The sequence below is a fragment of the Hippoglossus hippoglossus genome, chromosome 21 (assembly GCF_009819705.1).
Source record: "Hippoglossus hippoglossus isolate fHipHip1 chromosome 21, fHipHip1.pri, whole genome shotgun sequence".
Taxonomy (NCBI): Eukaryota; Metazoa; Chordata; class Actinopteri; order Pleuronectiformes; family Pleuronectidae; genus Hippoglossus; species Hippoglossus hippoglossus.
The window spans coordinates 10,769,013-10,829,960 of NC_047171.1; the positions used below are offsets into that span (position 1 = coordinate 10,769,013).

The following is a 60,948-nucleotide window of genomic DNA, read 5'->3' on the forward strand; positions in this document are numbered from 1 at the left end:
TTCACACCCAGGGCAGAACTGAATTAGCTTTGTAAATGGATACAGTAATCTTTGAACTAAATTCCAAAACCTTATTTTTGCAGCCAATATATTCATTTATTCCCATCTATCACAATAATCAGCTCTGGCATCTGTTCCAGGACACATGTTGGCACTCTCTTGCCCTGGAGACCATGAAAACAACTCACGTGTGAGGATCAACCAAAACTTTGTCTACATTATTTATTAATAAAACCAGGGAGAAGAGGTAACCAAGGGAATACAGCAGAACAAGGGAAGCAATCTCCACTCAACACAATCCTTAGCATAAAATCATGAAAGTAAAACTAATTTAGAGAAACTAATCTTTTACAAAAAACACTTGAGCCACTAGTTAGTTTGGTTTGTTTCCTCTTCAGTCTTAACGACGATGACTGCTTGAGCAAGCAGCAACACTGAGGGGTTGGTGGTGAAAGTCAATATATACACACACTTTCACACACACTGTACAGTCATACAACTGTGCACACATGTCAGTGTATCCAGTTTTCTCAGTGGTATCACAGGTTACAGTCTGCCTGACTCACGCCCTCTCTCTCACACACAGAAAGAAACAGGGGAGCAGAGTGGGGCAGTGGCTGGTGCCGGTACTCCTACATTATAACTGTGACAACTACGGTGCTCTTCTTCTTCTTCCTGGTAGTTTACGACTCAGGTTATCCGGCTGACAAAGGAAACTGTGGATAGGGAAGTCCTCTTGAAAATATTTTTTTTTTACAATTTCCTTCAGTCCTTCGGAGGCTGTGTGCAGAGAAAAGTCAAAGTTTTAACAGTTTTCCTGTTTATATAGTAAATAGAGACAAAATAGACAAATATGTACAGAAAAACAGGCTTCATAACTACAGCAGGACTAAATGATATAGAGAGGAACACTTTAGTACAGTGAGAGATTAGAGTGTATAAAGATGGACGACACATCTCCACTCCCTCCCACTATCCAGAAATAAAGCCAGAAATATCCTGGTTACGAAAGCTGCCATCTTGCAAATTGGGAGCCAGCCTGAACAATAGCGATCAGGGGAGGAAGCCCCGGTAGTGAGTTCCTGGCGATAACACATACTCGACCAATTGTGAGTCTGTCTCGGCTGTCAATCATGACGACTCACCCAGTCTTTACAACATCAAATAACCAATTCAAATTAGAAAACAAATTCAGTCCTGGACATACATCAGTGTAATAAGACGTGCCTACAATGACAGAAACCTTCTTTGTGAAAATATTATTTCACATGTACTTTGACTTATTAGTTTGAAGTTGGGTACATGACCTATACTGCAGCCAGCCACCAGGTAGCGATCTAGAAGCTTCGGCTTTACTTTACTTTAAGTTAGCCCATAAAATCACCAGTGGACCAACAAGTCAGTATTGTTCATAAAAATATAAATGAAAACTGGAGTGGGTAAAAAAAAAAAACCTCCCTCAGGTATAGGATTCAATTGATCATAAACAGAAATAATGAAGGAAGTAGGGGAAGGGGACAAGGGGGGTGCCAAGTAATAAAACACGAATATAAAGATATACAATGAAAAGGAAGACAAATAGATTGAAATTTTTACCATGAAGACCTGGCGATTCTAGCTTTCATCATCTGAGACATGAGGTTTAGCAATGGCCATCTCCTCCTTACTATTTGCAATCATCTTGCATTTCTACAAAAACACAGAAAACATCAGTTAGGACATGCACAGATACTATATGCATTTATACATCCTTACACTACTCATTCAGTCACTCTCACAAAAAAACTGTTAAACAAAAATGACAACTTTAGCCCCCTTTTACCTCAGTAAGCTCCTTGATGGTGTGAATGTTAGCCTGCTGCGTGACCTTCCTCTTTGCTTCCTCAATGTGGTCCAGGTTAAGAGTTGGCGTTGGAGGAGCGAGGCATGGTGGAGGCTTGTTAGTAATGGTAGGAAGTGGGGCAAGGGGAGGCATGGCCGCCAGTGCACCCATGTTGGTCAAGGCAGCTGTCATAGTTGCTGCCGTCATACTCGCCATAGCAGCACTCATGGTGATGTTTGACATGTTGGGCATTCCCGGGATATTGCCTAAGCCCAATGGACCCATGTTAGACATATTCTGCATGTTGGCCATCCCCATGCCCATTGGAAGCGGTAAAGGTAGAGGTAAGGAGAGGGGGGTAGGAGATGGAGTGGGTAGAGGGAGCTGGAGAATGGCTTTTGGCCGAAGACTCTCAGGAATGGGAACCCCTGCCTTAGCACACATGGCAGCAGCGTTAGCCTTGGCTATCTCCAGCAGCTGGTCCTTATCTGAGGAAAGGGATTGTAGAAGAGATACATGGAAGAGGGGTAATGTAAAAAGGGAGAAAAATAAGGCAAGATTAAGCATTAGAGTAGTTGAAAACTAAGACTATAGAAATCTATTAAACAAAATCATGCACAACTGTTACATAAGTATTCCTAAAAGATATAGAATCACAATTGGTAAGAGTTTATTGTATTAAATGCAATTCTCATTGGTTATCATCTAATTGTTTTACCCAGTTCAGTGAGCCTTGGAGGAGTCTTGCTGGTGCTGCGACGTGTCCGGGACCCTGAGCGACGTTGTTTCCGAAGAATAAGAACTGGAGAGTGGCTAGGTTCCCTCTTCCATCTGTCCCGTCTATCAAACGAACGACTACGAAACACTGGACGCCTCCCTCGACCCCTCGATCTAGACCTGCGTCTGCGATCAGAGGAACGAGACCGAGAGCGCCTGCTTCTGTCTATTGACCTAGACCTTTTCCTTCGGCCTGTGGAGCGGCTCTTTGATCGCTTGTTCCTGTCTGGGGACTTGGACCTCCTCCTCCCTCGAGCATTGGGTGATCGGGATCGCCTCTTGCGGGCTGGACTGCGAGACTTGGATCGACGGGTTTTGTTTCGCAACTTCGAGCCTGATTGCTTACGGCGTGCAGCGGAGCGGGAGCGTGACCGCCGCCGCCGGGCGGGAGATTTAGACCTTCGTTTCTTCCTGTCTGAAGGAGAAACAGATTGTCTTTTCTTCAATGGAGACTTGGACCTGAGGAAAGATGAATGATAAGACTGATGAATACCTGTACACAACACAGCAACTTAATACAGCAGTTAGACACAGGCAGAACGTGTCAGATTTCTTAACATTGGCTCCGGCAATAAGATAACTTTGAGATCAACTTCATGAGTTCTTTAACATCTACTACCTTTAAGACGATTAAGTAATTTAATTATTGCTCTTTAAGGGACCCATTGCATCCCTGATTAAGGATGTAGGATGGGTGCAAACACAGACTAACACACTAACCTGGATGGCTTCCTTTTGGATTTAGACTTGGATGTTGATCGTCGAGGGGATGAGGTTGAGCGTGAAAGTTTCCTTCGGCCGATAGGTGACGGTGACTTTGACAACTGTTTCTTCTGCACTTCAGGAGAGACTGAAACTGAGGAGCTTCTCTGGCATTTAGATGTAATTTTAACTGGAGAGGTAGAATCCCGTTCTTCATCAGAGCCTTCGGAACAATCTGACCCACCTGGGTTAGGCTCTTGGGAACCAGACCTGGAACCATCTTTTTCGTTGGATGAGCTGGTGTGTTCCTTCTGCACCACGTCATTGTTAGGAGCAAGCTGCTCCTGCAATTTATCTGAGGAGCTTCCCGCTTGGGGGCTGGCGGCAGCTACCGAGGGCACAGGTTTCCAACCACCTGCATGGTACATGTTAAGGGATTTTGTATGTCAAAGACATGTTAGGACTTTTTAATAAAACAAACTTGAATGTATCCACAACAATTCACTAATATATTACTATATCACCAATATTCCCCACTTAGCAAACATCACCAAAATGAACATTGACTAACAATTGTAATCAGTTTGAAGGAATAAATGGAGTATATCTAACGATTAACAGTGTTGATGCATGAGGTAGGATTCACTTTTGAAATTATATGAAGACTCTTATTAAATGTGCAGATAGTGCAACTATAGAAACAAAATCGATTAAGTAAATATAATTTGCATAAAAATATAGGAATGAAAAAACTCTTGACCTGTTGTTACTGAAAGTCCTTCACTTTCTGCTGCTGTCTCCTCTGCCTTAGGAGAAGGAATCTTTACTTTTACAGGAGAGGAAGATGGTGATCTGGCTGGCGAGGAGCTGTCAGACTGCTCACCACTTGATTCAGACCTAGACCTGGATCTCTTCAAGTCGGCAGGGATAGATTGGGATTTTGACCTTCTCGCAATCTTCTCGGGAGATTTTGACCTCTTCTTGCCAGGTAGTGGTGAGCGAGACTTTGACCGGTGCCTTCGAGACAAAGAGCGGGATTTGGAGCGTTTTCCAGACCTAGGAGAACGCTTTCTGACCGGTGACCTGGATTTTGACCTCTTTCGGGAGGGAGGGGTTCTAGATTTGGTCCATTTGCGGGGACTTCTGGATCTGGAGCGTCGGCCACGCTTAGAGACTACAATGGAACGTGATCGAGACCGCCTGCTCTTGCGGATTGACCGGGAGCGGGAGTGACGGGATCTTGGAGGTGGTGACCTCCTACGTCGAGACAAGGATCGACTCTTTGAACGCCTGCCTCCTGCACGTCTTGCTGGTGTCCGTGACCTGGAGCGACGAGCAGGCCGTTTAGATCTAGAGCGGGAGCGACGTGTTCGATTGATGGAGCGTGACCCTGAACGCCTGCCACCTGCACCTCCTCTTCTGGGTGAGCGAGTCCTGGAGCGCCTAGTGCCTCCACGAGAACGTGACTCTGACCTTCGGTTTCTTCTTGGGGACCGAGATATAGAGGGGGACCTGCGCCCACCACGTTTAGGGGATCGCGAAACCTTTCTCTTTGGAAAGGGGGAACTCCGGCGTCGCTTTGGGGAAGTAGATGAGGAATTTCTACGACGTTTAGGGGACTTGGACTTTCTTGGAGATTTTAAGACCTTCTTCTTGGGGGTGAGGGAGCGAGAGGTGGACCGGGATTGACAGCTTGCTCCCTTTGGAGATTTGGGCAATGGGGAGGGGGACTTCCTTTGAGATTTAGGGGACTGAGAGCGGGACATCTGCCGACTCATTAAAGGAGTTGTAGACTGTTTTCCCTTCGAGGTTGACCTAGAATTGGATCTTGACTCTTCTTTAATTGTTGTTGCTGTTTGACCACCAGACGGCTGCCTACTGGGACTAGGTGTTGGTGAGTGACTAGGACTTGACCCAGATCTCTTTCTGTTTATTCCTCTGGAAGGGGTAGGAGACCTGGACCTTGATCCATCGTGTTCCTTTACCGTTGCCCTCTGAACCAAACTGGCCTGATCTTTCAGGCCTGGGTCATCTCTTGGGGTAGCGCCTTCCTGTTTTGGGATGATGTCAGGCAGTTCCTGGGCATGGCTGAATGTACCGTCTCCATGACTAACTTCTGTCTTAACCCGAACTGTCGCCGTCTGTGTTATCTCAACCTGGCCAGCAGATGGCGACATATCCTTTTCAGATCCGTTGGTGTTGCTGTCCTTCCCTCCAGTTGGGGACATATCCATATTTGTAATCTCCTCTTTCTTCACTCCAAGTATTTCAGGTTTCTGCATGAGCATGGGAACTCCTGTCTCCTCCCCTCGTTTGTTTTTTGAACCCAGTTTGGAAAATGGTTCTTGCAGGTCAGATGCTGCAGCTGGAGAGTATTTGGCATCACCAGCTCCTTTGCCTCCTTCACCTTCAGACTCTGAACCTGTAGCTGAGCTGCTTTCAGATGGGGAGTGCGATGGTGATTTCTTTTCTTGCTTTTCATCTTTCTTCCTCTTCTTTTTCTTCTTCTTGGCTGCATGTCTTTTGTGTTTTTTGGATTTTGTATCTCCCTCTGTGTCCACACGATCTGAGAGAAGAAATGATTTGGAATATATATATATATATATATATATATATATATATATACACACACACACATCAAATACAAAAGAGAATTAACCCTGCACTTTATAGGGAAAATGTTTTTGGATCACCTACCTGTAATCACATTCCTTTTACTCTCCTCCTTCAGCCCAGCAGGGTCTCCAGCTCCTGTAGTTTGGGCCAGTCTGGCACTAAAAACACAAGATATTAAATGTAAGTGCCAAATACTAACAAAGCAAACATTGGCCACCATTTAAATTTGGGTACGTTACAGAATCTTACTCAAGTAAGCGAAAAATTCACTCTACAGCTCATTATGGCATTTCACAGACATCTACATTGGATGACGTGATAAAAACTGATTACATAAAGTTTGAGAGATGTGAAATTTGGATAAATTCACCGTTCATATCTCAATTTTAGTGAAATCAGTTGAATCTTGTAAAATAACAGAAAAATGCTTAATTTTGGCATCAATACATCTCTCAAACAGTATTTTGGTTTACTCATGGTGCTGGTAATTTTAAGCTGACCTGGCTCTGGTGGTCCGAACAGGTTTCGATTGAGGTGGTGATTCTACATCGGACTCAGCACCAGATTCTGAACTGCTCTCCTTATCACCCTTCCTCTTCCGCTTCTTCTTCTTGCTTTTGTGTTTTCTGTGCTTCTTGTTTTTCTTATGGGGTGTCTCATTCCCTTCCTTCGCATTTATGTCATCTTTCTCAGGTGCCTCATCCTCACCTGCACAGGAAAACGGTATTTCTGATTACTTGGCAAATCCATGACATGAGCAATGATGCACAGTGTAGGTTATTTCAAAAATAGAGCACGAGTTGTGAAAGAGGAAAAAAAACAACTGTCGTCATCATTAAAATTATCCTTTATGTGTTTTAAATAGTTTCTGGACACCAATGGCCTTTTATGGTTCAGTGGCAATGCAGCAAAAGAAACTGTCAAATTGGATTAGAATTTTAATGACAGATGATTTTGTGAGTTATCCACCACTCACCTAATGGGATGTCCACTGCACATTCCATTGTGCCGCTGTCTTGTTCAAGACCCTCTGAATGTCACTGGTTTGCTGCTCCCTCACTCAACACTGGGGGGGGGGAAACAGAGGCATTGGAACTCAAATCAGTAAAAAGTTTAGCACAAACAAATGAAGTACTGTATATTTCAAAACCATGCTTCAACAATATGTTAAATAGCCACCTCTTGATCAATGACAACTAAAAACATTTCCTGAAATTATAAGTACAGATGGGCCCTAAAATACAAAAATTGTTACCCCATTCACCTGGAGCAAAATAGCTGTGCAGTCATACTTTCATCAGTATCTGAGTGTCATTAAATTCATTATCCATAAGTAGCAGAAAAAATATTACACTGTATAACCAAAAGGACAGCTACTAACTACCAAATTGAAATGAAGCTGCATCAACACTTCTCTAAAAACAGTTTCATCAATAACCTGAATAACAGCAGACATGTCTGCTGTATTCTGTATATGACCCCTCTCTGATTAAAACCAAAGAAGCAACTTGCAGGATCAGGATTGGAGCTCATCTCTTTCAAATATGCCTCAACGAGGCACAGAAAATTAAAAATTAGGTAAAGATAAACCAGCGTACTCTGGCAAACCAGCTCTCATTCATTTTTACTACTAAATTAAAAACAGAGTCATGCACTGTAGTGATAGCAGAAGAACACCCTCTGGCCAGATTGTTTGTAGACTCTGGGCACAAAAAAAAACATAACTCTACAGCATATCATAGCTGATGAGAATACTGAGAGGGTAACAAGAGTAAATGATTACCTTTCACTTTTAAAATCTGTAAACACTATATACACACAGTTTCCTGTACACAATAATAATTGTTCAAATGATGTGTGAGCAGTGGCATCCGATTATCAGACGGGAAAGAACTGCTGCATGTATCCAACGCTTCCATAGACAAAATGCACTGATTGAGATTATTCCAGGGTTGTAATAAACTCAAAAAGCTGCAACCACTTAAATACAGGAGCAGTGGTCGTATTTGCCATTAAGCATCAATACAAACATTTAAAACAGACCCTCTCTAACCTAAACAAGGTTGAAGTTTCTCTTTCACAATGAGACTGGATTTCTGATGCAAAAAATACCGCATTAATCAAATTTATAAATATCTAATTGTAAAGCTTGGTAACGATTCCATTGAAGACTTCAATAAAGTATTACTCCAAAAACTCATTCTGAACTTGCTATTCACGCAAAACACAACTTAGCCTTTCGACATTTTTACACGAACATACCGATCTGATGAGATTTAGCTATAAGCAAACGAGGCCTGTGCTTGACTAAAGAGAGTAAGTCGTCCTGATATCGTAAAAGTTTGAACACGATCAACACTAGCCATGCCACCATTAACACGTGAGGAGCACTAACACAGGCAATGAAGCCACAGTCTCAAACACTACAGAAAACACCCATAGGCTATATTTGCTGAAACCATTCCCTTACTACAGTTATAGTTACTAACAATAGTTACTCCAGACAATGAAAAACAACGATACTAAGAATGTAAGTTACCGACACCCAACACATTCAATGGACATTGCCGTTTCGGGTTCATGCTAAAGCTAACCGTCGTAAGGTATGGCTGCCAACATGTTATTTTAGATTTAATGTGGGTTAATATAGTTAAGCCCTCTGCAGCCGATACATTATTTACCATGTAATTACACGAGGACACGTTTTTTACAAGTGGGCTAAGGGGGGGGAAAGAGAATAAACTAAAACGGAATCAAAGTTTATTCGTTGCCACGTTAGATAACAGCAAACACTGCCGGGCCTGCACTACCGCAGCTAACTTTAACACCATTATCACATATCAAAGCACAAATCACTAGCTAGCTAACATTAGCTCAGGTTAATATAACAGAGACTTTATGGTTTATCTGGAAAACCGATTCATTTAAGGGTCCGACACGTTTACCGGTTACACAACGCAGACGCTATCAAAGCTACACATGTAGCCTGCACGCCGCGGCCTCAGCGGCGCCTCGCCGCCACCTCGTTCCGCTAACATGTTACCGCTCGCTAAGTTAGCACGCTGCTAGCCATTCAACTAGCTAGTTTGCTAAGATATTTAGCGGCTACTTCTCTCATGAAAGCAGCGTCGTTCGCTCGTCAAAGCCGTCGGTCTACAGCGCGAAATTACCTCGTGTGTGTTGGTCGGCGGTTCCTTTGTAGAAAATACCAGTTGACCGCGGTCCTGAAAATGTGCGGGACCAAACAATCGCTGAATGTGCTATCCGACAACGTCCGCGAACTTACTGGTCCGCCATGATGGGGAAAGGTTTCCCGACATGCTGCGCGGTTCCAATGGCGGCGTCACGGTCTCCTAGGCAACTCCACACCGCGGGATCCATCAGATCTGCACTTTGTTGTTTTTGTCTTGATGTTCATTATCCCATGTTTATTTCATCCAGTGTATACGTGTCAGGATAGGAGCTTGTTATAATATAATATATATCATACAAATAAACAAACTCGTCGCTGAACGATCTGACCGCATGTTGAAAGTTCACTTGTATTCACTTCAGTCACCACATTAAAGTTTGTCTGCGTGGTTAAAATGTGTTTGATTTGGTTAAAGAGATGATTCAGGGATTGGATGTTTTCATTTTTAACTATACAGTTTATTTTCCGCCAGGGAGATCTAGATGGGCAACAATGAAATAAAACTAAAGTTTAATAATGTAAGAATGTAACCAGGGACAGACACAAAGCTGACAAAAACGAATTAAACATGCCAACATGCACAGTTTACAACTTTGTTACATAAACTGATTCTTGTCTATTTCTAAATCAGGTGACATTAATTATGTTGGGCTTTGGCTTGAGTGAGCTTTTAGAAAATTAATATCATAGACAGTACAGACACATGTACATATACACATGTGTATATATATTAGTGATCATTGTATCAGTATCCCAGCGGATAGTAACATCAGAAAAAAGTAGCACGAGACGATTGAAAAGTACCAAGGGCTGAAAGAACAACTAGAACAGATGTGAAAGGTGAAATGCAATGTGATCCCTGTGATAGTAGGAGCATTAGGGGCTGTAACCCCATAAGTACATACACACACTGTATATAACATATTGTAAATAGATAGATAGATAGATAGATAGATAGATAGATAGATAGATAGATAGATAGATAGATATATAGATAGATAGATAGATAGACTTAGACTATATACAGTTTATTGTACAAATTTAAGGGGACGCTTTTATTCTGAAGGAGGTAGACCGGAAGTGTCATTGTTGCTATTCCTGTCAGACGATATTGAGCAGTAGTATTTCTAGTCTGTGCTACTTTTTATTTGAAAAGTCTTTATCAGTTTACAGACATGAGTAAAAGGTTCAACATCAACCTGGAAGATTCAGCTTTCACCAAAGAAAGAACACCGGTCTGTATTTTGCCAGAATCTTAACTCTTAACTTCGTGCGGCTAATAGTTAGCAGGCTAACCGACTAACGTCACCTTCAAATTCAAATGTCTGAATTATGTCAGCTTAGCAACACAACGCTTTGGTCAGGAAAGTTTGCTATAAACACACCCGATTTTATTTATAATCCTCAGACCAGCTCTTCGTCTAACTGTTTTTCAGCCAAAGCCGCAGTTTGTGTCTTCATCGAAAGGAGCTGTCTCCTCAGCCTCCTCTGCATCTCCAGCTGAGTCTGCTCCAGAGTCAGTGGACCAGCCCATGTCTTATGCTGAATACATCGTCCAGAGTAAAAGCACCGTGGCTCCTCAGAGAGAGAACATCTTCAAAGGTCCCGGGACTGACGGTGCTGGAGTCCCCAGTGTGAAACAAACCCGGCCTGGTTCAGTATCTTCTTCCACTGGAGGGTGTGAAACCGGTCAGGATCAGGACTGTTCTAAAGGGACTGAAGGTGGATCTGAGGTGCTTCGGGGGACTGAGGAGACACAGGCGGTTTGCACAGACCCAAAAGAGGGAAACTGTCCAAGGTCAGATGCAAGCCTCAGCCTGGGTCCTAAACCAGTGGGGACAGGGAGCAGCATTATTGTCAGTTCTCGACAGGTAATCCTCAGGGTTTTTCAATCAGGCAACAACAGATGTAGGATTTACAAAAACACTGGGCATGTAGCCTTGATCAAAACTTTCTTATGAGTCGGTGTGGATATTGTCATGATAAATGTTCAATCTTTATTTCTTAAAGACTTAAGACTTAAAGATCTTTGCTTCTGAGGGAAAGTTGAAGAAATCAGACAATTGATTGTGGTTTTAAACTCTTCTTTGTGGGCAGGAACTTACAACAAAACACTCGTTGAAAAGCGAAACATTTCATAACTTTGAGGTAGAACATTCTAAACAATTATGTGTTATACCTCCTGACTGTGCTTGCTCATCAACAGTAAATAGTAATTCGCCACACCTGACACTTCCAATGGAGAGGCAGACTCGTATGTTTGATCTGGAAAGAAGTGTTTTCTGGCTTGTTAGTTGTTGTGCAAAATGGTACGTATCAGATCACATCTTTTTTTTACATTCATACAGAGAGGAAATCCCATTCTGAAGTTTGTGCGGAGTGTTCCGTGGGAGTTTGGAGATGTCGTACCAGACTATGTGTTGGGCCATACGGCGTGTGCTCTCTTCCTCAGGTGAGGTTTTGTTCTGGAAGAATAGTGTGTGAGATCAAGAAGATGTGTTTGAATGTACACAAGAGGAGTAAACAGTTTGTTTTGTTAATGTTTAATCGTGTTTCTTTCTTTTGTGTTGCCTGTTTGGTTTTGATGTTGGTTTCTGGGCTGACTTGAAGTCTGAGGTATCACAACCTCAACCCAAACTATATACACGACCGTTTGAAGCTGCTTGGACAGACTTTCACCCTGCGAGTTTTACTGGTGCAAGTAGATATAGTAAGTAAAAACATGTTTTGTAAATACATCCAGGCTATGTTTTTAGCTAATATAGCTGTTTATTTGATAGGTGTTGTTTTCCACTACAGTAAGTTTTGACATGTAATTATGGGATGTTCAGCTATGTTATTTTTTACTCAGTTGAAAAGCCTCTAGAAAACAATAAATACAGGCTGTAATGTCAGCCTCCCATTCTGAACTCTTGTATATCTCATACCTTGCCTAAATTTAATCAGCTCTACTATTTAAAGTGTGCCATGTAGCTGGAGGCTGTTTCACGTCTGCATTTAGGTAAATATTATTGGATGACAGATATGCTGTATACATACTTAAGAAATATATGGTTCAAAAAACCTACAGCTCCATGTTCCATTTATGAAGCTTAAAGAATTAATTTTTCTCACTGGTTTATGATCACAGAAAGATCCTCATCATGCATTGAAGGAGCTGGCTCGCATCTGCATCATGGCTGACTGCACTCTCATCTTGGCTTGGAGGTAAGACCAGCAACAGATTGCCAAGAAGACAGATCCATTTTTTTTTCAGAAACACAGACAGAAAAGAGCGAGCTTGGAAACGGCTTCGAATACATTAACTTTGTGAATTGGGAATGACACTGAAAGTTTTTTATTTATTATGTAATACAGGTTTGTTATTTGTAGTTTCTGTCTTTCATACTTCAGCAGTCTTAAATTAAATATGCTCATTCTGACCATAATCAACACATGGAGAAACACTCGCAAACCTAACTCTAGCATGTTTTATTTTTTCTGTTAGTAATCTAGCATTATGGCTGGCCAAAAGAACAATTCAAATATTCCTAACGTTTTCATTGTGTTGATTTAACAGTCCGGAGGAGGCAGGACGTTACCTAGAAACATATAAGTCTTATGAAAAGAAACCAGCAGACCTACTGAAGGAGCAAGTTGAAAAGGACTATCTGTCAAAGGTAGGCAAATTCATCCAAAGATTTAAGCATCCGAAACTACTTCTAATGTGATCCTTTTGCCACTTCAGAAAAAAACATATGAGACATTTGTATGTGATCTGACTTAATATGACGCTGTCACATTGAAATTCTGATTAAAATAAACTGCCAAAGTCATGCAGAGTTTTTCCATCTCTGAACAATGTGATGCTGATTGGATTTGATGTTTTTTAAAGGTTACAGATTGCTTGACCACTGTCAAGTCTATAAACAAGACCGATGCCATTACCTTACTCTCCACTTTTTCGGTGAGTATTACTGAACAGAAAACAGTATTTTTTCATCCAGTAGCTGCTCTGTACGGCAAAGATTATTGTAATAATTATTTCTGATCACTGTACCCCTCCACACACACATTGAGTGATATGTGATCTCCTTTTATTTCTTGTTTTTAAACAGTCCATAGAAGGAATCATCAGTGCATCTAAGGAAGACCTGGTTCTCTGTCCAGGCCTCGGACCACAAAAGGTACATTAAAGCACATAAGCAAGATATAACTGTGCGGAGGATAGATGGAACATTTGTTCAATTCATATTTCTGCTCACAGGCAAGACGACTCTACGACGTGCTGCACAAGCCCTTCCTCAAGTCCAAAACAAAAGACACCTGAAACTTCCCACCAACAACATCAGACATGAGTTGGTCATCACCTTGGACTTCACTGAATACTACCAACTGAGAATCAAGGATGGTTTCAAGGATTTAAAATGTGAACTGTTCACAGGGTGTCACAACACGGTTTCACTGTGTGAAAAGTGTTTTTGGAGTTTTGGTGTGCTGTAGTTGGTTTAATGTTGAATGAATTTTATGGAAATAATGAAAATAAATGTTTTGTATATTTTTATACTTTATATTGTGCCTTAATTCTTTGTTACTTAATTAATTGAATATACTTAACACAAAACAAAAATAAGTAATAAAAAAAATAAAATGTGCCCAACCAATCCAGAGTTAGTCTCAGCTGTCAATCATGTTCACCCCAAAGTCAAATAACTAACTTGAATGACACTCAGTAGAGCGTATAACACAAAGGTCTTCCCTGACCCATACCGCATTCTTCCACCAGGTTTCATGGTAATCTGTCCAGTAGATTTAGTATAATCCTCTAGCAAACAAATGAAAAAACTGATGGGTGAAGACCAAGACAGTTTGGCTTCCCTTCAGGGAGCTGTCCTGTCATCCATCTTTATATATATTCTATGGTCTAGACAGTACTGACTATGGTAGTGACACCAAGACATAAATCTGACTAGCGTCAGGAAATCCATCACAATAACCATCTTCTCTCAAAGTTATATTTGCTAGAAAATGCAATGAAACAAAAATAGACATAAATCAAAATGCAAGAAGCTGTTCAGCTACTCAGCTTTATATGTCTGCATTTCTTTGAACGCACCACTCATAAAGACACAGGACAGACACAGGACAGACACAGGACCACCTGTATTACAAAGAGGAAATTGGTGATTGTTAACTTGGATCCCGTTAGTTGTTAGGGTTAGGGGGTCAATTTTTTTCTCATAATGCAGAAGCTTCACTTGGAGATGTTGTCAGACAAGAGATGTACTGAAACATATGGGCAGGTTCTTCTTGTCCCTCTGAGGAAGATAAGTGACTGTGTAAATAGATTTAGGTCCCCACAACATAAGTAATAACTTGACAACACAAACAAACACACACACACACACACCAGACTGCATGCCGTTAAAAGTTTTTTGCAAGTTTGGACATTTCTGTCAAGGTATAATTTTTTCCATCTGGTTAAACAGTTTCTTTAATTTTTGTATTTGTAATATTTTCCCCCATCATGTGTCTTTCCAATGGACTGTGTAAACATGGATGAATTATAAGACAATGGGTACCTGTGTACAAAAAGATGAAAGTTGCTCTGGCCGACCTGTATAGGAGCAAGAGCTACGGCGACTTCATTTTGATTCTCTTATTGGTTGTTGACTTGTCTCATTGTGGATTTGTTGTCTCTCTTTATGGCAGTTGTGTGCATCTTTAGGGTCATTGTGGATCTTTTTGTTGTCACTTTGAATCCATTTGTAGTCGTTCCATTGACTTCCCAATGAAAAATGTTAACAGCCCACTTTATTGGCCCAGGGACTCCTGACTATGTGACTCTTTGTGCACCTGGGCCTGTGCCCTGTAAGCCCATTCAGTAATCTGCTCATGCATAGAAGTATATAAATATAAATTACCATCCAAATATCACGAGAATGCGCATGGGTCAATCATCGTTACCATAAACAACAGATAGTGTTGTAAGCTTGCAAGTTTTCTAACTGACGTCATTTTGAGTTATAATAGACAGGAAATCTGGTAAATCAGAGGAACAGAATCTCTGTGTGATATACTAAATTACTGTTTACTCATAGGTCAGATATAATGTGTACTGAACATAAGTGAATCTATGCTCCCATCTGCTGGATAGAGGGTGTTACTACATGGTATGAACAGCATGTTATGGTTTATACTCACTCTCTTGATTTGTCTAAATATTACATGAAATATTATAACATAATATAACCATTTATTCACTTACAGCCGTTTCTAACAGCAAACTCACATAATTCAAATTAACAAAATTAGTGAGTAGTAAACGTTCAAATACTTTTTGACTTGAACACCACCGAGCACGTCTGTCTTTTAATCCAACACTCATCTTCTAGTCCAAACTAAAAGGGCCCTCGCAGAGCGCATACCCCCACCATTGGCCACTTTATTACCATATTGCATTAACGTATGTATGTAGATCAAATACATCCGGATCATTAACCAAATTTCACCTGTTCATACATACTGCTTAAGCACTCTCTTTTTCCATTTCTTACAAGATTTCTGCGTTATTTACTCATATTTTTACCTTCCTCAGCTCATACCACATCCTTCCACCAAGTTTCAATAAGATCGATTCAGTAGTGTTTATGTAATGCTTGTGAAAGTCACTTATACAGTAATGAAAGCATAACCTCCTCGGCAGATGTAAGAAGTCAAAATCTCTAACGGCTGACAATATCAAATCGCCTCTTCTCTCTTCAGGCCAACGCGCTGGAAACAGACTCTCTTCATGTTGGACAGGCTGGTCAATGTGTATGAGGGAGATTCGATAGGTGGAGCCATTGTCCTGCTCTGGAGACGCCACATGACTGTTACCCTGCACTGGAACATCAACAGCAGCACAGAGGACACTGACAACTGCAAGGCAAAAATCTTCACTTCATACGCCTCAACTGAACGATATAATTAATGGACTATAAGCCATAAAGTGGTGGGAGATTGCTTTATCATATTTTATAGCACCTTGGTTGCGTTATTCCCATGCTCTCAAGAGTCCTCGCTATATCTTTGGTGCCCTTACACTCTGTGTCTCCATAGGTTGGTACAAAGAGTTTCCCCATGTGGAGGTGACACACACACAACAGAAAACCAGTGATTCATCCTCTGTTAGGCTGAGGGTCAGTGAAGGCATCAGCTGCGAGCTGCTTATGACCTGTAATGGAAGAGCGACCTTCATATTATTACGAAGGTGCCGGTCACAGGAGCCTCATCTGGGCGGACATGTAGCCGTACACGTGATAACCACAGGCCCAGGTGATTCAACACACCATGATGAATGCAATAGGAGCAGGGTTGGGTTTGAATGAACAGCGGATGATCAGTGTAATTTCAATTTAAATGCTTTTTTGGGCTCAGTGGGGGAAAAGGTTTCAGAGAAGACAGTGCTGTGCTGACAATGATCAACAACAGAAACATGTTTTTATCAAATATTCGTGGACGCAGCGGCAATAAATGAGAATTCAAGTTCAACACTATGTTTCTGTCTTTATTTTTCCACAATATACATTTACTTTGCATTTGTACAAGTGTTTTAAAAGCCAATGGGCCTGTATGGAGTTAAGAAAACAGATTAACCATGAATTACAACAATTGGAGATTTCTTTTCTTTGTCTATATGAAAAGATTAAAGTGATCATGCATGCCACATAAATATTATTGGTACTAATGTTAATCCCTCACACGAGCTAAAATGTGCAATAAAAACACTGAATTGTTCGCAATAAAATTCAATATTCTAAATAAAACAAGTGTGCAATTCGTAAACTAACGTTAATATAAGTCTGTTGTTTTTCTGGAGTTATTCAACCGCAAATTTGTTCTTTGTCTTTTCGGGAATTTGGAAACGAGTGACTTTTCATTTGTTTCAGGTGTTTTTAAGACAATATCTTAATATGACAATAGCAGAATTGCATTAAAGATCATTTTTGTCCAAGTAGATGCCCACTTCCTGGTCACTGCTCTGTTTTACTCTTTGCTTTTGACCTGGAGCGTGTGTTGACTTCTGAGGATAAAGGCTGAGTGGGTAAGGATTCAGGAGCAGGAGGAAGAGGAGGTGACGAAGGCCTGGAGAGTGGAACAAACAGAGGGGGTTTTACAACTTTGACCTTAACCTCCTTACTTTTATCCTTTTTTTTCCTCAAGTGTTTATCACAGTGGTTCACAAAGGTGTCCAGCTTGACAAAGGTCTTGTTGCACACTTTGCAGTGATATGGCCGCAGTCCTTTCTTGAGGCGTATGTGCAGCCGGATGTACGACGATCGGACAAAGGTGCGGCAGCAGACGCCGCACTTCAGATCCTCTGTGCTACCCTGTGTTTTCTCAGGTTGGGTCGGTGCTGCTGCAGGTGCTGGTTTGGCCTTCCCAGAGGACTCCTGTGCCTTGTGAGAGAGCAGGAGGGAAAAAGACCGAAAACCCTCACCGCACCGCTCACACTTGTACGGCCGCTCCCCTGTGTGAATACGAACGTGCGCTAGGAGCCCGGCCTTCTGCGTGAAACACTTGTCACAGTAGGAGCACTTGAAGGGCTTCTCGCCAGTGTGGAGCCGGCTGTGCGTCTTCAGATGTGAGGCGCGGCCGAAGGTCTTGCCACACTCCGGGCATTTGAACGGCCTGTCTCCGCTGTGGATTATCTTGTGCGCCATCAGATGGGAGGACTGGTGGAAGAACTTGCCACAGGTGCTGCATCTGAACTTCCTCTCCTTGTTGTGGGAGGTGAGGTGAAGGGTCAGGTGGGCGGAGGAGATGAAGGTTTTGTTGCACAGGCTGCAGATGTGGGGGTCCAGGCGTAAGCGCCGGTGCGGCCGTCGGCCATTGGAGAGGCTGCTGCCCGCCTGGCAGGTCGGACACCTGGACTGGAGTGTCTGCTGCTGGTTGGGAGGGGATGACGTGCTGGTTGAGTCGGGCTCTGGTTGGCTGAAAGTGCATCCACAGTCTGAGCAGTGGCCAGCCTGTTGGTCTTTATCACTGGGTTTATCCAGCATTGTGCTTTCTACAGCCACAGTGGAGGAGCAGGGGTTTCACAGGGACATCTGAAAGATCATAAACACCTATTTAGTTATGATACATACTAATGTAAAGAATAGACATGCACTTCTACAGAGTACACCCACCTCTGCCTATCAGCTCTGTGATTATGAAAACAAACCAGCTAGCATACGGATGTGGGCCACTTCAGGCAACGATGCAGCTCTTCTGGTCTTCTTGTGGCCCAGAAATGGACGAGAGGCTAAAGTGGCCCTCGTGTAAAAATATATTGCAAAACAAATGTGGGTCTTTGTTGGCAAACATGCAGTGATCAGTCGCGGTTCAACTCGTGCATGTACAGTGCACAGCAGGTCTGATTACAGTGGTTGACAATGGCCATAACAGACGATTGATGTCCACATCTGACAATCCTGATGTGCACCGCTGTACTAAACAACAAATCAGCTGTGCCGCAGGCCTCGGTGTTCGCCCTGAACAATGAGGTTATTGGAGAACGTGAGTAATGGCGGATAAATAAATGATTTTACATACCGCGTTCATCCTTCTCTAGAAACGAAAACGTGCGTGTGTTGAAAGCAGGTGTCTCTCAAATGCAGTTAAATGTCATAGTGACATAATTTTTTGTCCGATCACATCTTACGTCCTGGCTTTTTCCTGCTGTGAGACACTGCCCCCGGATCTGTGACGAAAACATAATACAAAACAAAACAGGCTGCAGCGTCATCTAGCGAGTGGCGGAGGAACATGTCTACACCACGTGTTTTACTCTTGGACTCTAATATAAAAGATTTTACTGAAGAGTCACGGTGCGTTCACGTGCTGTGGACACTGTAAAAAACTAAACAAAGAAAAACAAGTGTTGTATTTACGTTTAGAGAATAACATGATATAATCCTAAAAGAGGATAGATGTATTGAAGTGAGTAAAATAGAAACATAATAAAATATAGCACATTAAAAAGACCATCAAGAGCTTAAGATGAACGAGTTAAAGATCAATTAATTGAACTCAAACAAACAAGTCAAAAACGTATGTTTTGGCTTAAAAATATAGAGTTTGGATCTTGTGAGAGATGGACACACGGTTTGCAAGTGACAAAAGATTAACCCTTGACAATTTCTTGCAGGAAGTACTTTTTCCGATTACCCGGACACCACGTGATAATAAACACTTGTGTGCACGTGAAGTGATTGTGTGTGCGCGCGCGTGTGTGTGTGCGTATGTTCATCACACGCGCGCACGCACACAGATGCGAACCTCCTCCCAACAGAGTTAAGTTTCGTTTTCCCTGATGCAGCCAAAACAAATGAACCCTGAATGAAGCATTTCTGATGAAACGGTCTCCGGTTAAAGTTTCATTTTGGGTGAACTGGTTCTGACGGAAACGTCTCGTCACGTTGGGGCAGGACATGTTCAGTCTTTATATTCTCATGATGTGACTCCATTCAGTCTGTGAGTGAACATCCCAGCAGCTGCAGACCTGAGACAACCCGTCGACCCACATGTCTGAGGTACAGTGTTTTTACTGCTGTCACCATGATGGCATTTTATTAGTATATGTTCATATATGTTTGTATTTTTGGTTTATTAATTATTTCGTCCACTTCCTACTTTGATACTTTTGGTGAGCCAGTAAAATCAGAATCACACTTCCAGTCGTGTGAAGGCACAGATGTGGATCATCTGAGTAGAGCCTAAATGAAGTCAATATTTGTAAATTATTGTAGTGAGCACCCGTGTATTGTGGAGATGGAAACTAACTGTAAAACCATATAATCCTCTACACTGGATCAGTTTAACCTTATTATTAGTCTTGAGTCCACCTGCTCATGCAAGCAGCAGCAGTTGGTATTTGCATCTACAATATGCAGTGTGAGTCAGCAAAAATGATCTGGACATGGAACAGGAAACTGGGTTGTTGGATCAAACACCTGGTTTTCCTGAAGGCACCACTAACCTGCTTGTATCTTGATTTTCATTTCATCAGAAAACAGATCTAGAATCAGTCTGTGTGATGAAAGACTATAAATTTGTTACACTGGCATTCTGGGTCTGAGTATACATTTCTGAACCACACCCTTACTCTTGATATGGCAAACTAATTCAAAATCTAAATACATATATCGGTAAACTATTAAATGCAGTTCTAACTGATTTCTATGCATTTTCTTTTGTCATGCACATGGTGCCGTTAACACAGGGTTAGAGTTTTTGACACTAACAAGTTGCTGATGTTGCTGCAGAACATTTTTAATTCCAGATGAAACCATGGAAATAAGGCAGAAATACATAGATCGAAACCTGTTTTGTACGTGTGATTCTTTTTGTCTGCGAGCGTGTAAGGGAGGGGCCATCACTGAAAAACCACAGTGAAGAAATTGTCTTCTGCTGGGAGCAGATTAGCCTTCATCACAGGTTCCGGTTTTCTCAGAAACAAAACAAGGAAACTGAGTCATCACATTCTTTAACTCCCTGATACTTTTAAAAATCATTTTGAAAACACTTCCTTCTGTCCATTGCATATGAAATACAATTTTTCCACACTATAGTAATAAAGAAGGCTAAGTCAAAGCCAAGTACATGACTGGACTGTGTATGGTCAATGTGCAAAAGTGAGGGTGTAGATGAAATGGAACGCCCGGCTGTTGTCTGAAGGCCTCCCTACTGTCTGTCACTGTTAATGACATTGTTATGCATTTATATTGTTGCTGTTAAATGGTGTGTAACATTTGCTTAGGTGTTGCCTTGTTGTTTGTTTCATGTGATGTGGTTTGTGGGGGTGAATTGGGCTGAATTTCAGCCCACTCAAAAAGTTGGTTAATGTTGCCGGATGACGTAACACACTAATTACCACATTCATGATGTCATCGTGTGGAATTGGCATCCTGCCATGTGTCTGAAGATTCGGGTGAATCTCTCCGCCCACTCCCGGTCTCACAGAATAAACATTCAGGCTTGAGATTCTTGAACCGTTACATATTTCTCTGATTCTCTTTTCAGACAGCAGGAAATAAACCCTGGTCCATTAAGACCACAGATTAACATATTCCAAGATGCTGTTCTTCATCACCACAGTGTCATCTGACAAAATCAGCAAACAAACAAGTCCAAGACAATGACTGTGATTTTAGCTACAATTACTTATTAAAAAATGGCTCATGGAGACAGTTAGCGGAAGATAAGTCACACCATTGACTTTTGATCAGAATGTTTACATGAGCTGCAACCACAATATTCCATTCACATTCCTGTTTACATGTTACAGAGCATAGTCTGACCATAACATAAATAGTTGCTTACTGCCGTACATGTTAATGTTGCAAAATGCAGTGAAAACTTCAATAGGATGTTATGATGTGATTTAGATGTGTGCATATCTATGTAACACGACTAAGATCGGATGCAGGCCTTCAATTATTGCTTGGTCTGAGTATGACCTTTATTCATTGTCTTAAGCGGGTTAATATCAGAATATTGGTGTCTATGTAAACAAAGCCAATGTCAGCTGCCATGCTGTGGGGACAATTAAATGTGATGAAGCTTTGCATTAAAACGAAAATTCAGTGGCACTGATGTATTAATGATGTGTTTTTTCTATGAACAGTTTGCTTTGTGAAGTGCTCAGGCCTTAACTAATGAGGAGGATGAGTCAGAAGACAAAGAAAAAAGCTCGGTGAGTTTCACCTGTATCTGTTTATACATTGATGCACTGACCCATTACAGTGAGAGGGACATCACCTTATGTTTCACTTTTGGTAATTTTGAAGCCAGTGAAGGAACATTGTGATGAAATGTCTGAGTTACTAATATCCTCAGAAACATTTGAACTGAAGTTATCCTCAGTGGTCGGCTGTGCGAGGAGGGAGAGCGGGTTGCCCATGAATCAGAAGGTGTCCATGTGTCATTGAGCAAATGACTGAACCCCAAAGTGTGTGAAAGAAAAAGCACAGCATATAGTAGCACTGTATAAATGTGTGTGTGAATGGGTGAAAGAGTGGTCGATAAAAGTAGAAAAGCTATATAAATACAGTTCATTTACTTAGCTGCAGGACTAGAATACATAGCTTTGTAAACTGCTAGTTTCTATATGAATCTATTGTTATTGCTCATCATATTAATAATAAATTATTCGAATTCAGATCCGAAACAGGCATTTCATTTCCTTATGTCTACAAGAACAAAGTCATATACAGTATGAATCCAAGGAAACACCAGGGGAAGTCAAGTGGAATACCTGTTATGGCTAAACATAAAAGCCAAATATAAAGAATGTGCTTGTATCATTAATTCAGCCTAATATTGTCTTATGATTCTGTTAATAGCTTTATTTTTTGAAAATGTATTTCTAATTTCTTTTTTTGTACCTAATCTTATGTACTCTGACTTGACTTGTCTAAACCCATTCTTCCAAACTCTTAAGTACTTTAGGACGACTCGCCTTGTGTTGATTTGGATTCTAACTCTTTTTCTTTAATCCTGCTGCTTTGTTTAGAACGTCCTTCGGGGCAACAGCTCCACCCTTCATTGACTACCTGAAAGATATTCTACGTCGATACCCAGACGGTGGACAGATTTTGAAGGTTGGTATACAGTCAGTGCTCACTTGTCAAATACTGGTCGTAAAAAAGACATGGGAATCAAGCTATGCTAAATGCTAAAGGCTCAATCCAACGCTTAAAGTGCTTGGAACAAACTTTTGTGTTCATGGAAACTGTATGAGCGTTACACAGGAAGATGTTCCAGTGAGCAGATTGTGACATAACGTTACTGATTTAATCAGAACATTTCTCATGCCACGACAGCTAACATTACGCTGCTAGCTTCATTAAAACATGCAAGTTGGTTGTATAACGCTCCAGCACCTGACAAAGGTTTATCATTCCCTATGATGAGGATGTATATCTTTCATAAAGATCGTCATCAGAGTAGGCAAAAGGATTTTGTGGGTCTCTGAAGACCCTTGTCCTCCTCAGAGACCCTGTAATAATCCACTACGGGATCCTCTACTTAAGTGATTCTCAACTGGTGGGTCGAGACCCAAAAGTGGGTCGCGGGCCTTTGCCTGGGCAAAACAAAATGGTAAGAAAAAAAACCTGTGCTTTTATTTTGAAACAGATTATTTATGCAGCGGAGTGCCGTCAATTCACACTCCTGAACAGTATTTGTTCAGGAGTGTGAATAGAATCAGTTTTGTTGGTTGTCATAGATTCAGTGAGTGAGTATTCTCAGCTAAAGCTCCATAATTTGAGTCTTTTTGAAACAACTTCTCAGTAGTTGGACTTTTTTATTTCATGTTTGTGCATGAAAGCACTGTTGAGTCTGTTAAAAAAGGCTGAAGTTACTGAATTGTTATGTATGTTGTATTACCTTGTGTCCTTAAGATGCACTTTTTGGTTTTTAATTAAAATGCAGCAAATTGAGTGTAAAAGGGAATATTTCACTCTCTAGCATCGCCACCTGCTGGTCGTTTTGGTTTATCATTAAACTTGTTTTTTTTGTGTTGGCATACTGTGATATTCTGTACCATCTCAGGTTCAAACTGCACCATCTTTTCATTAAATAAATTTGAGAAGTTGAACATTTTCCTCGATTTGGGTCGCGGCTTGTCATTAAGGGGGGATGGTGGGTCCCGAAGCCAGACCAGTTGAGAACCACTGCTCTACTTAACCTGCTCTGGAGTAAGCTGGCACCATGGTAACTTATGCTGAACTGCCAGCTTACTTACTTCATAAGAAATTAATGAGAGCTGAAAACTCTGAATTAAACTCAAAGTTACCCTGATAATCGCAAATCCTACTTCGTACTACAGGCCTCCGGTCTGCTAAACTCTGTTCATGGTCATGATCTTTATTTGTCAACAGGAGCTGATTCAAAATGCAGATGATGGTCAAGCCACAGAAGTGGTTTTCATCCACGATGAGAGAAGCTATGGGACTAAGAGCCTGTGGACTGATGAACTGGAAAAATACCAAGGTACCAAATTGATAAATAATTGATAACTTGATGATACAGCTTATTAGTCTACAAGCAAACCTTGGTTCTCATGATCACTTGATAAGAAGTATGATATTTAATAATCATCTTCTCTGCAGAAGTAAGGCAGCCTCTGCAATGTAATGTATGTAGCTGGTTACAGTTACATTAGACCACAAAAGATCCCAGGATTACTATAATATTAATTACAGATGTTTTACTCAACAGTTTTAAATACTGGATCTGACCAGGAAATGAATTGCTTCATGTCTACAGCATTTCTACCTCAGTTTGTGCTGCGGTGGACTTCAAATTAAGCAGTTTGAGAGAAACTGGAGAATATTAATGAACACATGCATGAATTGATGTAATGCCATAAGCACTTTTCTCTGTAACTAACTTTTTAGGTCCCGCTCTCTATGCATACAACAATGCTGCATTCACTGGTGATGACTGGGAAGCAATTCAGAGGGCAGGGAGGAGTGACAAGCGCAATGACCCAAACAAAGTCGGGAGGTTTGGAATTGGCTTCAACTCTGTCTACCACATAACAGGTAAATACATGTGCACTTACCACCCATGTGCATAATAGTCCAAGTATTAGTATTAGAGAACATATGTTGCGAATTAACGGCAAAATATCAATTTCATCTTATTTACAGATGTGCCGAGTATATTCAGCTCAACACACCTTGGCTTGTTGGACCCCCAAGAAAAGATATTTGGAGACAGAAATGGAGGTTATCTGTGGTCTTTGGATGATCCAGAACACCAAGAAGCTCTGACGTTCATGCATGATCAGTTCCAACCCTTTCGAGATATAGTTTCACTTGTGAGCGAACAAGAGTGGTCAAAAGTCATCATGGAGGATCAGTGCTTTGACGGCACAATTTTCAGATTCCCTTTGCGCAACGAGACATCAGAAATTTCAGATAATCTGTATGACTCTGACAAGGTGGTTGAGCTTTTCGACAGCTTCATTGCAGATGCGGACCAGAGCCTCCTGTTCCTGAAAAATGTGACTTCTGTGTCACTGATACATATCGACGTACATGGCACTGTGAACACCAGACTTAAGGTGATATCCTCAGTGCCCACGGATGTCGTTTTGAAGTCAGAAGACGAGTCAGTCATTGAGAGTTTAACAAGGTTCAAACTGATCACCCTCCACGCAGACGCCCACAGAGAAACAAAGTGGCTTGTGACAACATGTACCATGAAGGAAGGCATTGTAGAAAATCTAGATGCACTCGCAGAAAAGTTGAAATTTTTGCCTCAAGTTGACTTGGCATTCCCTTGTGGAGAGCGAAGAGACTGCAGTGAAGGTCGACTGAGCTGCTTTCTTCCCCTCCCAAACAATGAGTCCAACAAAACAGGACTCCCAGTTAATGTCAACGCATGCTTTGGTCTCACAGACAACAGAAGACACATCAAGTGGCAAGAGGAAGACCAGAGACATGATGAACATGCCATGTGGAATGAACTGCTGATGAAGGAGGTGCTCCCACACGCATACCTCACGATCATTCAAGATGCTATCAAACTTGCCCAGCAGTCTGTTCTGCCTGTCTGTTCTGTGTACGATTTGTGGCCAGATATTGCCAAGATACAGCACAAAGAAAAATGGTGTGCCGTTGGTCTGGATGTTCTCAGTCACTTGTTCTTACAGGATGTGCCTCTCCTCTCTCTTGCAAAAGATGAGCGAAAATTCATCACCCTATCAGAAGCTGTGTTCCCCTGTAATGGTCCAACAAGCTCTGAAATACTGGCTGCCATTAAAAACACTTTGGTTTCCTGTGGAGAAAATCTTGTCACATTACCAGCACCTGTTGCAAGAGCCATACGTGAGGCCTGTCCTGTCAGCAGCCTGAAGTATGTGACGCCAGCTTTCTTGAGGGACATTCTCCGCAGCTTTGGTGCGCATAACATCCCTAAAGACGACAAACTATGTCTCTTGGAGTTTATATTGAGTGATGGAAAATACAGAGAACTTGAGGGTCTTCAGCTGCTACCACTCAATGATGGCTCTTTCAGATCTTTCACAGACAGAGAGGAGGACACTGCTTTAATTGACAGCAATGAATTTCCCAGGTAAAATATATTTATAATAAAATATTATTCATATAAATAAAATGAACACCATGAGACAAACACCCACAATCTTGATAGAGGAAGAATGAATTGCAAAATTTGGGTTTGGGCCTCAAAATCACAATGTATTATTCTATTGTCGTCCAACTGCATCTGTCATGTAACTACTTTGGTCTAGTTATGATGAGTGATTAACGTAATGGTAGTTTGATTAGATCAAGATGGATAATAACCCTGAGATTGCAGACCCTCACACAAAGTGGTAAAAAAAAAGAAAAACATGACTTGAAAATCAACCTCAGCCAAACCCTGGATTTGTAGAATCATTACACCCCTTGTACATTTGAAGGTAGGGTACGTCAGGTCGTATACATTGGGCTTGTTAGAGCTTTTTTGTAGAAAATAACTGCCTGCAAGTGTGGTGGTTCTGTGGCCCACACCCAATCTCAAATGCTGTGATTTTTAACAATGTGATTTTTTTCCTGTAACATAGAAAACACCAGAGATATGGTTCATTGTTTTTATAAGTTTAGCCTGAACCCTAACCCCAAACCTCGACCCTTTATACAAGTTATAATATACTGTATTTACAGTTTGATCCCTAATAATATAAATTGACAGTTGTTCCCCAAATCCAGTGACTACTGATTGGCTTACTCTTTCTTGCTTCAGTATTTTATTTGACAATGCATATGGTTTTAAGCAGTTTCTGATCTTCTCTTCCATTAGATTGAATCTAGACTGATAGAAACATGTGCTATCTTTTGTGCAGAGCCTTGCTGCCATGCTGCAAACACCTCTTCATCCCTGATGATCTCAGTCCAGCCTGCATTACCCACCTGAATGAACTGGCCAGAAAAGGTATGGATGTGATTTTATTAACAGTGATTTAAAAGTGAATTGTATCTGTAATTTGCATGTTGTTTCACTACATCAACATATATTTATACATATATTGTTCCAAAAATCTGTGTTTCAGATTCCTACAAAGTCATCAACATTGACGCAGACCAAGTGGCTGACTACACAAGGAGGTTTTTGCCACCAGACTGGAAGCAGACCAGGACGGGGCTTGTTACCTGGAACATCGGCTGCAGTCAACATCCACCTTTAGAATGGCTCCAAGAATTCTGGAAATTTCTCAACACTCACTTCAAAGAGTTAAGTCAATTCACTGGAATACCATTAATACCTATCAGCCCCATGTCTGTCAGTCAGGTTGTGTCACTAGCACAACTACAACAGAGCACAACCCTCATCTTTCAGAAAAGCAAAAACAGTAGCTTGCCAGATGAAATAGCTCAGTTGTTGAGCAAAGCCGGTGGCACAGTGGTGAGAGGAAACGAATGGCTCCAGCACGTAGACTTAGACTCTTATGTGCTGTGCCCATCTCCGAGGAGCGTCATGAAAGTATTGGTGAATTTAGACCCTCAGAATCTCATTGGAGAACTCATGACGGCCTCTCACAGAGCACGAGAAGAGCTGAAAGATTATCTCTCTCGTCTGGATTCTCTCTCAAGGAGTGAGAATGATTTACTCTCAAAGTTACCTCTCTTTCAAACCATGAGAGGAGTGTGTTCGGCAGCTCAATCAAAAAAGGCTGTTCTTCTGACATCTGGTCTAACAGTACCAACAGAGCTCCCAATGCCTGATTCAGTTGTGCAGTGTGCTACTGAGGCTGATCGCAGATTGTTACAGCTGCTCAAAATTAGTCCCTTGAACACAGCCGAAGCAGTCCTTCTCCTCATTGACTGTATTGAGAAGAGAACTTGCAGCAAAGAAGACACAGAGAAAATCATGACTTGGATTTTACAGAATGGTAATACCCTTTTCTCTCAGAATAAGACCTTGAGACAAAGATGTAAGGACTTGAGCTTCATTGAAGTGAACGGACAGCTGAAAAAGGCCTCAAACTTTTTGGATCCAAGAATTAAAACTTTCCCAGTCATTTTTGAGTCAAATCTCTTCCCCCCACATCTGTACACTGACACATCACAAATGCTTGAAAGCCTAACAGATCTTGGATTGCTGAATAAAGAAGCAGATGTGTCACCTCAGCATTTGTTGAATGCCGCCACACTGATTGACAAAATGCATGTTTCCTCTCCAACTGAGGCTGAGAAAAGAGCTCAGGTGCTCTTAAAAATGTTGGATGGCAATAATCTGCTGTCAAAGTTTTCACATGAGCAGCTTCAAAGCTTTAAAATGCTCAAATGGATCCCATGTAATCAACCTGGTAATGACAAATCTCAGAAAATGTGTTTCTTCTGCCCAAATGAAGTAAGACATTCTGATTTCAAGGACATTGTTGGACATGTAATGCCTCTACTGGGAAATGTCACTGACAGAGTAAGCAACAAACTTGGTCTCAAATGTCGACCCCCACCAAAAAAGGTGATGGACAATTTATCGGTCCTGACATCAAAGGTCCAGAAAATGGTTGATCCTGACAGAGATGTGGATTTCAAAATGGAGCTGCATAGCATTTACAGACACATGCAAGATCACATCTCTGAATTTGCGACAATGATAAAGGGGGACACACGCTGGCTGTGGAGCCACAACCAGTTTGTTTCACCAAAGGATCTGGTTCTTGACTACCCACCTAATCTAGACCTGAGCTCTTACATTGGAAAGGTGCCCGATGAATTCCTGTCATACAAGAAGTTGCTCAAGGAATCAGGCCTGAGAACGCTGATTTCAGATGAAGAAATCATTTGCATTCTGCATTCTATCCAGCAAAATATTGAAGGAAGGCAACAGCCATGTGCAAGTTCCTCTGAGGTAGAAGTGTCAATAGAAATTCTTAACTGGCTTTGGAGAGAGAAGAAGGCTGTTAAGGATGACATCCCAGTGCCAGTCATCTTAGAGGGTGAACAATACACACTGAAACCAGGGTCGACAGCAGTCTTCTGTGATGTCAGCAAAAATGGGTTGAAAGATCTTAAGTGCAGCCAGGAGGAAATTCATGTTGTGCATGAGGAAATCACAAAAGCAACAGCTGAATGGTTGAACATTCAATTTCTCAGTACCTTTATCCTCAATCCAGAGTTAGTGGGAATAGAGCAGTGTGGGCAATCTGAGCCAATAACAACAAGGATTAAAAACATTCTTAAAGAATACGATGAAGAAAGTGATGTATTCAAAGAGCTAATCCAGAATGCAGAAGATGCTGGAGCAGAGGTCTGCAAATTCCTGGTGGATTTCAGAGTGCACAAAGATCCCCCTGAAAGTCTCATTGACCCTGACATGGCTCTTTGTCAAGGACCTTGTCTTTGGGCATTTAATAATGAGCAGTTCACAGCTGAGGACTGGGAAAATATTGTCAGAGTTGGCTCTGCTTCGAAAGAAACCAAAGTGGAAAAAATTGGAAAGTTTGGACTTGGATTCAATACTGTGTATCATGTGACAGATGTTCCCTCCATCCTGAGTGGCAACAGTCTTCTCATTCTTGATCCAAATGTAACTCATCTTAAAAAGCACATCAAGCATAAAACAAATCCTGGAATCAAGCTTGATCTCTCTAATCAGCAACTTTTTCGTTGGTTTCCTGGTCAGTTTGGACCATATGAACACATTTTTGATTGCAATTTCAGCAAACAAAGTCCTCCTGAACCCTATTCAGGCACTCTGATCAAACTACCTTTTCGAACTGAAGAAGAAGCTCTCCAGTCAGAAATAAGCACAACGGTGTATCACAAACACAATATCTCACTTTTCAACAGCACTTAACTACGAATTCACAAACTCACCTGCTTTTTTCTGAAGAAAGTCAATGCATTAACTCTACAAAGGATCTCCAGCAATGCATCAACTCCACCAAGAGATGATGAAATAGAAGCCGTTCTAACTGTCTCCAAAACCGTTGTGAGTGCAGTGAGGATTCCTGATGAATCCTTTGTGTCGAAGCAGGATCAGGCTGAGAAATCACTGTTGAAGCTTGATGGAAAATGTAAAGAGGTCATTGACTCCACCACAGTCAGTGTTGTCCAAATCACCAGTCAGCAGTCTGGAGTGACTGAAGTCCAGTCCTGGCTCCTGTACAACTGCTTTGGAACAGATAAGTCTTTAAAATGGCCCTTGAAAAAAACAAAGCAGCCAGTTCTCTTTGCCCATAGGGGGGGTTTGCTGTGCCTTTGCAAAATAATCCCAAATCCGGGAAACTGGCCTCATCACAAACAGATCTTGTTGGACAGGCATTTTGCTTCCTTCCTCTTTCCATTCACACAGGTCTTCCAGTTAATGTAAATGGTACATTTGCTGTAACAAGCAACCGGAAAGGTCTGTGGGAGAGTGGGGTGAAAAAATGACTGGAACAAAGCTCTTCTACAGGATCCTGTAGTGACGGCATATGTCATGACACTTTTGACACTGAAAATGTCTGAAATCAACCAACTGGAAGATTACTGTTATCACACCTTCTGGCCTGATAGAGAGAAAGTGAGTGAAACTTTCAAGCCTTTGGTAGATGCGTTTTACTCCACCATTGCCCAGAACAACAATGGTCCAGAGCTCTTTAGTGATGGAGAACATTGGTGCTCAATGGACACTGCCATATTTCTACATGAGAGCATTGAAGAGGATAAGGACATCAGTGAACTTGTCAACAGCTGTGCAAGAAATATCTAAAACCACCCAACATTGTTGTTCCTCTTCCACTGTGGCTGAAAATAGCTTCAAACAGGCAGGCCTGGAAAAGGTTGTACAGAACAGAACATGGAACTGGGAAAGGTTTTACCAAGAAGTAGTGTTTAACAACCTTGGTACCATCGACCCTGTGAGCAGAGATACGCTTTTACTGCATGCTATCGATCTTCAAGTCAAAGGGATTGACAATCGACTCATCAGCGAACCATGCATTCCCACAACAGATGGACAGCTGCAGTATATCAACAAACTTGTGAATCCATCAGGGAAAGCTGCCTGTCTTTTTGAAGCAGAAGAGGGGCGCTTGCTTGGTGGGACAAAAAATGACTTTTGCTCCCCCAAAAGGATCAAGCGCTTGTTGGAACTTGGAATGGCAAGTGACGATCTCCCACTGGAAGAAATCACAGAAAAAGCAGGCACAATCCCCCAAACCTGGAGCACTGACAGAAAGAAAGCATATGAGAGGTTGAGATGCCTTCTTACACTTATGAAACATCACATGTATGAGGAAGACTCCCCCCAATGGTAACACTGAGGAAGACGGAATTTCTTCCAGCATTTTCCCCTGGTGACATGAAGATGAAAAGAAATGCAACACTCAGAAGGCCCACTGATGTGTTTAGTGACAAATGCAGACTTCTTGTGAACATGACACAACCTGTGCTGGATCATATCAATCTGATTATACACAACACTGATCCGCTCCTACAAATCTTAGGAGTTCATGACAGTCCAAGTCCTGAGACAGTGCTTCAGCAGCTGGAAGAAATGTCGAAGCAGTCTCAATCCACTGACAAACCTATGCTGCACGAAATAGCACATGAGTGCTATAAGTTTCTAAACCAGGCGCTCAGTGAGTCTGAGAACTCCACTATAATCTCACAGAGGGCAAATTCATTCCCTTTCATACTTGTAGGCAGTACATTTATAAATGTGAACTGTGTAGCTGAAAACGAGCAGTTTGAAGCAAAACGTACCTGCATGTACTTCCACCTGGCTTCAAAAGTTTCACAAAACTCTGGAAATGTGTAGGTGTTGAGGAAAAATACACAATCAGTCAGTTTGAAACTGTGCTCCAGAACTTGCAGTGTCAACATGGAACAAGCCCCTGCCAAAGAGTGATCTGTCAATGTGCCTCACAATTTTAAACAAAGGGATATTTGAGGCAAAAGAGAAAGCAACAGTTGACTGCCTGATACCCAATGAACATGGAGTTTTGCAACCTGCAAGTGAGCTGTTTTACGATGACAGCCCATGGATGCCAGTGGCTACTGGTGTCACATTAAGCCACAAGAATATCGCACGTGCTATGGCTCTGCACTTTGGAATAAAAACAACTAGGCATCATACTCTGCAAAGCCACGTAGCTGACATTTCACCATTTGCATTTCAGTTTGAACAGCAGGAGGAACTGACAGTTCGAATCAAAAACATAATTTTCAGCCTATCCGTCAAAAAAGGATATCCTTAAGAGCTAATCCAAAATGCTGATGATGCAGAGGCAACAGAAATCCACTTTGTGTGGACAAACGACAGCATGGCAAAGAAAAAACTTTTGGGAAGAAATGGAACCATCTGCAAGGTCCAGCACTGTGTGTATTCAACAACAAGTGTTTTCTGATGCTGACCTGACTGGAATTCAACACCTGGGAGAAGGAGGGAAGCACAACACTCCAGGAAAGACAGGAAATATGGTGTTGGATTCAACTCTGTTTACCATTTGACTGACTGCCCTCAATCCTCACTGGAGATCAATTACTGTGCATTTCTGATCCCAATCAAAAATACATTGAAGGTTCTTCAGACAAACCACTTTCTGGCATTGGCTATAAACTAGCTGATGAATTCAAGAACTGTACGTGGACGTCTACAAATCATTTCTTCAGACAACTCCCTCTCAAAGACGGCACCATGTTCAGATTACCTCTGAGGATTGGTACCATGGCAAACAGCTCTAACATATCAAAGCAGGGAGTCACTGACGGTGACATGAGACAACTGTGCTTCTGCTCTCTCTCCGAAGATCCTGGAAGGATTAATTCTGTTTCTGAAAAACATCTGCAAAATCGAAGTCCATGAAATCAATGAGCCTTCAGGAAAACTCACAACACTCTATGTGGTTGAAAAACGTCTACAACAGAAAAGCAGAGATGAAAAGGATGCTTTTTTAAAACTTCAACAAGAAGCACTTCAATCTGACAAAGTAGCATCACCGCACAATGCGATTTATGAAACCATAATTTCAACCTCGAGTAAAAGACAAAGTAAGTGGATCGTTGCAGAGCAGTTTGGCTCATTCAAAAACAGAGATGGAAGGGAAAACAATATCAGAGAAACTTCCCAAGCAGCAATAGCAGCACGTGTGAGCTTAAGGATGAAATTAAGGCTCGTGGTTGTTTGGATTTTCAAGGGCGAAGCATTTTGTTCACTTCCTTTGCCTGGGACGACAGGACTTCCAGTGCACATCAACGCAAACTTTGAGGTAGATTCTTCCAGGAGAAGCCTCTGGAAAGAAGATGGGCAAAGTCTGAAAAGTGAGTGGAATGAACTATTGAAACAGAGTGTCATTGCTCCACTGTACGCAGATCTCCTTCATTACATCAGCCATAAAATTCCAGAGACAAAAGTGTCAATTAGATCTATGTCTTTTTGCTTCAATCATTCGTACTTGGTTTTTTGGCCAACTGTGTCCAAAGATGTCGACCAGAATTGGCATGAAATGATACACGAGGTGTACAGATCAATCAAGGAAAAAGGCTAAATGTGATTCCTGTGATGAGAAGATCAATGCATGTACTTGCAGGCCGCACATTTATTGAATACTCTTTTGACTGGTGTGACATCAAGAAACTGAGGCAACAAAGGCACTTTACCTGACACATTCAGACGATGAGGAGATGAATCTCATTTTGGAAGATCTGGGAATGAAATTGGTTCCCTTTTCTACTAAAATGCAAGAAGTTTGGAAAGCTTCAAATCTGCCGGTATTAAACTGAAAGACGTGAATCCTTCAACTGTACGGGACTTTCCTGACAGAAAAACCTCTCCATGACCCAAAGCAAACAGATGAAGCATTACCACTGCCCATAAACGTCCACTCTGATCAGTGATGATAAAGATGTTCAAAGCTCTTGGGATTCTGCTTAAAAGATCTCTCGCCGCAAATGGTCACCAAGGACAATGCTAGTTTACTCGATGGGCTTCCACTTCTCCTCACAAGAGATAAAGTTTTGAGAGTGTTCAACTCTAAATCTCCTAAACTGATATCACCATACGACATTTTGTTCTTTGACTACATGGACGAATTTGCGGATTATCCGACCAACAGAGATCACATGACTGTTCTGCAAAGATTTAACCTCGTCGAAAGTCTGACAGTTCCCCTTGCAGCAAAATATCTGAAGCCATTAATTCAGCATCATCTTGATAGCTGTGCTGTTGATTCAGACAGTGGTCTCTATGTCCCAAACCAGACAATGTTGGTGTGGTTGAATTCACTTGGAAATTCTTTGCAAGTCAAATTAAACCTGCAACAGCCAGTGGTGACAAACAAACTCTGACATTCAGTGATGTGAGGCAGCTTTTCAGTGACTGCTACATTCTACCGGTTGTGTGTCCAAGGTTAAACAACAAGTGCTTCTTAAAAACAATGAAAGATATGCCGAGTGTGATTCAGTTTGCCCCAGAAAGATCAGACATCCTCTTCAAACTTGGTTTCATGAAGCTCAACAATACATTCTTCTCCGAGACGCATGTAGATCAACAGATACATTCACTTCTACGCTCTGAGCTTATGAATGTGAGTGATGCAAGCTGTGTGCTGGACCAGGTTTATAACATTAACCACTCAGAGTTTTCCCAGCTCTCCTCTAATGAGAAAAGTGAGCTTCAGAGCTTCCTGCACTCTGGAGTGTCCAAGGCCAAAGACACTCAAGACTTTCAGCGGAAGCTCAGGTCCCTGCCATTATTTGAAACAATATTTGGTGAAAGAGTGAGGATTGATGGACACAAGGAGGTATTTATCCTCAAGAGCGAACAATTGGGGAAGTTTCCGGATTTGTTCCTCCTAACCAACAGCAACACCATTTTTCTCAAATATCTCGAGAACTACCATCTGTCACAGTCACTAAACATCAAAATCCTGACTGATATGGAGTTTTTAATGAAGTTCATTCTCCCTGTTGTACACACACTCAAAGAGAAGCTGGTGCTTCAGTGCTTCAAGCTCTTACTGTCACTGCAACATGATTGCAACTACTGTAAATACAAGGACAAAATCATCTCCTCGATGAAGACGGTCAAATTGATTCGCAATTCCCAAGGCAGTTTGGAGACAGCATCATATTTCTTTGATGATAGCATCGAGCTATACAAGAAAATGTTGCCAGAGGAGAGATTTGTGCCTGAGAGATTTTGGTCTGAGGTTGATGACAGAAATCCACCAAAAAAAATACAAGCAAAAGAGCTGCTCAGAGAACTTGGAATGAAGCATGTGCTGTCAAACGATGAAATAATAAATTTTGCATACCAGTTGGAATCAAAAGCAAAAGAGAACTTTCAGCTTGAAGAGTTGAAAGAGAAATCATCATTCCTCTTTAGAACAGCCTTAACTAAAGTGAGTGTTGACAAAAACAATGAAAAGTTGCTGGAGAGCATAGCCGACATCAAGTTCATTTTTCCCGTGACAATTCAAAAAGAACTGCGCGACTATCACCAACCATTCGTCGCTGAGGGAAGTGCTGTTAAAATCAGAGGCTCTTTGATGGATATCAATCCCAAGGATCAAGAATTGATTTGGTCTTCAATGCCAATCATACATTTACCAGTTTATCAGTCGCCGGAGCTGCTGCGGATGATGAAAAATTCAGGTGCCCATGATCAACCACCTCCACAGTGTGTAACCAGCAACATGAGCAACATCTGTCAGTCTCCCTGTCAAACTGACAAGTTGATTAAAACCCGTGCTATCGTGTTTCGAAGTTCCTACACCTTCCTGCAAGCAAACAGATTTGACAGTCGGCCACTGGCTGGTCTTCCCATTGTATTGGTTGAAAAAGACAAAGAACTTGTGAAGACTGAAGACACGTCTCTTTTCGTCCCCAGTCACAAAGACTTCAGACCATATTTGTACAAAATTCCTTTAGATGATTTAATTTACAAAGAGTTCTTCAAGAAAATAGGTGTAAAGCAAAACCCTACTGCTGTGGAGTATAGTAACGTTCTGGCAGCAATTTATGCCGAAACTTGTGATAAACCACATCTAAACCCAAACCAACTTACCACTGTAAAACGTGCTGTTGAGATGTTGTTTCGGTTAATCAAAGACCAAGGAGTCAAGTCCCTTGTTAATGATGTGAAGTCTTTGTATCTTCCTGCAGTAGATGGTAAATTATACCCCTCATGCACTCTGTACTACAATGACACGACATTTGAGACCAAACGGTTTGAAGAAGCATTGGAGGGTGAGGTCCTGTTGCTTGAGAAACTCAGCGAATGCCATTTGGGGAAAGACACCTATGAGCATCATCGGTTGGTGAAGTTGCTGCCTCCAAACCTTCAGCCAAAAATGCTGTCTCAGGTCACTAAGGAGAAAGTATTGGAATTACACATTGAGCTTTGTGAGCTTGAGACTGACTGTGAATTCAGTGGATGGTTTGATCAACATCTGTCCTCATTTGCATTCAGACATGGACTCATTTGTCTTATCAGAGCGTGGTCTCAAGGAGAAATAATACACGAAGATGCCGCTGAAATGTGCGAGAAGACTTTTGGCAGTATTCAGATCGTCTGCTGCAAAAACCTGGAAACAAAGCTTTGGCTGAATGAACAGCCGCTAGAAAAAACTGCCACTGAAAATGATGTTTTTGTCACACGAGTGCAAGAAGACTGCGTATTTTACCTAAAACACAATGATGACATGGCTATGAAGGTTATAACTGAAGTCGTTATGACACTGACAAAGGAGATTATTGCTCTTTTAGGCAACAGAATTGCACCAGATCACCTCCCAGTCCTTGGACAACTTCTTATGTGTGACAATTTACAAGACGTTCAGAAAACTCTGGCTAAGAATAGGATCCAAGACAGCACTGAAACTAAAAGTTTGTTTTTCACACCACCAGCCCCTGGGACAGAAGTACCAAAGGAATGGCATGACTCCTTAGACATGAACATCCTCAATAACTTTGAGGAGGGGGAATATGTTGGCTACAGCACTGACAACAAGTATATTTATGCAGTTATTGTTGAAGAACTGCCTGGAAACTCTGGGCAGCTTTCACGCAGATACAAAGTCGATATTGGAGAAGAGGAGCCAATTGAAGTCAGTTGTCTCGACATATACCAGATTAAACGGGAAAAGAAAGCAAAACATAGGAGGACTTGCAAATCCACTTCTTGCATGGAGCTGGAGCCACTGGTGGGAGCTGTGCCGCCTCATTCCCAGTCATCATCTACAAGATCCTTACCAGCCTCTGTTGACGAAGCTAAAAGGGAAATTGATCAGTGCTTGGCAGAGATATGGACTCTTCCTGCGGAGGAGAGACATAAAGCCATCAAGCGACTGTACCTCAGGTGGCATCCTGACAAAAATCCTGACCACCAGCTTCTTGCCAATGAGGCATTCAAATACTTGATGAGTCGAGTTGATGAGCTCAGCACAGGCAAAGGCAAAACCGCAGGCTCCTCCTTTTCAAGGGGTCACCAGGATTTCAGAGACTTCTACCAGCAATGGAATCAAGAGGCACGGTATCACCAAAATAATCGACAGAGATCCTCTGGTGGCGGTTTTTGGACCAATAATGGAAATGTCCCTCAGCCGAACAAAGAGGAGGCTCAGCGCTGGTGCAAACAGGCTCGCTGTGATCTCAATGCAGCCAACAAGGACACCGGTGGGGGCAGCACAGAATGGTGTCTGTTCAAAGTCCATCAAGCAGTGGAAAAGTCTCTTACAGCCGCAGAGTATAAAAAGCACGGCCATCCTCCCTCCGGCAGCTCCATCTCAGCCCTTGCCACACGAGTTTCCTGCTACAACCCCCAACTGACAAATCTGCCTCAAATAGTGCAAAATCTGAAGACGCTGGGAGTGGACGCCAAAAAGACTCAGTATCCCAACTGCCATCGGTATCCCCACATTCCAAACGGACAGTTCAAATCTGAGAACGAAATGCAAGCACTGGAGAAAGCGTCTGAGCTTCTCAGTGCAGTTGAGGCGTATGTGAATTAGCAATTCGAGAGTCATGTAATGCTGAGAACACAAATTTAAGTCTTTATGTTATAAATACAATTAGCCATAATATGGTGGTATTTAGACATTAATATGAAACAAAAAAAGTCTCTTTTTGGACTAATTTCACCATATGATTTGTTACTGAAATGTAAAAAACAGGGATTTTGTGCAACGTTTGACGTCTCACCGAGGATCAGTACATTCATTATCATTTATAACTTCTCATTTGGGATCAGTACTGTCACCATACAACTTATGTTATGAAAATGCAGATATCAAATAATTGTTGTTGTGATGTCAACATGTATGAATACTTGCTAATGACCAGTATAATCCCTCTACTACTTTGTTATGTTCTATTAGTGTCAATAACCACTCACTGAGGACCAATATACAGTGATCATTGTGTGACTGTTATTAAAGTTTTAAACATTTATGGCTTCTTTCTGTGGGCCTGTTCATCCACTGTACTTTATGTTCTATTAGTGTTTATAAGTACTCACTGAGAGTGATCGATTTATGTCATGAAAATTCATGTTTCTTTTCAGTTTTGTTAACTTTAATAGCTACTTGCGGAAGACCCAAGTAATCACTGTGCCACTTTGTTTTGAAAATGCAAGTGCAAACGTTTTTCACGTATAATTTTGTCATAAACTTCTGTTACAGTTGAATCACCTTTTTCCTGTTAAAAAATAAATAAATAAATTCAATTCAATAAAGGATGAAAAATGTATTCCTGCTTCATGTTTGTTTTGAAGTCTTCTCACAGGTAATTTAGTGTAAGAAAGTTTTTGACAAACTATTGTGTTTGTGATATAGCTAAATTCTACACAGCATGTGTGTATATGTACAGCACCACGTCCAGTTAAGCGTGTGCTCTGTGTGAATGGGGTGTGCCCAGCATTCTTATTTATTACTTTTATTATTATTCTTACTATATAGAACAAACCTAAGTCATTGCTTTTTTCTTTTAGAACAACAAAAAAAACACTGTTAGCACTGTTGCATCACAGCAAGAGGGTCCCCGGTTTGAATCCCTGACTGGCCGGGGTCTTTCTGAGTGTAGTTTGCATGTTCTCTCCGTGTCTACTTGGGTTTTCTCTGGCTTCCTCCTGCAGTCTAAACACATGCAGGCTTGGGTCAGGTTCACTGGAGACTCTAACGTGTCTGTAGGTGTGGATATGAGTGTGAATGGTTGTTTGTCTCTGTATGTTGGCCCTGTGATGCATTATTCAAGGTTCAGTGTGTAACATTTCAGTGATTTCTATTGGAACAAATTGAATATAAAATAATCTTACTGATGTTTTCACTAGTGTTTTTAGTACTTATAAACTATATTTACATCAGGAGCGGGTCCTCTCTATGTAGGCCGCCAGGTTTTTTACAGTAGCCCAGACTGGACAATCTAAACACCTTTTGAGTTTTATGACAACTGAAGGATACCACAGGTTCTCTGTCATGTTTTGAAGGGGAGGGTGAGGTGAGGGGTATTCAGCTGCAACATGCAACACCACCACTAGATGTCACTAAATTCTACACATTGAACCTTTAAGCACTGCTGATAATAAAACTTAATATTAAATTACTGTCACCTGCAGGCCAATCTGAAACAAGAATCGTCAGTGAACCCAATGTTAAAATTGCTAAAGCACAAGAAGATGTAAATGAAGTCCGCTAACATTGTGTCATTCCAATTTAACTCTGCCCACCTTCAACCAGGGTGGTGGTGGTCCAATCTGCCACAGTACTGAACCAAAATATACTAAAATATAGTTATTGGACAGGATACCTGGAGGCTCAGTCGCCACTGAAGACAAACATTTCAAGTTAAAAGCACTTTTTTATTCATTAGGAAATCATGTTATGAAAATAATGACAACTAACCGTATATCAGACAACTGTATCTTTCCATATGTTAACAACAAAACTTTGCGAGGGAGGGAGTGACATCTCACGGTCACCAGAGCAGAACTCTCTTCTCCTTGTGCTCAGTGTGTGCTCTGTCCCATCCTGGAGGTTCCCACTGTTCTTTCACACTTAAAAAAAAAAAGTCTCTTTCCCATTGTCCACACACGAGGATCCATTTCAAATCATTTTTGTTTGTGAGGGAGACGTTCACGTCCATATCAGATTCAGTCTTTTTGCGTCCCTGTTGTCTCCTCCATCTATTAATAAATATTCCGAAACTTTTTGTTCTACAAAAACAAAAGCTGGAATGAGCAACACATAACACTTACTGCCCCCCCTCTCTCCAACGTCACATTCGAGACAAACAAAGTTTTAGCTCTATCATCTGCGTCTTCAGATGTGAGGCGCGGCCGAAGGTCTTGCCACACTCCGGGCATTTGAACGGACTGAACTTCCTCTCCTTGTTGTGGGAGGTGAGGTGAAGGGTCAGGTGGGTGGAGGAGATGAAGGTTTTGTTGCACAGGCTGCAGATGTGGGGGTCCAGGCGTAAGCGCCGGTGTGGCCGTCGGCCATTGGAGAGGCTGCTGCCCGCCTGGCAGGTCGGACACCTGGACTGGAGTGTCTGCTGCTGGTTGGGAGGGGATGACGTGCTGGTTGAGTCGGGCTCTGGTTGGCTGAAAGTGCATCCACAGTCTGAGCAGTGGCCAGCCTGTTGGTCTTTATCACTGGGTTTATCCAGCATGGTGCTTTCTACAGCCACAGTGGAGGAGCAGGGGTTTCACAGGGACATCTGAAAGATCATAAACACCTATTTAGTTATGATACATACTAATGTAAAGAATAGACATGCACTTCTACAGAGTACACCCACCTCTGCCTATCAGCTCTGTGATTATGAAAACAAACCAGCTAGCATACGGATGTGGGCCACTTCAGGCAACGATGCAGCTCTTCTGGTCTTCTTGTGGCCCAGAAATGGACGAGAGGCTAAAGTGGCCCTCGTGTAAAAATATATTGCAAAACAAATGTGGGTCTTTGTTGGCAAACATGCAGTGATCAGTCGCGGTTCAACTCGTGCATGTACAGTGCACAGCAGGTCTGATTACAGTGGTTGACAATGGCCATAACAGACGATTGATGTCCACATCTGACCAATCCTGATGTGCAACCGACTGTACTAAACAACAAATCAGCTGTGCCGCAGGCCTCGGTGTTCGCCCTGAACAATGAGGTTATTGGAGAACGTGAGTAATGGCGGATAAATAAATGATTTTACATACCGCGTTCATCCTTCTCTAGAAACGAAAACGTGCGTGTGTTGAAAGCAGGTGTCTCTCAAATGCAGTTAAATGTCATAGTGACATAATTTTTTGTCCGATCACATCTTACGTCCTGGCTTTTCCCTGCTGTGAGACACTGCCCCCGGATCTGTGACGAAAACATAATACAAAACAAAACAGGCTGCAGCGTCATCTAGCGAGTGGCGGAGGAACATGTCTACACCACGTGTTTTACTCTTGGACTCTAATATAAAAGATTTTACTGAAGAGTCACGGTGCGTTCACGTGCTGTGGACGCTGTAAAAAACTAAACAAAGAAAAACAAGTGTTGTATTTACGTTTAGAGAATAACATGATATAATCCTAAAAGAGGATAGATGTATTGAAGTGAGTAAAATAGAAACATAATAAAATATAGCACATTAAAAAGACCATCAAGAGCTTAAGATGAACGAGTTAAAGATCAATTAATTGAACTCAAACAAACAAGTCAAAAACGTATGTTTGGCTTAAAATATAGAGTTTGGATCTTGTGAGAGATGGGACAACGGTTTGCAAGTGACAAAAGATTAACCCTTGACAATTTCTTGCAGGAAGTACTTTTTCCGATTACCCGGACCACACGTGATAATAAACACTTGTGTGCACGTGAAGTGATTGTGTGTGCGCGCGCGTGTGTGTGTGCGTGTGTTCATCACACGCGCGCACGCACACAGATGCGAACCTCCTCCCAACAGAGTTAAGTTTCGTTTTCCCTGATGCAGCCAAAACAAATGAACCCTGAATGAAGCATTTCTGATGAAACGGTCTCCGGTTAAGTTTCATTTTGGGTGAACTGGTTCTGACGGAAACGTCTCGTCACGTTGGGGCAGGACATGTTCAGTCTTTATATTCTCATGATGTGACTCCATTCAGTCTGTGAGTGAACATCCCAGCAGCTGCAGACCTGAGACAACCCGTCGACCCACATGTCTGAGGTACCAGTGTTTTTACTGCTGTCACCATGATGGCATTTTATTAGTATATGTTCATATATGTTTGTATTTTTGGTTTATTAATTATTTCGTCCACTTCCTACTTTGATACTTTTGGTGAGCCAGTAAATCAGAATCACACTTCCAGTCGTGTGAAGGCACAGATGTGGATCATCTGAGTTGAGCCCTAAATGAAGTCAATATTTGTAAATTATGTAGTGAGCACCCGTGTATTGTGGAGATGGAAACTAACTGTAAAACCATATAATCCTCTACACTGGATCAGTTTAACCTTATTATTAGTCTTGAGTCCACCTGCTCATGCAAGCAGCAGCAGTTGGTATTTGCATCTACAATATGCAGTGTGAGTCAGCAAAAATGATCTGGACATGGAACAGGAAACTGGGTTGTTGGATCAAACACCTGGATTTCCTGAAGGCACCACTAACCTGCTTGTATCTTGATTTTCATTTCATCAGAAAACAGATCTAGAATCAGTCTGTGTGATGAAAGACTATAAATTTGTTACACTGGCATTCTGGGTCTGAGTATACATGTCTGAACCACACCCTTACTCTTGATATGGCAAACTAATTCAAAATCTAAATACATATTTCGGTAAACTATTAAATGCAGTTCTAACTGATTTCTATGCATTTTCTTTTGTCATGCACATGGTGCCGTTAACACAGGGTTAGAGTTTTTGACACTAACAAGTTGCTGATGTTGCTGCAGAACATTTTTAATTCCAGATGAAACCGTGGAAATAAGGCAGGAATACATAGATCGAAACCTGTTTTGTACGTGTGATTCTTTTTGTCTGCGAGCGTGCAAGGGAGTGGCCATCACTGAAAAACCACAGTGAAGAAATTGTCTGATACTGGGAACTGATTAGCTTTCATCACAGGTTCCGGTTTTCTCAGAAACAAAACAAGGAAACTAAGTCATCACATTCTTTAACTCCCTGATACTTTTAAAAATCATTTTGAAAACACTTCCTTCTGTCCATTGCATATGAAATACAATTTTCCCACACTATAGTAATAAAGAAGGCTAAGTCAAAGCCAAGTACATGACTGGACTGTGTATGGTCAATGTGCAAAAGTGAGGGTGTAGATGAAATGGAAGCCCGGCTGTTGTCTGAAGGCCTCCCTACTGTCTGTCACTGTTAATGACATTGTTATGCATTTATATTGTTGCTGTTAAATGGTGTGTAACATTTGCTTAGGTGTTGCCTTGTTGTTTGTTTCATGTGATGTGGTTTGTGGGGGTGAATTGGGCTGAATTTCAGCCCACTCAAAAAGTTGGTTAATGTTGCCGGATGACGTAACACACTAATTACCACATTCATGATGTCATCGTGTGGAATTGGCATCCTGCCATGTGTCTGAAGATTCGGGTGAATCTCTCCGCCCACTCCCGGTCTCACAGAATAAACATTCAGGCTGAGATTCTTGAACCTTTACATATTTCTCTGATTCTCTTTTCAGACAGCAGGAAATAACCCTGGTCCATTAAGACCACAGATTAACATATTCCAAGATGCTGTTCTTCATCACCACAGTGTCATCTGACAAAATCAGCAAACAAACAAGTCCAAGACAATGACTGTGATTTTAGCTACAATTACTTATTAAAAAATGGCTCATGGAGACAGTTAGCGGAAGATAAGTCACACCATTGACTTTTGATCAGAATGTTTACATGAGCTGCAACCACAATATTCCATTCACATTCCTGTTTACATGTTACAGAGCATAGTCTGACCATAACATAAATAGTTGCTTACTGCCGTACATGTTAATGTTGCAAAATGCAGTGAAAACTTCAATAGGATGTTATGATGTTGATTTAGATGTGTGCATATCTATGTAACACGACTAAGATCGGATGCAGGCCTTCAATTATTGCTTGGTCTGAGTATGACCTTTATTCATTGTCTTAAGCGGGTTAATATCAGAATATTGGTGTCTATGTAACAAAGCCAATGTCAGCTGCCATGCTGTGGGGACAATTAAATGTGATGAAGCTTTGCATTAAAAACGAAAATTCAGTGGCACTGATGTATTAATGATGTGTTTTTTTCTATGAACAGTTTGCTTTGTGAAGTGCTCAGGCCTTAACTAATGAGGAGGATGAGTCAGAAGACAAAGAAAAAAGCTCGGTGAGTTTCACCTGTATCTGTTTATACATTGATGCACTGACCCATTACAGTGAGAGGGACATCACCTTATGTTTCACTTTTGGTAATTTTGAAGCCAGTGAAGGAACATTGTGATGAAATGTCTGAGTTACTAATATCCTCAGAAACATTTGAACTGAAGTTATCCTCAGTGGTCGGCTGTGCGAGGAGGGAGAGCGGGTTGCCCATGAATCAGAAGGTGTCCATGTGTCATTGAGCAAATGACTGAACCCCAAAGTGTGTGAAAGAAAAAGCACAGCATATAGTAGCACTGTATAAATGTGTGTGTGAATGGGTGAAAGAGTGGTCGATAAAAGTAGAAAAGCACTATATAAATACAGTTCATTTACTTAAGCTGCAGGACTAGAATACATAGCTTTGTAAACTGCTAGTTTCTATATGAATCTATTGTTATTGCTCATCATATTAATAATAAATTATTCGAATTCAGATCCGAAACAGGCATTTCATTTCCTTATGTCTACAAGAACAAAGTCATATACAGTATGAATCCAAGGAAACACCAGGGGAAGTCAAGTGGAATACCTGTTATGGCTAAACATAAAAGCAAATATAAAGAATGTGCTTGTATCATTAATTACAGCCTAATATTGTCTTATGATTCTGTTAATAGCTTTATTTTTTGAAAATGTATTTCTAATTTCTTTTTTTGTACCTAATCTTATGTACTCTGACTTGACTTGTCCTAACCCCATTCTTCAAACTCTAAGTACTTTTAGGACGACTCGCCTTGTGTTGATTTGGATTCTAACTCTTTTTCTTTAATCCTGCTGCTTTGTTTAGAACGTCCTTCGGGGCAACAGCTCCACCCTTCATTGACTACCTGAAAGATATTCTAACGTCGATAAACCCAGACGGTGGACAGATTTTGAAGGTTGGTATACAGTCAGTGCTCACTTGTCAAATACTGGTCGTAAAAAAAAGACATGGGAAGATCAAGCTAGGCTAAATGCTAAAGAGGCTCAATCCAACGCTTAAAGTGCTTGGAACAAACTTTTGTGTTCATGGAAACTGTATGAGCGTTACACAGGAGATGTTCCAGTGAGCAGATTGTGACATAACGTTACTGATTTATCAGAACATTTCTCAGGGTCTGGGGAAAAAGATGCCTACGACAGCTAACATTACGCTGCTAGCCTTCATTAAAACATGCAAGTTGTTATATAACGCTCCAGCACCTGCCAAAGGTTTATCATTCCCTATGATGAGGATGTATATCTTTCATAAAGATCGTCATCAGAGTAGGCAAAAGGATTTTGTGGGTCTCTGAAGACACTGTAATAATCCACTACGGGATCCTCTACTTAAGTGATTCTCAACTGGTGGTCGCGGACCCGTTTTCAGTGGGTCGCGGGCCTTTGCCTGGGCAAAAAAAAATGGTAAGAAAAAAAACCTGTGCTTTTATTTTGAAACAGATTTTTTATGCAGCGAAGTGCCGTCAATTCACACTCCTGAACAGTATTTGTTCAGGAGTGTGAATAGAATCAGTTTTGTTGGGTTGTCATAGATTCAGTGAGTGAGTATTCTCAGCTAAAGCTCCATATTTGAGTCTTTTTGAAACAACTTCTCAGTAGTTGGACTTTTTTATTTCATGTTGTGCATGAAAGCACTGTTGGAGTCTGTTAAAAAGGCTGAAGTTACTGAATTGTTATGTAATGTTGTATTACCTTGTGGCCTTAAGGATGCACTTTTTGGTTTTTAATTAAAATGCAGCAAATTGAGTGTAAAAGGGAATATTTCACTCTCTAGCATCGCCACCTGCTGGTCGTTTTGGTTTATCATTAAACTTGTTTTTTTTTGTGTTGGCATACTGTGATATTCTGTACCATCTCAGGTTCAAACTGCACCATCTTTTCATGAAATAAATTTGAGAAGTTGAACATTTTCCTCGATAAGGGGGGATGGTAGACCAGTTGATAACCACTGCTCTACTTAACCTGCTCTGGAGTAAGCTGGCACCATGGTAACTTATGCTGAACTGCCAGCTTACTTACTTCATAAGAAATTAATGAGAGCTGAAAAGTCTGAATTAAACTCAAAGTTACCCTGACAATCGCAAATCCTACTTCGTACTACAGGCCTCCGGTCTGCTAAACTCTGTTCATGGTCATGATCTTTATTTGTCAACAGGAGCTGATTCAAAATGCAGATGATGGTCAAGCCACAGAAGTGGTTTTCATCCACGATGAGAGAAGCTATGGGACTAAGAGCCTGTGGACTGATGAACTGGAAAAATACCAAGGTACCAAATTGATAAATAATTGATAACTTGATGATACAGCTTATTAGTCTACAAGCAAACCTTGGTTCTCATGATCACTTGATAAGAAGTATGATATTTAATAATCATCTTTCTCTGCAGAAGTAAGGCAGCCTCTGCACTGTAATGTATGTAGCTGGCTTACAGTTACATTAGACCACAAAAGATCCCAGGATTACTATAATATTAATTACAGATGTTTTACTCAACAGTTTTAAAATACTGGATCTGACGCGGAAATGAATTGCTTCATGTCTACAGCATTTCTACCTCAGTTTGTGCTGCGGTGGACTTCAAATTAAGCAGTTTGAGAGAAACTGGAGAATATTAATGAACACATGCATGAATTGATGTAATGCCATAAGCACTTTTCTCTGTAACTAACTTTTTAGGGTCCCGCTCTCTATGCATACAACAATGCTGCATTCACTGGTGATGACTGGGAAGCAATTCAGAGGGCAGGGAGGAGTGACAAGCGCAATGAATGACCCAAACAAAGTCGGGAGGTTTGGAATCGGCTTCAACTCTGTCTACCACATAACAGTAAATACATGTGCACTTACCACCCATGTGCATAATAGTCCAAGTATTAGTATTAGAGAACATATGTTGCGAATTAACGGCAAAATATCAATTTCATCTTATTTACAGATGTGCCGAGTATATTCAGCTCAACACACCTTGGCTTGTTGGACCCCCAGAAAAGATATTTGGAGACAGAAATGGAGGTTATCTGTGGTCTTTGGATGATCCAGAACACCAAGACGCTCTGACGTTCATGCATGATCAGTTCCAACCCTTTCGAGATATAGTTTCACTTGTGAGCGAACAAGAGTGGTCAAAAGTCATCATGGAGGATCAAGTGCTTTGACGGCACAATTTTCAGATTCCCTTTGCGCAACGAGACATCAGAAATTTCAGATAATCTGTATGACTCTGACAAGGTGGTTGAGCTTTTCGACAGCTTCATTGCAGATGCGGACCAGAGCCTCCTGTTCCTGAAAAATGTGACTTCTGTGTCACTGATACATATCGACGTACATGGCACTGTGAACACCAGACTTAAGGTGATATCCTCAGTGCCCACGGATGTCGTTTTGAAGTCAGAAGACGAGTCAGTCATTGAGAGTTTAACAAGGTTCAAACTGATCACCCTCCACGCAGACGCCCACAGAGAAACAAAGTGGCTTGTGACAACATGTACCATGAAGGAAGGCATTGTAGAAAATCTAGATGCACTCGCAGAAAAGTTGAAATTTTTGCCTCAAGTTGACTTGGCATTCCCTTGTGGAGAGCGAAGAGACTGCAGTGAAGGTCGACTGAGCTGCTTTCTTCCCCTCCCAAACAATGAGTCCAACAAAACAGGACTCCCAGTTAATGTCAACGCATGCTTTGGTCTCACAGACAACAGAAGACACATCAAGTGGCAAGAGGAAGACCAGAGACATGATGAACATGCCATGTGGAATGAACTGCTGATGAAGGAGGTGCTCCCACACGCATACCTCACGATCATTCAAGATGCTATCAAACTTGCCCAGCAGTCTGTTCTGCCTGTCTGTTCTGTGTACGATTTGTGGCCAGATATTGCCAAGATACAGCACAAAGAAAAATGGTGTGCCGTTGGTCTGGATGTTCTCAGTCACTTGTTCTTACAGGATGTGCCTCTCCTCTCTCTTGCAAAAGATGAGCGAAAATTCATCACCCTATCAGAAGCTGTGTTCCCCTGTAATGGTCCAACAAGCTCTGAAATACTGGCTGCCATTAAAAACACTTTGGTTTCCTGTGGAGAAAATCTTGTCACATTACCAGCACCTGTTGCAAGAGCCATACGTGAGGCCTGTCCTGTCAGCAGCCTGAAGTATGTGACGCCAGCTTTCTTGAGGGACATTCTCCGCAGCTTTGGTGCGCATAACATCCCTAAAGACGACAAACTATGTCTTTTGGAGTTTATATTGAGTGATGGAAAATACAGAGAACTTGAGGGTCTTCAGCTGCTACCACTCAATGATGGCTCTTTCAGATCTTTCACAGACAGAGAGGAGGACACTGCTTTAATTGACAGCGATGAATTTCCCAGGTAAAATATATTTATAATAAAATATTATTCATATAAATCAAATGAACACCATGAGACAAACACCCACAATCTTGATAGAGGAAGATGGAATTGCAAAATTTGGGTTTGGGCCTCAAAATCACAATGTATTATTCTATTGTCGTCCAACTGCATCTGTCATGTAACTACTTTGGTCGTGTTATGATGAGTGATTAACGTAATGGTAGTTTGATTAGATGAAGATGGATAATAACCCTGAGATTGCAGGACCCTCACACAAAAGTGCACCAAAAAAGAAAACATGACTTGAAAATCAACCTCAGCCATTAGATTGAATCTAGACTGATAGAAACGTGCTATCTTTTGTGCAGAGCCTTGCTGCCATGCTGCAAACACCTCTTCATCCCTGATGATCTCAGTCCAGCCTGCATTACCCAACTGAATGAACTGGCCAGAAAAGGTATGGATGTGATTTTATTAACAGTGATTTAAAGTGAATTGTATCTGTAATTTGCATGTTGTTTCACTACATCAACATATATTATACATATATTGTTCTAAAAATCTGTGTTTCAGATTTCTACAAAGTCATCAACATTGACGCAGACCAGTGGCTGACTACACAAGGAGGTTTTTTGCCACCAGACTGGAAGCAGACCAGGACGGGGCTTGTTACCTGGAACAATCGGCTGCAGTCAACATCCACCTTTAGAATGGCTCCAAGAATTCTGGAAATTTCTCAACACTCACTTTCAAAGAGTTAAGTCCAATTCACTGAATACCATTAATACCTATCAGCCCATGTCTGTCAGTCAGGTTGTGTCACTAGCACAACTACAAACAGAGCACAACCCTCATCTTTCAGAAAAGCAAAAACAGTAGCTTGCCAGATGAAATAGCTCAGTTGTTGAGCAAAGCCGGTGGCACAGTGGTGAGAGGAAACGAATGGCTCCAGCACGTAGACTTAGACTCTTATGTGCTGTGCCCATCTCCGAGGAGCGTCATGAAAGTATTGGTGAATTTAGACCCTCAGAATCTCATTGGAGAACTCATGACGGCCTCTCACAGAGCACGAGAAGAGCTGAAAGATTATCTCTCTCGTCTGGATTCTCTCTCAAGGAGTGAGAATGATTTACTCTCAAAGTTACCTCTCTTTCAAACCATGAGAGGAGTGTGTTCGGCAGCTCAATCAAAGAAGGCTGTTCTTCTGACATCTGGTCTAACAGTACCAACAGAGCTCCCAATGCCTGATTCAGTTGTGCAGTGTGCTACTGAGGCTGATCGCAGATTGTTACAGCTGCTCAAAATTAGTCCCTTGAACACAGCCGAAGCAGTCCTTCTCCTCATTGACTGTATTGAGAAGAGAACTTGCAGCAAAGAAGACACAGAGAAAATCATGACTTGGATTTTACAGAATGGTAATACCCTTTTCTCTCAGAATAAGACCTTGAGACAAAGATGTAAGGACTTGAGCTTCATTGAAGTGAACGGACAGCTGAAAAAGGCCTCAAACTTTTTGGATCCAAGAATCAAAACTTTCCCAGTCATTTTTGAGTCAAATCTCTTCCCCCCACATCTGTACACTGACACATCACAAATGCTTGAAAGCCTAACAGATCTTGGATTGCTGAATAAAGAAGCAGATGTGTCACCTCAGCATTTGTTGAATGCCGCCACACTGATTGACAAAATGCATGTTTCCTCTCAAACTGAGGCTGAGAAAAGAGCTCAGGTGCTCTTAAAAATGTTGGATGGCAATAATCTGCTGTCAAAGTTTTCACATGAGCAGCTTCAAAGCTTTAAAATGCTCAAATGGATCCCATGTAATCAACCTGGTAATGACAAATCTCAGAAAATGTGTTTCTTCTGCCCAAATGAAGTAAGACATTCTGATTTCAAGGACATTGTTGGACATGTAATGCCTCTACTGGGAAATGTCACTGACAGAGTAAGCAACAAACTTGGTCTCAAATGTCGACCCCCACAAGAAAAGGTGATGGACAATTTATCGGTCCTGACATCAAAGGTCCAGAAAATGGTTGATCCTGACAGAGATGTGGATTTCAAAATGGAGCTGCATAGCATTTACAGACACATGCAAGATCACATCTCTGAATTTGCGACAATGATAAAGGGGGACACACGCTGGCTGTGGAGCCACAACCAGTTTGTTTCACCAAAGGATCTGGTTCTTGACTACCCACCTAATCTAGACCTGAGCTCTTACATTGGAAAGGTGCCCGATGAATTCCTGTCATACAAGAAGTTGCTCAAGGAATCAGGCCTGAGAACGCTGATTTCAGATGAAGAAATCATTTGCATTCTGCATTCTATCCAGCAAAATATTGAAGGAAGGCAACAGCCATGTGCAAGTTCCTCTGAGGTAGAAGTGTCAATAGAAATTCTTAACTGGCTTTGGAGAGAGAAGAAGGCTGTTAAGGATGACATCCCAGTGCCAGTCATCTTAGAGGGTGAACAATACACACTGAAACCAGGGTCGACAGCAGTCTTCTGTGATGTCAGCAAAAATGGGTTGAAAGATCTTAAGTGCAGCCAGGAGGAAATTCATGTTGTGCATGAGGAAATCACAAAAGCAACAGCTGAATGGTTGAACATTCAATTTCTCAGTACCTTTAACCTCAATCCAGAGTTAGTGGGAATAGAGCAGTGTGGGCAATCTGAGCCAATAACAACAAGGATTAAAAACATTCTTAAAGAATACGATGAAGAAAGTGATGTATTCAAAGAGCTAATCCAGAATGCAGAAGATGCTGGAGCAGAGGTCTGCAAATTCCTGGTGGATTTCAGAGTGCACAAAGATCCCCCTGAAAGTCTCATTGACCCTGACATGGCTCTTTGTCAAGGACCTTGTCTTTGGGCATTTAATAATGAGCAGTTCACAGCTGAGGACTGGGAAAATATTGTCAGAGTTGGCTCTGCTTCGAAAGAAACCAAAGTGGAAAAAATTGGAAAGTTTGGACTTGGATTCAATACTGTGTATCATGTGACAGATGTTCCCTCCATCCTGAGTGGCAACAGTCTTCTCATTCTTGATCCAAATGTAACTCATCTTAAAAAGCACATCAAGCATAAAACAAATCCTGGAATCAAGCTTGATCTCTCTAATCAGCAACTTTTTCGTTGGTTTCCTGGTCAGTTTGGACCATATGAACACATTTTTGATTGCAATTTCAGCAAACAAAGTCCTCCTGAACCCTATTCAGGCACTCTGATCAAACTACCTTTTCGAACTGAAGAAGAAGCTCTCCAGTCAGAAATAAGCACAACGGTGTATCACAAACACAATATCCTCACTTTTCAACAGCACTTAACTACGAATTCACAAACTCACCTGCTTTTTCTGAAGAAAGTCAATGCATTAACTCTACAAAGGATCTCCAGCAATGCATCAACTCCACCAAGAGATGATGAAATAGAAGCCGTTCTAACTGTCTCCAAAACCGTTGTGAGTGCAGTGAGGATTCCTGATGAATCCTTTGTGTCGAAGCAGGATCAGGCTGAGAAATCACTGTTGAAGCTTGATGGAAAATGTAAAGAGGTCATTGACTCCACCACAGTCAGTGTTGTCCAAATCACCAGTCAGCAGTCTGGAGTGACTGAAGTCCAGTCCTGGCTCCTGTACAACTGCTTTGGAACAGATAAGTCTTTAAAAATGGCCCTTGAAAAAAAACAAAGCAGCCCAGTTCTCTTTGCCCATAGGGGGGGTTGCTGTGCCTTTGCAAAATAATCCCAAATCCGGGAAACTGGCCTCATCACAAACAGATCTTGTTGGACAGGCATTTTGCTTCCTTCCTCTTTCCATTCACACAGGTCTTCCAGTTAATGTAAATGGTACATTTGCTGTAACAAGCAACCGGAAAGGTCTGTGGGAGAGTGGGGTGAAAAATGACTGGAACAAAGCTCTTCTACAGGATCCTGTAGTGACGGCATATGTCATGACACTTTTGACACTGAAAATGTCTGAAATCAACCAACTGGAAGATTACTGTTATCACACCTTCTGGCCTGATAGAGAGAAAGTGAGTGAAACTTTCAAGCCTTTGGTAGATGCGTTTTACTCCACCATTGCCCAGAACAACAATGGTCCAGAGCTCTTTAGTGATGGAGAACATTGGTGCTCAATGGACACTGCCATATTTCTACATGAGAGCATTGAAGAGGAAAAGGACATCAGTGAACTTGTCAAACAGCTGTGCAAGAAATATCTAAAACCACCCAACATTGTTGTTCCTCTTCCACTGTGGCTGAAAAATAGCTTCAAACAGGCAGGCCTGGAAAAGGTTGTACAGAACAGAACATGGAACTGGGAAAGGTTTTACCAAGAAGTAGTGTTTAACAACCTTGGTACCATCGACCCTGTGAGCAGAGATACGCTTTTACTGCATGCTATCGATCTTCAAGTCAAAGGGATTGACAATCGACTCATCAGCGAACCATGCATTCCCACAACAGATGGACAGCTGCAGTATATCAACAAACTTGTGAATCCATCAGGGAAAGCTGCCTGTCTTTTTGAAGCAGAAGAGGGGCGCTTGCTTGGTGGGACAAAAAATGACTTTTGCTCCCCCAAAAGGATCAAGCGCTTGTTGGAACTTGGAATGGCAAGTGACGATCTCCCACTGGAAGAAATCACAGAAAAAGCAGGCACAATCCCCCAAACCTGGAGCACTGACAGAAAGAAAGCATATGAGAGGTTGAGATGCCTTCTTACACTTATGAAACATCACATGTATGAGGAAGACTCCCCCCAATGGGTAACACTGAGGAAGACGGAATTTCTTCCAGCATTTTCCCCTGGTGACATGAAGATGAAAAGAAATGCAACACTCAGAAGGCCCACTGATGTGTTTAGTGACAAATGCAGACTTCTTGTGAACATGACACAACCTGTGCTGGATCATATCAATCTGATTATACACAACACTGATCCGCTCCTACAAATCTTAGGAGTTCATGACAGTCCAAGTCCTGAGACAGTGCTTCAGCAGCTGGAAGAAATGTCGAAGCAGTCTCAATCCACTGACAAACCTATGCTGCACGAAATAGCACATGAGTGCTATAAGTTTCTAAACCAGGCGCTCAGTGAGTCTGAGAACTCCACTATAATCTCACAGAGGGCAAATTCATTCCCTTTCATACTTGTAGGCAGTACATTTATAAATGTGAACTGTGTAGCTGAAAACGAGCAGTTTGAAGCAAAACCGTACCTGCATGTACTTCCACCTGGCTTCAAAAGTTTCACAAAACTCTGGAAATGTGTAGGTGTTGAGGAAAAATACACAATCAGTCAGTTTGAAACTGTGCTCCAGAACTTGCAGTGTCAACATGGAAACAAGCCCCTGCCAAAGAGTGATCTGTCAATGTGCCTCACAATTTTAAACAAAGGGATATTTGAGGCAAAAGAGAAAGCAACAGTTGACTGCCTGATACCCAATGAACATGGAGTTTTGCAACCTGCAAGTGAGCTGTTTTACGATGACAGCCCATGGATGCCAGTGGCTACTGGTGTCACATTAAGCCACAAGAATATCGCACGTGCTATGGCTCTGCACTTTGGAATAAAAACAACTAGGCATCATACTCTGCAAAGCCACGTAGCTGACATTTCACCATTTGCATTTCAGTTTGAGCAGCAGGAGGAACTGACAGTTCGAATCAAAAACATAATTTCAGCCTATCCGTCAAAAAAGGATATCCTTAAAGAGCTAATCCAAAATGCTGATGATGCAGAGGCAACAGAAATCCACTTTGTGTGGGACAAACGACAGCATGGCAAAGAAAAAACTTTTGGGAAGAAATGGAACCATCTGCAAGGTCCAGCACTGTGTGTATTCAACAACAAAGTGTTTTCTGATGCTGACCTGACTGGAATTCAACACCTGGGAGAAGGAGGGAAGCACAACACTCCAGGAAAGACAGGAAAATATGGTGTTGGATTCAACTCTGTTTACCATTTGACTGACTGCCCCTCAATCCTCACTGGAGATCAATTACTGTGCATTTCTGATCCCAATAAAAAATACATTGAAGGTTCTTCAGACAAACCACTTTCTGGCATTGGCTATAAACTAGCTGATGAATTCAAGAACATGTACGTGGACGTCTACAAATCCTTTCTTCCAGACAACTTCCCTCTCAAAGACGGCACCATGTTCAGATTACCTCTGAGGATTGGTACCATGGCAAACAGCTCTAACATATCAAAGCAGGGAGTCACTGACGGTGACATGAGACAACTGTGCTCTGCTCTCTCCGAAGATCCTGAAGGATTAATTCTGTTTCTGAAAAACATCTGCAAAATCGAAGTCCATGAAATCAATGAGCCTTCAGGAAAACTCACAACACTCTATGTGGTTGAAAAACGTCTACAACAGAAAAGCAGAGATGAAAAGGATGCTTTTTTAAAACTTCAACAAGAAGCACTTCAATCTGACAAAGTAGCATCACCGCACAATGCGATTTATGAAACCATAATTTCAACCTCGAGTAAAAGACAAAGTAAGTGGATCGTTGCAGAGCAGTTTGGCTCATTCAAAAACAGAGATGGAAGGGAAACAATATCAGAGAAACTTCCCCAAGCAGCAATAGCAGCACGTGTGAGCTTAAAGGATGAAATTAAGGCTCGTGGTTGTTTGGATTTTCAAGGCGAAGCATTTTGTTCACTTCCTTTGCCTGGGACGACAGGACTTCCAGTGCACATCAACGCAAACTTTGAGGTAGATTCTTCCAGGAGAAGCCTCTGGAAAGAAGATGGGCAAAGTCTGAAAAGTGAGTGGAATGAACTATTGAAACAGAGTGTCATTGCTCCACTGTACGCAGATCTCCTTCATTACATCAGCCATAAAATTCCAGAGACAAAAGTGTCAATTAGATCTATGTCTTTTTGCTTCAATCATTCGTACTTGGTTTTTTGGCCAACTGTGTCCAAAGATGTCGACCAGAATTGGCATGAAATGATACACGAGGTGTACAGATCAATCAAGGAAAAAGGCCTAAATGTGATTCCTGTGATGAGAAGATCAATGCATGTACTTGCAGGCCGCACATTTATTGAATACTCTTTTGACTGGTGTGACATCAGAGAAACTGAGGCAACAAAGGCACTTTACCTGACACATTCAGACGATGAGGAGATGAATCTCATTTTGGAAGATCTGGGAATGAAATTGGTTCCCTTTTCTACTAAAATGCAAGAAGTTTGGAAAAGCTTCAAATCTGCCGGTATTAAACTGAAAGACGTGAATCCTTCAACTGTACGGACTTTCCTGACAGAAAAACCTCTCCATGACCCAAAGCAAACAGATGAAGCATTACCACTGCCCATAACGTCCACTCTGATCAGTGATGATAAAAGATGTTCAAAGCTCTTGGGATTCTGCTTAAAAGATCTCTCGCCGCAAATGGTCACCAAGGACAATGCTAGTTTACTCGATGGGCTTCCACTTCTCCTCACAAGAGATAAAGTTTTGAGAGTGTTCAACTCTAAATCTCCTAAACTGATATCACCATACGACATTTTGTTCTTTGACTACATGGACGAATTTGCGGATTATCCGACCAACAGAGATCACATGACTGTTCTGCAAAGATTTAACCTCGTCGAAAGTCTGACAGTTCCCCTTGCAGCAAAATATCTGAAGCCATTAATTCAGCATCATCTTGATAGCTGTGCTGTTGATTCAGACAGTGGTCTCTATGTCCCAAACCAGACAATGTTGGTGTGGTTGAATTCACTTTGGAAATTCTTTGCAAGTCAAATTAAACCTGCAACAGCCAGTGGTGACGAACCAACTCTGACATTCAGTGATGTGAGGCAGCTTTTCAGTGACTGCTACATTCTACCGGTTGTGTGTCCAAGGTTAAACAACAAGTGCTTCTTAAAAACAATGAAAGATATGCCGAGTGTGATTCAGTTTGCCCCAGAAAGATCAGTCATCCTCTTCAAACTTGGTTTCATGAAGCTCAACCATACATTCTTCTCCGAGACGCATGTAGATCAACAGATACATTCACTTCTACGCTCTGAGCTTATGGATGTGAATGATGCAAGCTGTGTGCTAGACCAGGTTTATAACATTAACCACTCAGAGTTTTCCCAGCTCTCCTCTAATGAGAAAAGTGAGCTTCAGAGCTTCCTGCACTCTGGAGTGTCCAAGGCCAAAGACACTCAAGACTTTCAGCGGAAGCTCAGGTCCCTGCCATTATTTGAAGCAATATTTGATGAAAGAGTGAGGATTGATGGACACAAGGAGGTATTTATCCTCGACAGCGAACAATTGGAGAAGTTTCCGGATTTGTTCCTCCTAACCAACAGCAACACCATTTTTCTCAAATATCTCGAGAACTACCATCTGTCACAGTCACTAAACATCAAAATCCTGACTGATATGGAGTTTTTAATGAAGTTCATTCTCCCTGTTGTACACACACTCAAAGAGAAGCTGGCGCTTCAGTGCTTCAAGCTCTTACTGTCACTGCAACATGATTGCAATTACTGTAAATACAAGGACAAAATCATCTCCTCGATGAAGACGGTCAAATTGATTAGCAATTCCCAAGGCAGTTTGGAGACAGCATCATATTTCTTTGATGATAGCATCGAGCTATACAAGAAAATGTTGCCAGAGGAGAGATTTGTGCCTGAGAGATTTTGGTCTGAGGTTGATGACAGAAATCCACCAAAAAAAATACAAGCAAAAGAGCTGCTCAGAGAACTTGGAATGAAGCATGTGCTGTCAAATGATGAAATAATAGATTTTGCATACCACTTGGAATCAGAAGCAAAAGAGAACTTTCAGCTTGAAGAGTTGAAAGAGAAATCATCATTACTCTTTAGAACAGCCTTAACTAAAGTGAGTGATGACAAAAACAATAAAAAGTTGCTGGAGAGCATAGCCGACATCAAGTTTATTTTTCCCGTGACAATTCAAAAAGAACTGCGCGACTATCACCAACCATTCGTCGCTGAGGGAAGTGCTGTTAAAATCAGAGGCTCTTTGATGGAAATCAATCCCAAGCATCAAGAATTGATTTGGTCTTCAATGCCAATCATACATTTACCAGTTTATCAGTCGCTGGAGCTGCTGCAGATGATGAACAAAGCAGGTGCCCATGATCAACCACCTCCACAGTGTGTAACCAGCAACATAAGCAACATCTGTCAGTCTCCCTGTCAAACTGACAAGTTGATTAAAACCCGTGCTATTGTGTTTCGAAGTTCCTACACCTTCCTGCAAGCAAACAGATTTGACAGTCGGCCACTGGCTGGTCTTCCCATTGTATTGGTTGAAAAAGACAAAGAACTTGTGAAGACTGATGATACGTCTCTTTTCTTCCCCTGTCAGAGAGACTTCAGACCATATTTGTACAAAATTCCTTTAGTTGATTTAATTTACAAAGAGTTCTTCAAGAAAATAGGTGTAAAGCAAAACCCTACAGCTGTGGAGTATAGTAACATTCTGGCAGCAATTTATGCCGAAACTTGTGATAAACCACATCTAAACCCAAACCAACTTGACATTGTAAAACGTGCTGTTGAGATGTTGTTTGGGTTAATCAAAGACCAAGGAGTCAAGTCCCTTGTTAAAGATGTGAAGTCTTTGTATCTCCCTGCAGTAGATGGTAAATTATACCCCTCATGCACTCTGTACTACAATGACACGACATTTGAGACCAAACGGTTTGAAGAAGCATTGGAGGGTGAGGTCCTGTTGCTTGAGAAACTCAGCGAATGCCATTTGGGGAAAGACACCTATGAGCATCATCGGTTGGTGAAGTTGCTGCCTCCAAACCTTCAGCCAAAAATGCTGTCTCAGGTCACTAAGGAGAAAGTAGTGGAATCACACATTGAGCTTTGTGAGCTTGAGACTGACTGTGAATTCAGTGGATGGTTTGAACAACATCTGTCCTCATTTGCATTCAGACATGGACTCATTTGTCTTATCAGAGCGTGGTCTCAAGGAGAAATAAAACACGAAGATGCCGCTGAAATGTGCGAGAAGACTTTTGGCAGTATTCAGATCGTCTGCTGCAAAAACCTGGAAACAAAGCTTTGGCTGAATGAACAGCCGCTAGAAAAAACCGCCACAGAAAAGTATGTTTGTGTCACACGAGTGCAAGAAGACTGCGTATTTTACCTAAAACACAATGATGACATGGCTGTGAAGGTTATAACTAAAGTCGTTATGACACTGACAAAGGAGATTATTGCTCTTTTAGGCAACAGTATTGCACCAGATCACCTCCTAGTCTTTGTAGAACTTCTTATGTGTGACAGTTTACAAGACGTTCAGGAAACTCTGGCTAATAATAAGATCCGAGAGAGCACTGAAACTAAAAGTTTGCTTTTCACACCACCAGCCCCTGGGACAGAAGTACCAAAGGAATGGCATGACTCCTTAGACATGAACATCCTCAATAACTTTGAGGAGGGGGAATATGTTGGCTACAGCACTGACAACAAGTATATTTATGCAGTTATTGTTGAAGAACTGCCTGGAAACTCTGGGCAGCTTTCACGCAGATACAAAGTTGATATTGGAGAAGAGGAGCCAATTGAAGTCAGTTGTCTCGACATATACCAGATTAAACGGGAAAAGAAAGCAAAACATAGGAGGACTTGCAAATCCACTTCTTGCATGGAGCTGGAGCCACTGGCGGGAGCTGTGCCGCCTCATTCCCAGTCATCATCTACAAGATCCTTACCAGCCTCTGTTGACGAAGCTAAAAGGGAAATTGATCAGTGCTTGGCAGAGATATGGACTCTTCCTGCGGAGGAGAGGCATAAAGCCATCAAGCGACTGTACCTCAGGTGGCATCCTGACAAAAATCCTGACCACCAGCTTCTTGCCAATGAGGCATTCAAATACTTGATGAGTCGAGTTGATGAGCTCAGCACAGGCAAAGGCAAAACCGCAGGCTCCTCCTTTTCAAGGGGTCACCAGGATTTCAGAGACTTCTACCAGCAATGGAATCAAGAGGCACGGTATCACCAAAATAATCGACAGAGATCCTCTGGTGGCGGTTTTTGGACCAATAATGGAAATGTCCCTCAGCCGAACAAAGAGGAGGCTCAGCGCTGGTGCAAACAGGCTCGCTGTGATCTCAATGCAGCCAACAAGGACACCGGTGGGGGCAGCACAGAATGGTGTCTGTTCAAAGTCCATCAAGCAGTGGAAAAGTCTCTTACAGCCGCAGAGTATAAAAAGCACGGCCATCCTCCCTCCGGCAGCTCCATCTCAGCCCTTGCCACACAAGTTTCCTGCTACAACCCCCAACTGACAAATCTGCCTCAAATAGTGCAAAATCTGAAGACGCTGGGAGTGGACGCCAAAAAGACTCAGTATCCCAACTGCCATCGGTATCCCCACATTCCAAACGGACAGTTCAAATCTGAGAACGAAATGCAAGCACTGGAGAAAGCGTCTGAGCTTCTCAGTGCAGTTGAGGCGTATGTGAATTAGCAATTCAAGATTCAAGTAATGCTGAGAACACAAATTTAAGTCTTTATGTTATGAATACAATTAGCCATTGTATTTAGACATTAATATATTTTTAAAAAAAAGTCTCTTTTTGGACTAATTTCACCATAAGACTTGTTACTGAAATGTAAGAAACAGGGATTTTGTGCACAGTTGTAAACGTTTGACGTCTCACAGAGGATCAGTACATTCATTATCAGTTATAACTTCTCATTTGGGATCAGTACTGTCACCATACAACTTATGTTATGAAAATGCAGATATCAAATAATTGTTGTTGTGATGTCAACATGTATGAATACTTGCTAAGGACCAGTATAATCCCTCTACTACTTTGTTATGTTCTATTAGTGTCAATAACCACTCACTGAGGACCAATATACAGTGATCATTGTGTGACTGTTATGAAAGTTTTAAACATTGATGGCTTCTTTCTGTGAGCCTGTTCATCCACTGTACTTTATGTTCTATTCGTGTTAATAAGTACTCACTGAGAGTGATCGATTTATGTCATGAAAATACATGTTCCTTTTCAGTTTTGTTAACTTTAATAGCTACTTGCGGAAGACCCAAGTAATCACTGTGCCACTTTGTTTTGAAGTGCAAAAGTTTTTCACATATAATTTTGTCATTAACTCCTTTCTGTTACAGTTGAATCATCGTTTTCCTGTTCAAAAAAATAAATAA

General features: G+C 41.6%; 5 protein-coding genes across 6 annotated transcripts in view; 3 read left to right on the forward strand and 2 right to left on the reverse strand.

Moving 5' to 3' along the window:
• The window catches only part of si:dkey-67c22.2 (uncharacterized protein LOC792544 homolog), a 10,640-nt gene extending 1,344 nt beyond the window's left edge, over positions 1 to 9,296 (reverse strand). The window contains exons 1-10 of the mRNA XM_034573997.1: positions 9,088 to 9,296; positions 6,894 to 6,983; positions 6,418 to 6,625; positions 5,999 to 6,075; positions 4,062 to 5,867; positions 3,320 to 3,716; positions 2,541 to 3,058; positions 1,823 to 2,310; positions 1,597 to 1,689; positions 1 to 780 (exon numbers count right to left, since the gene is read on the reverse strand). The exon at positions 1 to 780 is cut by the window's left edge and continues 1,344 nt beyond it. Coding sequence (XP_034429888.1) covers positions 1,615 to 1,689; positions 1,823 to 2,310; positions 2,541 to 3,058; positions 3,320 to 3,716; positions 4,062 to 5,867; positions 5,999 to 6,075; positions 6,418 to 6,625; positions 6,894 to 6,921 — 3,597 coding nt within the window. The 5' untranslated portion in view covers positions 6,922 to 6,983; positions 9,088 to 9,296 and the 3' untranslated portion in view covers positions 1 to 780; positions 1,597 to 1,614. The remainder of the gene's footprint in view (positions 781 to 1,596; positions 1,690 to 1,822; positions 2,311 to 2,540; positions 3,059 to 3,319; positions 3,717 to 4,061; positions 5,868 to 5,998; positions 6,076 to 6,417; positions 6,626 to 6,893; positions 6,984 to 9,087) is intronic.
• An 898-nt stretch (positions 9,297 to 10,194) lies between these two features.
• Positions 10,195 to 13,679, forward strand: ercc1 (excision repair cross-complementation group 1). Its single transcript, XM_034574007.1, has 9 exons — positions 10,195 to 10,345; positions 10,547 to 10,981; positions 11,459 to 11,562; positions 11,721 to 11,820; positions 12,241 to 12,317; positions 12,670 to 12,769; positions 12,985 to 13,056; positions 13,208 to 13,276; positions 13,357 to 13,679. Exons 1-9 carry the CDS (start codon positions 10,286 to 10,288, stop codon positions 13,417 to 13,419), a joined length of 1,080 nt encoding a protein of 359 aa, XP_034429898.1. The 5' UTR covers positions 10,195 to 10,285; the 3' UTR covers positions 13,420 to 13,679.
• Positions 13,680 to 16,617: 2,938 nt separating this feature from the next.
• LOC117754780 (zinc finger protein 135-like) lies at positions 16,618 to 19,233 on the reverse strand. Of its 2 annotated transcripts, none has more exons than XM_034574010.1 (2): positions 18,263 to 19,233; positions 16,618 to 18,181 (listed from the first exon to the last, which is right to left on the reverse strand). In XM_034574010.1, the coding sequence occupies exon 2, from the start codon at positions 18,131 to 18,133 to the stop codon at positions 17,105 to 17,107; it is 1,029 nt and encodes a 342-aa protein (XP_034429901.1). In that variant the 5' UTR covers positions 18,134 to 18,181; positions 18,263 to 19,233; the 3' UTR covers positions 16,618 to 17,104. The 2 variants fall into 2 exon arrangements, with proteins under 2 accessions (XP_034429901.1, XP_034429900.1); XM_034574009.1 differs by having other exon boundaries at positions 18,669 to 18,811.
• Positions 19,234 to 33,969: 14,736 nt separating this feature from the next.
• Positions 33,970 to 60,392, forward strand: LOC117754774 (sacsin-like). The gene is made up of 4 exons (XM_034573998.1): positions 33,970 to 38,123; positions 39,914 to 39,919; positions 58,956 to 58,962; positions 60,346 to 60,392. Exon 1 carries the CDS (start codon positions 34,498 to 34,500, stop codon positions 38,071 to 38,073), a length of 3,576 nt encoding a protein of 1,191 aa, XP_034429889.1. The 5' UTR covers positions 33,970 to 34,497; the 3' UTR covers positions 38,074 to 38,123; positions 39,914 to 39,919; positions 58,956 to 58,962; positions 60,346 to 60,392.
• Positions 49,627 to 52,539, forward strand: LOC117754775 (sacsin-like). Its single transcript, XM_034573999.1, has one exon. The coding sequence runs from the start codon at positions 49,764 to 49,766 to the stop codon at positions 52,506 to 52,508; it is 2,745 nt and encodes a 914-aa protein (XP_034429890.1). The 5' UTR covers positions 49,627 to 49,763; the 3' UTR covers positions 52,509 to 52,539.
• Positions 60,393 to 60,948: the final 556 nt, after the last annotated feature.

Coding starts and splice junctions, on each gene's coding strand:
- ercc1 (XM_034574007.1), top strand. CDS start 10,286: ATGAGTAAAAGGTTCAACATCAACCTGGAAGATTCAGCTTTCACCAAA. Junction 11,563..11,720: donor GCGTGTGCTCTCTTCCTCAG/GTGAGGTTTTGT, acceptor GCTGACTTGAAG/TCTGAGGTATCACAACCTCA. Junction 13,277..13,356: donor CAGGCCTCGGACCACAAAAG/GTACATTAAAGC, acceptor TTCTGCTCACAG/GCAAGACGACTCTACGACGT.
- LOC117754780 (XM_034574010.1), bottom strand. CDS start 18,133: ATGCTGGATAAACCCAGTGATAAAGACCAACAGGCTGGCCACTGCTCA.
- LOC117754774 (XM_034573998.1), top strand. CDS start 34,498: ATGAAAGATATGCCGAGTGTGATTCAGTTTGCCCCAGAAAGATCAGAC.
- LOC117754775 (XM_034573999.1), top strand. CDS start 49,764: ATGAAAGTATTGGTGAATTTAGACCCTCAGAATCTCATTGGAGAACTC.